The sequence below is a fragment of the Lampetra planeri genome, chromosome 39, assembly GCF_965212315.1.
Source record: "Lampetra planeri chromosome 39, kcLamPlan1.2.h2, whole genome shotgun sequence".
NCBI lineage: Eukaryota > Metazoa > Chordata > Hyperoartia > Petromyzontiformes > Petromyzontidae > Lampetra > Lampetra planeri.
The window spans coordinates 11,196,550-11,268,398 of record NC_136145.1 but is presented as its reverse complement, the minus strand read 5'-3'; the positions used below and the strand labels follow the sequence as shown (position 1 = coordinate 11,268,398).

The 71,849-nt window shown below is 53.2% G+C and overlaps 1 protein-coding gene across 1 annotated transcript; it reads left to right on the top strand.

The window, feature by feature from the left end:
• Positions 1–29,431: 29,431 nt before the first annotated feature.
• LOC144731631 (follistatin-like) lies at positions 29,432–55,598 on the top strand. The gene is made up of 4 exons (XM_078612837.1): positions 29,432–29,643; positions 38,637–38,873; positions 51,251–51,496; positions 53,713–55,598. Exons 1-4 carry the CDS (start codon positions 29,472–29,474, stop codon positions 53,790–53,792), a joined length of 735 nt encoding a protein of 244 aa, XP_078468963.1. The 5' UTR covers positions 29,432–29,471; the 3' UTR covers positions 53,793–55,598.
• Positions 55,599–71,849: the final 16,251 nt, after the last annotated feature.

Genomic DNA, 71,849 nt, shown 5'->3' with positions numbered 1-71,849 from the left:
CACTGCCAACAGTTGTGTTGTCCTTCCCCCGCACCTCCGATTAATAGGGTTGGCTACGTACAGTTCACCATACATACGTTTAATTGGCGACGTTTCGAGCAATGGCCCTAACCTTCTTCATAGCACATTCAGGCAACAATGTTATCGGCGAATGTTATTGTTGTTATTGGTGCTTGTGCACCACTGCCAACGCGTCAGCAGCACTGCCAACATAATTTGTACAATCTCATATTCAGTACAGGATGGTCCAGATGTCTTGCGACTCCTAATTCATTGATCCCTAATATTTTTATTTTATACTAGCGGGAAGTACCCGGCGTTGCCCGGGTCTTCAAAATATTTCAAAACTACTCTTAAAAATCTAACAGCAGTGCGTACTGACTGTGGTGGTACCTGCTATGATTCAAATAGTGCATACTGTGGTGGTACCTTCTATGATTACAGCAGTGCATACTGACTGTGGTGGTACCTGCTATGATTAGAGCAGTGCATACCGACTGTTGGTACCTGCTATCACTACAGTAGTACATGCAGTATGTATCGACTCTATAGCACAAAGTACTCACCTGACAGTGGCGTGGTGAGGCCTAGTCCCGTGCAGAGCCTCCGGCCTCGCCTAGATTGTCCAGCCGACCGAGGTGGCACCATGGCAGGCTGGAGCTGGGCTGCTACCTCTGACACCCCCACCCCCCAGGCACGATGTCCCCGGCCGTTCTGCAATAATATCTACGGCCTATAGTGGTAGTATCTACCGACTGTATAGTAGTAATAACTGCACGCATCGGGGTGGGGTGGACATGAGAGCATTTAGTGAATTTTTTATAGGATTTTTAACGCGAAAGAAAATGTCCCCCTCACTCCCACTGAAGGTGTGCAACTTGGCATGGGGGCTGCCCCCCACCAAAGGCGCGTGAGTTGGTATGGTCGTGCAAGCGTCATAAATAAATAAAAGGGAATCGCACAAAAATAGCACTAAATAGCTAATTAAACTAATTTAAAGTTGACAGATGTAAAAATGAATAGCGCTTGCTCACCGCGGGGCTTACGGCGTGGTTCCTCGCTATTTTTTTTTCACGTAAACTCCACAGTTGGAGAGCCAAGCGCGCAACCACACACAAACCCCGCCACAAACAAACCCCACCACAAACCCACACACAACCCCGCCACAAACCCACACACAACTTTTTACTTTTATATATATAGATTGCTTACATTACATATCCATTGGTGTACAAATATTTAAATTTAGAGAATTAAATGTGGGTCACAAGACATGTGGACCACCCTGGACTTAGCGCCCCCCAGTGTCGTAGCGAGGGTGGGGGCCCAGTGGGGGGCGAGACGGGGTGGAGCGGCCGCCACAGGTGCTCCGTCATAATCGGTGTCCCAAGTACTGGAGGCGGGAAGGGGGAGGGGGGGATGGCACCCTAGGTACCAATGTGTCTGGTTCCTCTCCAAGAGGTAATGAAATCGTGACCCACGCAGAAAGGTTACGTTTAATTTTGTTTTGCATTAATGACATTAAATGCAACAAAATACATTCCGGATTTAGGATTCATATAGCGTCTAAAATCAATCGCACTGCACAGGAATGGTAGGGCAGGCATCATTATAGTTGTGGAGGGCAGCAGATGTTAGGCTTTGTTTTTGTTTTTGAATGTAATCATCATCTACATCGAATGGTATTCAATTAATGCACCAATGGGTGTCCTGATGCAACGTGAATCCCGGTTGGGTTTTATTTACAAAGCAAGGAATAACAAAAGCAATGGGCTGGGTTTGACTTTGTTGACCCACATCAATGGTGATTTGCCTTTTCCACCGACGCCATTACTGCCTATTTATTTATAGCATTGTGTTCCAGCCGAGAGAGGCAGTCTATTCAGTGATGGACTACTCAGTGTTCCCAAGGGGGTTCTTATTTCAAATACGCACGCGCATGGCACCGTTCGGAATAGAACTTGCATTGGTTTTTTTTTCCTGGAAGTTGGGTATTCTATCTCGAGTCATAATGAAAACGCACACACTCGCGCGCACACGCAGTACCCGCCGTCATCTCGCCGGCGCTATTTTAAACGGGGGTGACCCCGCAGAGACGCTCGCATTTGATGAGCGACTGGCACATCTCAGGCTCCGATCCAGATGAACGGTGCCCAAAATAATTAGTTGGGGCAAGCGACCTTGTTTGGCACCAATGGCCAACAGCCGCCCGTACCAACAAGCCTATGCCCCTCGTCCTGCCCTGGTCAAATCACCTAGCATGCCCTTGTGGCTAGCAGACCTGGACATTGGCATTAATCACCCCATATACGCAAGGATAGAATAGAACGTGGCACATCCCCTATCTCATCAGGTTATCGGAAGCTTAAGCAGAGTTGAACCTGGATGATGCTTTGATTGGCGACCACTGCACAACAGGTTAATGTGGAGCGGCAGGACTTCGTGGTCGCGGAAGAAGGCAGTACAGCAATATACACGTTGTAATTATTTATATACATCTACGTTACATGCTCCTTGCCTTCATGGACTCCCTCTACCTAGCGTGGTTAATTAAATGTTTTCAAATCATCCCCATGATCCGTATAGGCCTCCGGAAGCCCTCATCCTGCAGTGTATAGACAAACAGAGCTGTCTCTCTGCTAATCTCTAGGGGGACGGTGACAGGTTGGGAAGAAGTGGTGGAAATTTAATATTGCTATGGCACAATGTGGTACCTGGCCATTTTTATTCACATATACCCCACCGTTGGAGAGCCAAGTGCGCGATCACACACAAACCCACACACAAACCCCGCCACAAACCCACACATACATTTTAACTTTTATATATATAGATAAGGCTACCACCTCGCTGAGTACAACTGCTGAATTTCTTATATTCACTCGCTGACAGTCCCTTGTCAATCAACTGCTTGATTAAGGCCTCCCCACGTCTAATTTCTAGGGGTTGGTAGTGAGCGACCTAGTATGAGCTCAGATATCCCTTGCCACTAATGTTAGCCATGGCTGGGAATCAAACTCAGGTCGCCCGGTTCATAGTGCAGTGCGCTCACAGCTGCGCCACCGCCCACCCCAAATTATAGAATTAGTGCTCAGAAATGAAAGCGAAATAATGTATCTTTTGTATAAATGAGCCAGTGGAATAAATTCCACATTACTATGGTCGAGAGCTAATACATCCAGAGCATAAGCGGCAGAGATTAAAGTGATAAACGTCAGCGTCTGGTTTCGATAGGCAAGTATTTATGGAATTACCACAGTCTCTGGATTATAAGATGCAAATCTTTCCCCTTATAATTTAAAGGAACATTTGGGGTGCATTTTATCGTCTAGTCGGTGTGCGTGTGAGACCAGATGCATATCATAACTTTTATTGACACGGCGCAAAAGTTTTAGGGTTTGTCTTACTTTCCGGGGCGTCTTATAATCCAGAGAGAACGACAGTAATCCTGGAAATGGGTGTACAATGTGTTATGGGCTGAATGCCTTGAGATGTAGAGCACTAATGAGTGAGTCTGTGATTCTAGCCATGGTTATATAAAAATCCAGTCTGCATTTGAGAATCATATCCATTCACATGCAAATTAAATCATTACACGTTCCATGTCTCATTATTGGCAAAAGTGAAAAGCCTGTATGGGGGGGGGGGGGCTTTGAAGACTGCACAAAAAAATCCCTGGCACTGTATGAACCTGAATTTCTATGGCAAAATAGGCAAATCTGGGAACAAATAATAATTTACTCAGAGAGGCCTTATTGAATCTCAACTCTTCTTTAAGATTAAACAAATTGTGTGATGCTGCTGCGTTGGCAGTTGGTGCACACGCATAATTAGCAACAACAACAAACTCAACACATTTATCAATAACACTGCGGCCTAAAAAGTAAAAAATATGTAAAAGGCGACATTTCGGAAAATGTCCCTTCTTCATGGCACATACATCGAGAGGTCAGAGTTGAAGAGTGCACTCGTTAAGACCATTCAACCTCATGAGATTTTCAGATACTGTATATATTTGTTATGTTTTTTGATGACCAGTTTTTTTAATTGGCACGTGAATATTTACCTAATAATAGCTTTTGGGTAACAAACCCTCAGCATCTCCTTTTGTGTGATGGGAAATGCTTGTAATGGGACGTCTAGTTTTGGCGATCGACCCAGTAGCTTCACGAGATGCTATGTGGAGAAATAAAGTTCCTTCCCCAACAGATGTCATTGGGCAGATCACACAAAAGGGAATAAAACTCAAATATCCACACATACTGATTCACAAAACCGTTTGGTGTACCCTTTTAACTCCCGGCCACTGTGCAGTGATGACTGATTTGGGATATGCACAAATCTCTGAGAACCAACAACCGTTGCCTCCAAAGCGTCAGATTTTGAGAAGTTTGGCCGTTACTTTTTACACCAAAACATCCGAAATACATCGCAAACAGAGTGTCAAAATGAAAATTCCATAAATCTGACAAATACGCAAATCAGCATGGAGACGTTAATTATAGATATTCTTCTGAGACAGGAAGATGAACAATGGCTTAGATACAGTGACTATTAAACTAAGTCGATGGACACATGTCATGGCTAAAAGTGAGAATGCAGTGGACCACCGGTGGACATGAGTTGAATATCTTGGTGCATTTTGTGTGAACGTGGGGACCCACTGAGTGTGTGCACGTGTGTGATGCCGTGTGTCATTGTCTTTGATGTTGTGGAGTGTGCTACGAATTCGGCGACCCGGGTTCGATTCCTGCTCATGGTCAACACCAGTGACGATTATCTGAACCGGTCCTGAGCCTCCTCTAGGTTGACTCGGCCTCAAATGAGTACCTGGTGCGGTGTGAACATCGCCACTGGGGATACAAAGGCGGCCCGGCTTGGTGCTGGCCACACACTCCCTCGTGTGCCGTACCGGCCTTCATAGGTGCTGCTTGCTAACAGCACTTGCCCCAACAATCTGTTTAGGCTAAACGGGGAATATTTGTCTTTTATGTGTGTGACGCTGCGTGTGTGACGTGTGAGTGACGCCCCGTGTGTGTGTGACGACGCGTGTGTGTGACGCGTGTGTGTGGCGCGTGAGTGACGCTGCGTGTGTGTGACGACGCGTGTGTGTGGCGCGTGTGTGGCGCGTGAGTGACGCTGCGTGTGTGTGTGTAACGTCGTGCAGCAGGCAACTGCTGGCTGCAGCAGACACGCGCCGGGCGGTGCAAGGAGCTGTTGCGTGCGGGCGTGTCGCGGGACGAGTGTTGCCGCGCTAGCGGGCCCGGCGCCGGCTTCACGGCGGGCGACCCCTCCTCGGCCACGCTCTTCCGCTGGCTCGCGCTCACCGGCGGGGCGCCCAACTGCACGCCCTGCAGAGGTGGGGCGAGGGTGGGGGGCTGCAGCGACGGGCAGTGTCTGAATCACACGCGTGTTTCTCATGTGTAATTTCACCGTGTAGTCGGTAATTGGTTGTCTTCAATTACGTAGAAAAAATTAATTTGAAATGTTGTACTGTGTCTGCATCACACTGAGGTTAGCAATTTCTAATTTACATGCAATTTGGTAGTGGAAGGTGGCAGCCTTGGTAGGGATGCGTCCAGGGATGTACCTCTCCCTGTGGCCGTGGCTTCTGAACACTCCGGCCTTCGAGCGACCTGGAAAATGTTCAGTGGCGAATTAATGTGGGAATACCACTCCCTGCCCGCGCGGCCTCTGCCTCGTTAATGGGAGACGCGACCAAAATAAACAATTGCTCTTACCCAGTCGGTGCCCAATCAAACAGCCCTTGCAGCTGCATGCCTAGGCCGTGCAACCCAGGCTGCCTGACATGAGTTCGAATCTCTAGTAAATAGACAAAGGTCATTAAAAGTTATGAGCGCGGCATTATGGGAATCTCGTGACGTTACTGCGACCAGCATGCGGTGCCACTGCACTTCGACCCACGGGCCGGAGGGGGCGGGATTTTGGATAGAGAGTCCCCATCTCGTTCCTTGCACCAGCGCCCATGCCACGCACGCCACACCACTGTCAACGGCACCACCGCCACGCAATTTAAACACTGTCAGTGTTCTTGTTCTGTATGGCACGTTGCAGAGATAAACCATCACGCAAACTCCGGTCATCCGCGCAGCAGCGGCTTTTGGCGAACCATCGAACAAAGACGGTCACTGCATTGCGTGCTTTCATCTGCGCTTCTGCGGCGGTCTGGAACGCTCTTCTTTCCAATATTAGGAAGCCACTGGAGCTATGCACTTTCACATCTAGATTGAAAACTACATTTTTGGAACTGCTTTTTGTGTTTAGTTTGTCCTTCTCCCGCACATCTGATTAGCACAGTTGGCTACGTACAGTGCGAAATTGTTCAATATACATACGACAGACAATTCTGGCTGTCGCCTGATGAGGCTGGTTGTAAATACCAGCGAAACTTTGTTTTCAAATTGTAAATGTTGTGGGTTTACTTTCCAACACACCAGTGTGCTGAACTAGTAACGAATTGTCATGTTTTGTTAACGTGACAAACCTTACCAATTAGCTGTGTCGGTGGTGGCGGGTTTAACGACACATTGATATTTACATGACCTAATCCGAAAAAACCTCTCATGGAAGCAAATTTATATTTAGAATGGCTGTAAATGTTAGAAATTGACCTCTGGGTTTATTTGACAAGGATGGCGGTAAGCTGGCGGATTGCTTTGGTGTCGTTCAATGGTCTTGTAGGGCAGGTAGCAGCTGACCGTGTGCTTCGTTATTTGCTCCACTTCACAGTGGCATCTGTAACGATATTTCATCTTCTGCTTGTGCAGAAGCTGAACGCATAGGCCGATGCGCTGTCAACAGAGTAACTATGGCAGTGTGCACAACCGTAACTTTACAGTTCTCCTTTTCTCATTGTTGATGCTTCAAGCCTCTATTGGACTGCCTGAACCTCACTCACACAAACAATATATATTGACAGTATGATTATAATTATATTGACTTTAATCTGCCTTTTTAATTAATCTCTTTACAACAAAATCCAGGGCTTCCGAAACGCCAGCTCTCAAGCCTCCGCTCGGCTCTAGATCTCTTTTGTTTCCAACCGCCAGTGCGTGCCAAGTGTAATGACGTCATTTGCATGACGGTGTAGATTGGAGGATTGTGGGAAATATGGAAGCGTGGAGGCGCCTGTGAGAAGTGTGAAGTTTGTGGTTCTGGCTCAATTTACGCGTGAGTGACTTATTTAGCACATATGTCAACCAGGGTTTCCACCTCCGTGCTACAAATAAAAATCTGGAACATATCATGGATTGTAAGGATAAGTACTGGCATGTTTTGCTCAACTGGGAAACAAGGAGCAATTGTCAGTCCAGATGTGAAGACATAGCAGGGCCCTCCTGAAAATAGTGTTGAGACTCGGCAAGCAAGCGAAATATTAAATAAATAATATATGGAGAGTGGAGTGCTCTGAGTGTAAGTTTATTGTCTTTAGGGGTGTATTATTGCTATTGTTAAGCAACTGGCAAACAACTGGGACAAAAAAAACATCGTGGAAAACGTACAGATTTCCCAGGATAGCCTCAAAGGACAATTCTGGGAAAACCCAGGACAGGTGGAAACCCTTCTGTCAACAGACCCTGTAGCCTCTCCCTCTATTCCCCTGTCTACCGTCCTGCCTCTGTACGTGTCCAACTCAATGTCCCTTCCACTCCAATGGCACTGGGTTGTCCAGGGACAATGCGGTAGCTCCAGGTGGGCACTGCGTGCTACCTTGTGTGTTCTCGCCAAGAAATCCACGCAGAGGAACGAAGATGGTGACAGCCTAGCAATACCCTCTGGCGCATCAAGCACCACCTCTGCCTTTCTCTTGTTCTAGTTTAATTAGTTAGTTAATTATTAAACTAAACAATTTTTATTTTACCAGGTAAGGCCCCATTGAGATATATAGCTTTTTTCAGAAGCGACTTGTCCACAAATGATAGCTCAACAAAGTAGCTTACGTGGAAATGTATAGCAGCAAAATACTCTAAACGCGTGTTTCGAAATGTTGAGGGAAAACCGGAGGACCTGGCGAAAAAGCCATGCGACCATGGGGAGAGCATGTAAACTTTAAATATACATGCGTCAGGGTCGGGATTGAACGCACGAGCTCCTGCATACCAGGAGAGGTAGTCAGCATCTCGCCATCGTTAATCACCTGCTCTGATTGCACCTTCCATCTACTGTAGCTCTGATTGCCCTTCCATCTAGCAATATGTTCGTCCGTCCGTCCATCATTTGCCCGCCTGCGAAATCAGAATTTGGCCGCCTGTTACATTGTCCCCTGTGTCTCCGTTATATGAAATCACTGTTGTCGCGAGCTCGCGCCAAATACTGACAGCTTATTCGAGAGAGCACAACAATGTGTTAAATGTCGCGTGCGCACTTGGCCACACCATCGTCAAAATCTTGACACTTCGCAATGAAGCAATGTTCAACTCCCAACCCTCGTGCCACACTACAATCTCTGGAGGCACCAAGATGGGTGGCTGGGTGCGTGGGACGACGTGGTGCGCACAAACGACCCGTTTATTTTTTTGTGTGTGCCAATAATGGAATTAGGACCACGCTGGGCCCCCTGCGATGCAGCCTTCAGCCGTCAGCTCTGCTGGTGGGGGCCGGCGGGGTGTAGACAAGGTTCCTGCCCTCAAATAACCCCCCCGAGTCTGTTGCTGCTGCCACCAACTGCGCAGCCCTGGTGGACTTGCGCCCCACACCACCGCATCTCCACCCCCCCACACTGCCCTCTACCCCACCTCACGTCTCCCGCTCAGTTGTGTTCCACGGGACGGCGCTGCAAGATTCCCGGCGTTCCCGCGCGGGTCCTGGGGTGGGGCAACCTGAGTTTCCTCCCCTCCACTACTAACGGCTAAAGCCCAGCGCCACGCCGGAGATCGGGGTGGCCATACAGAGATGTTGGGGTGGCATTGGTTGCCAGCTCAGAACCGTCGTTTTGTTTTTGAAGAGGAGATTCGTTGTTTTTTCGTTACGAAAGGAAGTTTTTTTTCATATTAAGGCTGAGTTATTTGAGCAAGGGGCTGGCTGTTTTAGCGAGACAGACGCTGGTTCTTTTAGTGAAGAGGTAGGATGGTGTTTTGTCAGCCTGCTGGCAGTTGGGCTGTTCGTCAATGTGGTGGCTGTTTTAGCGAGAAGATTGAACGATGTTTTTAAATATTTAAAGCCACCGATGGATTGGTTTATCAAGGTCGCGCTGGCTGCTTAAGCGACGAGATGGATCGCTGTTTTATCACAGTGCCAGTGGGGGGTGGGGTTTGGGCTATTTATGAAGGTGGCAACGGCCGGCTATTGTTGTGAGTGTGCGTGGTTCTGTTTTCACGAGCTGGCAGCCGGGCTCTTTCATCAGCGTGGTATTCGAGAGCCTCAGACGCACACGGGCTTAAGCTGCCGCGCCTCGGCCCTGTTTATCTCGGCGAGCGAGAGCGCCCCTGTTTACCTCGGCGCTAAGACCACGTGTGCCCCGCGGTCGCGGCCACGGCGCGGGGCAACATGCGGCGAGCAACACCGCGCCGTGTGGCTGTGGCGTTCGGGAGTGAGGGCTTGCCGCTTTGGCGTTTTCGCAGTGGAATCTCACGCTGTGGGAAATTACTAAGCGGGCGACAGAGTTTGAATATTTTCACGTCTGCCTGGGAGTATCTTTAGTGGAAATGTAACACGACAGGTTGATAATATCGCACGCTGCGTGACAGTGAGGGAAAAAAGTATTTGATCCCCTGCTGATTTTGTAAGTTTGCCCACTGCCAAAGAAATGATCAGTCTATAATTTTAATGGTAGGTTTATTTGAACATCTGAGAGACAGAATAACAACAACAACATCCAGAAAAACGCATGCCAAAAATGTTATAAATTGATTTGCATTTTAATGAGGGAAATAAGTATTTAACCCCCTCTCAATCAGAAAGATTTCTGGCTCCCAGGTGTCTTTTGTACAGGTAACGAGCTGAGATTAGGAGCATACTCTTAAAGGGAGTGTTCCTAATCTCAGCTTATTACCTGTATAAAAGACACCTGTTCACAGAAGAAATAAATCAGATTCCAAACTTTCCACCATGGCCAAGACCAAAGAGCTCTCCAAGGATGTCAGGGACAAGATTGTAGACCTACACAAGGCTGGAATGGGCTACAAGACCATCGCCAAGCAGCTTGGTGAGAAGGTGACAACAGTTGGTGCGATTATTCGCAAATGAAAGAAACACAAAATAACTGTCAATCTCCCTCGGCCTGGGGCTCCATGCAAGATCTCACCTTGTGGAGTTGCAATGATCATGAGAACGGTGAGAAATCAGCCCAGAACTAGACGGGATGATCGTGTCAATTATCTCAAGGCGGCTAGGACCATAGTCACCAAGAAAAAGTTGGTAACACACTACGCCGTGAAGGACTGAAATCCTGCAGCGCCCTCAAGGTCCCCCTGCTCAAGAAAGCACATATACATGCCCGTCTGAAGTTTGCCGATGGACATCTGAATGATTCAGAGGACAACTGGGTAAAAGTGTTGTGGTCAGATGAGACCAAAATTGAGCTCTTTGGCATTAACTCAACTCGCCGTATTTGGAGGAGGAGGAATGCTGCCTATGACCCCAAGAACACCATCACCACCGTCAAACATGGAGGTGGAAACATTATGCTTTGGGGGTGTTTTTCTGCTAAGGGGACAGGACAACTTCACCGCATCAAAGGGATGATGGACGGGGCCATGTACCGTCAAATCTTGGGTGAGAACCTCGTTCCCTCAGCCAGGGCATTGCAAATGTGTCGTGGATGGGTATTCCAGTATGACAATGACCCAAAACACACGGCCAAGGCAACAAAGGAGTGGCTCAAGAAGAAGCACATTAAGGTCCTGGAGTGGCCTAGCCAGTCTCCAGACCTTAATCCCATAGAAAATCTGTGGAGGGATCTGAAGGTTCGAGTTGCCAAACGTCAGCCTTGAAACCTTAATGACTTGGAGAAGATCTGCAAAGAGGAGTGGGACAAAATCCCTCCTGAGATGTGTGCAAACCTGGTGACCAACTACAAGAAACGTCTGACCTCTGTGATTGCCAACAAGGGTTTTGCCACCAAGTACTAAGTCATGTTTTGCAGAGGGGTGAAATACTTATTTCCCTCATTAAAATGCAAATAAATGTATAACATTTTTGACATGCGTTTTTCTGGATTTTTTTATTGTCATTCTGTCTCTAACTGTTCAAATAAACCTACCATTAAAATTATAGACTGATACTTTTTTTGTCAGTGGGCAAACGTACAAAATCAGCAGGGGATCAAATACTTTTTTCCCTCACTGTATGTAATACTAGTTTGTGGGAAGTCCACTGTTCTTGTCTCGCTAAGAGAGACTGATCCCTTACCATGATAATGTGGAATTTCCACCACCGGTCATTTTGAAGACCACCAACAGAGATGGGTACAGTTGTCCGTCCCCCCGCACCTCCAATTACGGTTGGCTATGTACGGTTAGAAAGAATTTCAACATGCATACAACTCGGGTTTGCATAGGGCGGGTTTGTGAACACACTTCCTTGCGCTGCCATCTCCTGGATTCCCCGCTGCCTGGCGGGTTTAGGCCTTTCGTAAACCTCTTCACGATCCACCAACCCTCACCCTCAAGAGCGCCGCACTACAGCCGTGCGTCACGGCGCCCGGTTATTTACTTACTCGTGTATTTATGGGATAACACACAGACGATGATGTACGCAGAAGTGGCCAGGAGACAATTGGTGCGCATGTCTATGTGACGCGAGAGAGCGATTACTTCTCATTAGCAGCAACAGCAGCAGGAGGTAACACTCGACAAGTTTTTTTTAAACAAGATGAGCCAGATGGAAACGTGAGTGCGTGCGTCTTTGTTTGTGTGCACGTGTGTGCGTGGGCGCGTGCGCCACAAACCCGGCGACCCGAGTTCGATTTCCGCTCACGAACACCAACACCAGAAACGAATATAGGTCAGCCTCAAATTAGTACCGGGAGCGTTATGTAATCATCGCCACTGGGGAGACAAAGGCGGCCGGGCGTGGTGCTGGCCACCCCCCGCCCTTCGTGTACCGTGTCGGCCTTCATCGGTGCTCGCTCACAGCACTTGTCCCAAAAGTCTGTTATGGCTAGCCGGGGGATCTTTGTGCGCGCGTGTGTGCGCGTGTGGGCGTGTGGCGCGTTCACTGCTGGAGTTTGGTCTAATTAAGGGCAATGCACCCGCATGACCGGCCCCGGTGGGTGGAGAAGCACTTGGTGATTGTGTCGGGCCACATCGCCGCCGAGCAGGAAAGTTCAAGTGAGTCCCAGAAAGAATCTAAGAAAATAAGCAACAATCTAGGGCAGCGGGTTGGAAACAGTCACGAACAAAATTGGAGGGGGGTGGGAAAAAAGGCACGGGAGACCAGCCATGGAGAAGTGAGGCTGGGTTGCTGAGTGGGGGTCCGAGACACAGCAGGGCATTAAGCCGTCCAGTTTCATTTATTTAGCCAGGAGATCAGTGGCGGCTCCTGCAAAATCTCTCAGGGGGGGCAAATGTCTGGATGATTGATAAGGATAAGGTCCACCCATGCAATGGATAAATTAACAGCTTAAGCATGTAAAGGCAACTTCACTTCTTTAATATTAATGAAAAATAAAGTGACTCTTACAATACATCTTGTTTGTTTCTATACTCACTATTAATACAATCCACTCAGTTTCTTTTATTAAAGATTCCACTAGGTGGCGACAATTAATATTGTTGGATGAAACGTGCTTACGTATGATGACGTAAGCACGTTAGTGCGAGCCTTCCCGGAAGCCATAGAGAATGCATTGCAGCGCCCGCCGTTCGAAAAAAAAACGTCTTTGAATGTAAGTCTATGGGAACACTCTGGGCGATTCTCAGCCGGAGTGAAATCGCCCAAAAAGAGGCGGTACTCCACAGAACGTGACATGACGTTGATTGGACTATATCCAGAGGCACAGTAACGGCTCGCGAAACTCTGTGGTTGAATGACATTGGTGGTGCGTCGCCCAATCGCCCTAATGAAGAAACCGCCCCTGCAGGAGATTAAATAAATCCATTGACACACGTGACACTTCATTGCCTCTTTTTGGAAGGGCCATCTTAAAGTTACACGGGATATCCTTAAAATAAAATTATTTTTAGCTGTCAAGTGGAGAGGGAGTGCGTTTGATACAATAATATTCTTACTGAGATAACTGCTTTTAATGCTTTTTGTGTTTAGTTTGTTGTCCTTCCCCGGCACCTCCGATTAGCACGTTTGGGTTGGCGACATAAGGTAAAATAAGTTCTACATACATACTAAAATAACTTCCACTGGGAGATGCGGTGGCACAGTGATTAGTATGCTCGTATTCTTTGGGTCTTTTGTTAAGTCATGTAGATAGGTTCAAAGAAAATAACAAAAATTACGACGTTTTGATCGCAACACAGGCGGTCGTCATCAGAAAAAGGGGGCTGGCTTCTAAAGGCAAACTGTTAATAAAGGTTTAAAATGGGCGTAGCCCAAATGTCAGCAGCATGGGCGGGGCAGCTAATGTTAATGTAAGTGATGGGCAGCGACCACGAAGGTGGTGAGTTTCCACCAATTAAAGGGCTGCCAGGTAAAAATTAGCATGTTAATGTCAGATCGGTGAGCGGCCTCCACAGCTAGCGCACTGAGGTGGCTATGTTAATGTGAGAGATTATCATGTTAATGTAAGATCGCAGAGCTGCTGCACATCGAGGTCGGTGTGCGAAGGTGGTTGTGTTGGTGTGAGAAATTTAACCTGTCAATGTAAAATTGGAGAGTCGAAAATAACAACTAACATCGGAAGATGGCAGGATGGGAAAATCACAGCCAGTTATGACTTAAACTGGTTGATAACGTCCTTCCAATGATTGCTCAGTTTGTACCCATCTTCTCGGTTGAAATTGTGTCTGTATAAATGGATGGTTTAATGAACGAATTTTTGTTGATAGCCAGTGGGTTTGCAAAGTACGTTCGTACTTTGATCAGCCATGGCCGAGGTATTGGTCCAACCGTGTTTCAGATCTGCTTTATGTTCACGAAGACGGTCCGAGACATGTCGCTTAGGTTCCCCAAAGTAACTACTGCCGCAGACACAGCTTAGTTTGTAGACGCCGCGGTATTGAATGTCAGGGATCACATCCTTCACAGATGGGATCAGATCACAAATTGTATGTACTGTGTTAAATCGAACCTGGAGCTTATCATCACGTGTAAATGTAAAGATGCCAAATATGCTCAACGCATGTTTCTAAATGTGGAGGAAAAAACCGGAGGACCTGGAAAATAATCCGCACGACTACGGGGAGAACATGCAAACGCCAAATATACAGGCATCAGGGTCAGGAATGAACCCACAAGCTCCTGTATACCAGGCGATGTAGTTAACATCTAGCCACTGCAGCACGCCTATAATACATGTGTAATGGGTTTCGGAGACACTTGTAGAGGTAACTTCTTTATTACAATACAACACTCCATTCAGTCCTCATACTCTGTTACAGCCTAGGTACACAGCATAGGTACACAGCCTAGATACACTACTCTGGCTACGACTCTGGGGTCCTCCGGCTACAACTACCCTAGGGGAGGCTATCTGATCCGACCGAGCTAAGGTGCGGGTCTGGACTCTGGCTTCCTCGGAACTCGCCCTTACAAGGACGTAGAGCCGGGAGTCCCAGAGTCCCACCACTGGCCCTCACAGCGTCCCGGCCCTTACAAGGACCAGCGGGACGAGGGGGTCCAGCGTCACACGTGGGAAAAGGATCGATACTTTTTATTGCACAGTATTCATGATTTCGGAGTAGCCACGTAATATAATCGATAATTAATCAGTATAGTAATGGATTACTTGAGTAATCGGATTGCCCGGCTCCAATCGTTTGACATGACGAGTGAGTGTGTTTAACACAGGTGTGTCTGTGTGCAACACAGGTGTGTGTCTGTGACACAGGTGTGCGTGTGCATGCATACGCGTAGTGTAGTGATAATGTAGCGGTTTGTGCACTGCACTACGAACACGGCGAACCGAGTTCGATTTCCACTCACAGTCAAGGTCTTTGACTTATACGTGAACCGGTTACAAGCCAGGTTGACTCGGCCTTAAATGAGTACCTGGTCCAATGTATAAGCATCCGAATTGGAGAGATAAAGGCGACCGGGCGTGGTGCTGACCACCCAAATCTTCGTGTGCCGTTCCAGTCTTCACAGGTGCTCGCTAACAGTACCTATCCCAATGGTCTCTTCAGGCTATATGGGGGATCTTTGTCTCGTCTTTGTCAACTCAGCCGCAAATGAGTTAGTACCTGTGTAATAAAGCTCTTTGAGACGACTTGTAGAATCCGTCTTTTATTCACTTTGGGTTACAGCTACTTCACGCTGCTGCTAGGCAACGTGAAGGGACAGATAGACCGAGAGAGACGCACTGCAACGTGGCAACTCGGAGCCCCGCTCTCGCGTGGCTCCTTCCTTTGTTCGTTCCCGTTCTGACCACGTGTCATTCCTCTCTACGCGTGGTATGCTTCAGCCAATCCCCGTTAGCCTGCATCAAATCTTCCAGGCTCCCTCGTCAGCTCCTGGGACCACGCCCCTGACTCATCTCCCCATTGGCTGAGGCCAAAGCCAGCAGAACCAATCTCCATAGCTGTCACCCTTCCATCACGTCAGGGACATGCCCCCAGGCTTCCCCCCATTGGCTGTAAACCAGGACCGGCAGAGCCAATCACCATGACAAAATGTAATACGTCAGTGAGCCGGATATATTCTCATATTACATCACCCCCCCCCCCCCCCCGGTGTAAAAAGTCAGCCATCTCGGCTGGGAAAAGAGGGACAAGCCGAATCCAATTTAGATAATTATTAGGGCGTCTGAGACGCATTAACAAGGTAAGGGGGGGGGAGTAGGCGTCTACGCGCCGATGAATTCAACCATTAACAACAGACATACATTAGGACGCCCCTGTAGCGCAGTAACAACAGGGTAACAGACCGCAAGGCAATCATAACTAACGAAACGGAAGAGATTTCGACCGCGTACGCGACGCAGGACCCTCTTCGTTTTTCGCGCATGGTCGCCTCGCTGCCCGATCTGCAGGAGGTGTTTGCCATGGAGAAGAAGAAGAAGAATGTTCGGTTTCGGTCATATCCGGAATAGGTCCCGTTGGAGGAGGGACGTCCGGGGTCTCGTTGTCCCTCAAAACCTGTTCATCTGCGGGTGGTACAACACAGCCCCGCTGGGAATCAACGGGCGAGGCAAGTGGCACATTCGGCACGCCAGACCCCGGCAGGTCAACAAGTGGAGATGAGGGGCCAGCACGCGGGTCAACGTAGTGTTTTAGTCGCAACGAATGGACATACCAACGACGTTTGCCGTACTGGACGCGAACACTCTGGGGGTTCCGAATGTCCACCAGCCTCACAGGCCCCCGCCAAGGCCTGTGCAGTTTAGGGGACGTGCCTACTGGCACCTGAGGGCAATGGAGCCATGCCAGATCGCTCACCGACCAGGGCATGTCAGTTCGCAATCGACGCGCATACCTCTTGTTCCTTGCCTGCGTACGGGCCGTCGCACATCTGGCGGCTTCTCGCGCCTCTGTAACCCATTTAAGCGAGTCCCGTACATGATCAGGAAAGGAAGGGGACGGTTGTTTACCCACTGTACCCAGTTGCACATCAATCGGGGGTACATTCTCACGGCCATACATCAGAAAAGATGGCGAATATCCTGTGGACGCGTGCGGAAGCATGTGGTATGCCGCCAGGACGCCCGGTATGTGCAAGTCCCAATCGGTTTGTTTTTCACTTACCGTGTGACAAAGCATGGCCGAAAGGGTGCGGTTAAACCGTTCCACCATGCCATCCGTTTGCGGATGGTAAGGGGAAATGCGGATTTTCTTTGTGCCCAGCGCAGTGCAAACATCCTTGAGCAATTTGGAGGAGAAGTTACGTCCCTGATCTGTGAGCAGCCCTTCGGGTGCTCCTTTATCCATCACATAACCATTCAAGAAAGCCTCGTTGATGGACGCGGCCGTTTGGTCAGGCAGAGGCCAGGCCATAGGCCATCGAGAAAAATATTCGATCCCGACCAAAAGGTATTTGTTACCCCTAGCTGATGGAGGGAATGGGCCCAGGATGTCCAGAGCAACTAGTTCATTGATACAGGATACCTCAATCGAACGTAGTGGCGGAACATAATGTTGCCGAGGCGGTTTCCTCTTCGCACAATCATGGCATGACCAGACAACGTCAGTGACATCTGCCGTCATGCCGGGCCAAAAGAAATACTGCTGCATCGCGGCCAACGTTTTCTGCACGCAGAGGTGCATCAATTTGTCAGCGTGCAGAGCGCGGAGCAGGTCGTGGCGAAGGGATGTCGGCACGACCAGGCGTGAACGGTCAGACAATCCATCAGTAGACATCAATAGTCCCGCCTGGCCCCGGAACATCTGCCATTTCTATCCCGCCAAATGAGATCTCGGTTTCCTGATCAGTTTCCGCAGCGGAGCCAGAGAGGCATCGGCCTCCTGCTTGCGTAGCCACACCGAGTGCGGCAAATGCAGTGTATTGTCGGCGCCAACGGGTACATCCTGGCCTTCATCGTTCGACATCGCCCCCATAACCGGACAGGGCGAAGTAGGCAGCGCTGCACAACGGTGAGTACCCATCAGACAGGCGCAGGGAGGAGTCGGGGGCAACCTGGAGAGAGCGTCCGCGTTGCCATGGCGAGTACCCTTGCGGTACGTGATCTCGAAGGAAAATTCCTGTAATGATTCCAACCACCGAGCCAATTGACCCGATGGTTGTTCCAATTTCAACGAATATTGCAAGGCCGCGTGGTCAGTGCGCACGAGGAATTTCCTTCCATACAGGTACGGCCGGTACTGGTGAACAAAATGTACTATTGCTAACAGTTCCCGTCGCGTCACGCAATATCGCGTTTCGGCAGGGGATAGAACCCTGCTGCCGTATGCCACCACTCGCTCGACCTCATCTTTCCGTTGCGACAAAACAGCTCCTATGCCGATATCGCTAGCATCCGTGTCAAGAATGAATGGCTGAGAAAAGTCCGGGTAGTCGAGCGTCGGCGCGGTGGCAAGGTGATCCCGAAGAGATTGAAAAGAGCGCTCCTCTTCCGGGCCCCATTTAAATCTCAGATTTTTCCCCGTCAGAACATGCAGTGGCTTTGCCAATGTCGCGAAGTTCTTAACAAAACGGCGATAGTAGGATGCGAACCCAATAAACCGCCGTACGTCGCCCACCGAAGTGGGCGTGGGCCACTCTCGGACACACGGCGTTTTCTGAGGGTCCGTGGACACACCGTCCGAGCTGACGATGTGACCCAAGTATCGGACGGACCGTTGCAAAAGGTGGCACTTTTTCGGTTTAAATTTTAGGTCAGCCTCGAACGTGACGCTGAATACGATGATATCGTCCAAATATATGAGGCATGTTTCCCACTGCAGCCCCGCTAGTACCAGTTCCATCAAACGTTGGAACGTCGCCGGTGCCGCATTCAATCCCATAGGTAAGCGGTTAAACTCAAAAAGGCCTTGTGGCGTGCGGAACGCCGTTTTAGGTTTGGATGCGTCATCGAGGGGAAGCTGCCAAAACCCCGACGACAGGTCGAGGGTGGAGAAAAAATTTGCCCCTGACAAAGCGTCCAACGAGTCGTCCATCCGTGGCAAGGGGTATGCGTCTGCCACGGATATCTTATTCAATCTGCGGAAATCTACACAAAACCTCGTTCCACCATCCTTTTTCTTAACCAGCACCACCGGCGCGCCCCAAGGACTGTTGGATGGCGAAATTATATCGGCCGCCAACATGTCGTCCACCGCGCCGCGCACGTGTTCCCTTTCAGCAGGGCTCATGCGATGCGGGTGCATACAAATCGGTCCCGCCGCACCGGTGTCAACATGGTGCGACAACAGCGAGGTATGGCCGAGTTCCAAATCTTTTTACTGAAAACGTCAGCGTACTGTAACAACAATGAATGCAAAGCGTTCCTTTGCGTGGTCGACAACGATGTATTTTCCCTGCACAAATCCGCGATCCATCGATCCTGTGAACGACCATAACGAGGTCCATCAGCGGCTATTTTAGTGGGTGGTTTACCCTCAAAGCTGGTGAAATCGGTAGTGGCGTGAGCCAATACCGATCCAGCTGGAACAACGACCCGGTTCAGGCCCCCATTCAACACTTGTATGAACGGGGCCTGACCCGGCCGAACAATATTTTGAGCCGCTACCAGGGAAAAAGATTTAGCCACCGAATTCGATGGGGATAACAGCACACCTGTCGCACCATCCGCAGCATCCAAAGGTTTCCGGTAACGCAGCGGAATAAGCATCTGCGAGCCCGATGGCACCTCTGCCGTGGCAGCAACCATGGCGTTAACTGCGTTACCCGGGGGCGAACGGCCCAGCAGGGAAGGCAGGAACGACATCCTACAGCCCCCTGGCATTTCTAAGCACCCTTGGTCGACAAGTATCTTAACTGGCATGCGGCGCAAGAAATCGGTGCCTAATAGGCATGGGACGGCCAGTGAGCGAGAAATCAACACTGGTCCCTCCGCGGTAATATTACCGATAGCAATGCACGTCATTAACCGGTCGGATCCGTGACGTGGGAATAGACAGGAGATGAAAAATGACATCGGAAATGATGGTTGCAGACGCGCCTGTGTCCACCAAAATACGGACATCGATCTCATGATGAGCCCGACGCGGCAGCTACCACCCTACGGGCCAATTTTTTCCATTGTGTATTAGAGTGTGGCATCGACACAGGTGTACAACAATTTCCGTCCGGAGCGCAAATATGTGTGTGAGTGGATGGGTGATGTGACAAGACCTGCCGGGTGTCCGATTTGTGCTGACTCACCCGAGGGTGTCGTGGATCCGCGCCCGGTGGAGGAGATGGAAGTCGACTCGACGGAAGCGGAGAAGGCAGAGGTCAGCAGCGGCAATCCCAGGCGAAATGGCCCCGTCGGCCACACTTGAAGCACGTGGCCGTTGTCGCCCGGCGGTCGCTCGTCCCGGGCCCTGCACGTGGTTGACCCGTATCATCACACTGGTCGTGCAGCCGGCGTCTCGGGACCCAGCGCGGAACAGCAGCCATCACCTCGTCGTCGCCGGAGTCATCGGAGCAGTGGACGACCCGCCGTGGAGACCACCCCAACGATGGACCGTCTATTTGGGGGTTCCCCGTCCATGCCGCCATCTGATCCCAGCGCTTCAGATTGAACTTAGCGTCCAAGCAGCGCGCCACCCATCGCGACGTGAGCGGTTCGTGGCCGCATACTGGCAGCGAGATGTTCAGTTCCTGGGATAGCTCAAGCATTCGGGAAAGGATGAGAGGATCCAGGAGATCAGCCATCGAGTCGGGGTAGGCGGCCATGGCCAACGCTAACAGCGCCCACCGGTAGGCCAAGGGCGATTCCTCTGATCCTCGACGACGTGACATAAATTTTCTAGTAGCCGCCATCGGCGGGTCGTAAAACTCTGCCATCTCTGTGAAAGTGTAGTGACATAGAATGGTCACTACTATGTCGGCCGGTACGAAGGCTGGGGGCCCCAAGGGGGTGCCTGGGGGGTCACGTGGTGGAGGGATCCGGACCTTCCCAGAGGTGGGGGAAGTGAGGCGTGTCCTGGGAAGGGAGGCGTGGCCTGAAGAGAGCCAGCCACGCCGGGGCGGAGCCAGCCACGCCAAACCAGATATAAGCGTGGTGTGAACGCAGAGCGAGGCTGTTGTACTGTACTCCGAAGTGAAGACATCATCGGTCGTCAAGTCCCGAGTCGTCGTCCTGGGCCAGGCAGGCCGTTGCCTGCCTGGTCCAGTCTGTGGCGTGTTCCAGAGTGTTAGTGAGTTGAGGAAGGTGGTCACCACCTCATGTACAGCGTTATGTTATTTACCGTTTAATAAATAGTGTTGCCTGCAAGCTGCTTGTGTGTGCACCTAATTCGGTCTTACTACAAAAGCATCACGAAGCGTCTTCTTCTTGGTCGCCAGGATGGATCGGAAGACCGCCAGGGAGACATCATCCAGCAGCGTGGGCAGCACCTCCAGTGCCTCCGCCTCCGTCCATCGAACGGATCTAGAGGCCGACTCGAAGCGCCATGTGAAGGCACTCCAATCGCCCCCGGTGATAAATTTGTAATAAACGACTGGACCACGATGTCTGGCTCAGTATCCTTTATTCGGTTCGTGCTGTACACCCACACGGCTGTCTTTACTCTGTAGCTTCTCCACGGTGCTGACTCCAATGTCGGCCCGATCCACAACAGCAGCCCCGCTGCTGTTTCTCTCACACAGCCCCCCTTGGCTGTACTCGCTGCAACTCCTCTCTCTCTTCGCAGCTCTGACAGCCTCGTGCTGTCTCCATCTCTCCCTCCGCAGCTCTGACAGCCTCGTGCTGTCTCTCTCTCTCTCTCCGCAGCTCCACCTGGCAGCCACACCGCTGCCTCTAACACGCAGCCCTTCTGGCTGTCTCCTCTGCAGCCGCACACCACTCCGCAGCTTCCTCTTGTCTTCGGGGTTGGCTCCCGATGGCCGTCGGTGCCCCCCCTCTTCTCACTCGCCCGCGTGGCCTCACTCTTTTCCGCTCACACCCCGACTGACTTCCCCTTCCGGTTTACCCGCTTAAGGACCCGAACCTTCCACCTACGTCACATGACTCCACCCCCCGTGACGTCACATCCGGAAGGTCGCTTACGCCCGCATTACACCACCCTCTCCCGTAGAAAAATCCCAGCCGACCTCGGCTGACCAATAGCAAATCGTAATGCGGCGAACCGAGCTTCCCCCCCTAAAGGACACTAAGCATAAAATGTAACAGCAAGAACAACAACAACAACGCAATTAACATCAACGAACGTACAAAAAGCATGCAATAAATACAACTGTAAGAAAAAAAATAACAACACAGCAACAATCAACGAAACGTAAGCGATTTGGAACGTGTGCGGGTCGCCGGCCCGTCCCGGACGGTCGGCGGCCCACTCGCAGAACGGGAACGCGATGAAAGTCGAGGAATGACAGGGGGTAATCCCCCTGTTGCAGCTGGAAGTCCACCGACGTCCCGTGTCCCTAAAGAGTTAGTCTTGGGCTTGTCCTGTGACCGTGCCCGCAGCTGGGTCGGAAGGGCTGCAGGGCTCGAAGGTCCCGCAGACCTGGCAGGCGTCCTCCGAGCAGGGCCCCTCGTCCCCCGCAATGTCACGGCCGGCCTGTCTGGAACAGGTACGACAGGCGCTCTAGCAAGATCAATGGACGCAGGCAGGGGAGAGTCAGCAGCAACAGACCCCGGCAAGGCAACATTGGGGGATGACGCATCATGTAAGGGAGCAACATATGGTTTCAAGCGCGACGTATGCACAACCCAGCGACGAGACCCAATCTGGACGCGTGCTGACTGTGGGTTGGGAACCGCAATGAGGCGTACGGGACCATGCCAGGGTTTGTGCAATTTCGGCGAGGTCCCCGGACGTACCTGTGGACAATGAAGCCAGGCTAGGTCCCCAACCTTCCAAGGGCACTCCCCCTCGGACCGTCGCGCATATCGCTCGTTCCGGGCCTGGGCTTTGGCCGTAGCCACGCGGGCATTCTCCCGCGCCTCCGTGACTCGGCGAACCGTGTCCTGAATGTATTCAGGAAGTGGTTTACGAGGTCCCTTGACCCCAGTTCCCAATTGCACATCCACAAGGTAAAACGGCGAATATCCTGTAGCCGCATGAGGCGTCATCCTGTACGCCGAAAGCACCCCGGGGATGTGCAGATCCCAATCTGATTGTTGTTCACTCACGGTATGGCAAAGCATGGCAGACAATGTCCTGTTCAGCCGTTCAACCATACCATCCGTCTGCGGATGGTATGGGGATGTCCGTACTTTCTTAGTCCCAAGGCCCGCGCACACTTCCGCCAATAATTTAGAAGAGAAATTCTTGCCCTGGTCCGTGAGGAGTCTCTCAGGCGCCCCCTTATCCATAATATACCCAAACAAAAAGGCGTCGGTAATGGCCGCGGCCGACTGATCGGGCAACGGCCAGGCCATCGGCCAACGGGAGAGGTACTCAACCCCTACCAGCAAATATTTATTACCCCTCGCCGATGGTGGAAAAGGTCCCAATATGTCCAGTGCCACCAATTCATTGACTCGAGACACCTGAATCGACTGGAGAGGCGGCACGTAAGGATGTTTCGGCGGCTTACGTCGTGCACACGCAGGGCACGCGCGCACGTGCCCTACGACATCTGTCGCCATGCCGTGCCAAAAATAATGACGTTGCAACGTCAACAAGGTCTTCTGCACCCCTAAATGTAAGAGAGTGTCACAATGGAGGGTTCTAATCAACTCGAATCGCAAGGACGTTGGTACCACCAGGCGCCAACGTTCCTGGAACCCCTCCCGCCACATAAGCAGACCATCTCGGAGAGCGGTTTGCGGCCCCATAGCTGTACTCGGACTCCCATTGTCCCTAGCAGACCGCTTCCGCAAGGACACCAACGACTCATCCATCATCTGTTCCCGGATCCAGACAGACCGCAGCAGGTTCAAAACCCCGTCAGCCGGTCCCGGTTCCATCGGAGTGTCCGACTTCTCGACGGCCAACGTAAGCGGCTGAGGGGGGTTTGGAATCGGCGAACACCTATGCGTCCCCGACTCACATTTACAAGGGGCGCGCCGCGGTAATCTGGAAAGTGCGTCAGCGTTCGCATGGCGCACTCCCTTCCGATGTTGAATTTGGAAGGAAAATTCCTGTAGCGTGTCCAACCAACGTGCCAACTGTCCGGATGGCTGGTCAATTTTAAGGGCATATTGCAAGGCCGCATGATCCGTACGCACAATAAAAGAACGACCGTAGAGGTATGGTCGAAATTGCCGTAGGAAAAAAACAACCGCCAATAGTTCTCTGCGAGTGACACAGTAGCGGGTTTCCGCAGGAGACAAGACTCGGCTACCATACGCCACGACACGCTCTACACCCCCTTTAGACTGTGATAATACCGCCCCAATACCTGTGTCACTCGCGTCCGTATCAAGAATGAATGGGTGATCGAAATCGGGATAATTCAATGTTGGGGCCGTGGCCAATAGATCACGCAGACTCCGAAAGGCCGCCTCCTCCGGCTGTCCCCAAACAAACTTCCGTCCTTTACCCATAAGGAAATGCAAGGGCCTCGCAATCGTCGCAAAACCCGGCACAAATCTTCGGTAATACGAGGCAAATCCCAAAAACCGCCGAACATCCCCCACGGTGGCCGGAGTCGGCCAATCCCGGACGCACGCCGTCTTTTCCGGATCCGTGGACACTCCCTCAGCACTCACAATGTGCCCCAAATAGCGGACGGACCGTTGCAGTAGGTGACATTTCTTTGGTTTGAATTTCAATTTGGCAGAACGCATCCTCGTGAACACTGTCTCCAGCCGCGTCAAATGTTCATCAAATGTGCGGCTGAAGACAATAATATCGTCCAAATATATAAGACACGTCTCCCACTGCAACCCCGTCAAAACGAGCTCCATCAACCTTTGAAATGTAGCAGGGGCCGCATTCAATCCCATCGGGAGACAGTTGAATTGAAATAACCCCTGCGGCGTACGGAATGCGGTTTTCTCCCGTGAGGACTCGTCAAGGGGAAGCTGCCAAAATCCCGAAGAGAGGTCCAGTGTGGAAAAGAACTTAGCCCCCGACAATGCGTCGAGAGAGTCATCCATACGCGGCAGGGGGTACGCATCTGCCACCGATATCTTATTCAATTTGCGGAAATCAACACAAAATCGCAATTTGCCATCCTTCTTCTTAACCAAGACGACCGGAGCGCCCCATGGGCTGTTAGATGGCGATATAATGTCCGCAGCCAACATGTCTTCCACTGCCCCCCGTACGTGTTCTCGCTCCGCAGGACTCATCCGATGCGAATTTAATCGAATAGGGGCAGCATCGCCCGTCTCAATGTGATGGTAAAGCAACGAAGTGCGGCCCAAATCCAAATCATCGGAGCTGAACACATCGGAATATGTCAACAACAATTTACGCAGCGCACCACGTTGCTCCATGGACAGGGAAGAATTTCCGTCACATAAATCAGCAACCCAACGATCATCCGAACTCCTTGGCTCGGAAACCCCAGCAACAACTCCCCGGCTATGCGGACAATCATGGGTCGCAAACGCCGTAGTGGCATGTGCCACAACCGTACCGGCCGGGACACGGACGTTTTCTCCCCCCGCATTAAGCACCTGTAAAAACGGTAATTGATCCGGCCGGACGATGGTCTGTGCCCCCACTAACGCCAACCCAGTTGTTATCGTGGCGGACGGTGACAACAAGACCCCTACTGCTCCTAGCCGATCAGGCAGGGGCTTCCGATACCGCAAGGGTATAAGCATCTGTGTACCAGGTGGGATGTCCACAGATGCGACGGACAGCGCCTGCACTTGTACGGCCGAAGCAGGTCGCCCCCAGGGCGACGGCAGAAACGAGATTTGACGGCCCCCCGGCAGTTCAATACAATTCTCATTGATTTTGATCAAAATGGGCATCTTAGCCAAAAAATCGGTGCCTAACAAACAAGGAACCGCCAAAGATTTCGATATCAACACAACACCCGAGGCCGACACATCCCCAATAGATATCTTAGCATCCACCTGACCCACGATACCCATGCTACCCCCGTTCGCAGCGACGCACGACCCATAAACCGGACGCACAGCCCCCGGCGGGATGCCCAACAGATGGAAAATGACATCCGAAATAATAGTCGCAGACGCGCCGGAGTCGACCAAAATGCGTACGTCCACCCCTTGTATAGACCCCGGTACAGTGGACGAGCCCGTAGCGGCCGCGACGACTCTCCGTGCCAACTTGCGCCACTGCGTGACCGAGCGACAAGGCCCCGTCGAAGGGCATGCTTTAACCACAACGTTAGGATGGCGCAACGACGGTGATGGGTGAGGTGTAAAGCCTTGCCGAGTGTCTGGTGCGTGCCGACATGCCTGTTTCGGAGGATCTTTAGCCGACTTGTCCGGTGCCGAGGCCTCCTGCTGCGGCGGAGCCGGGAAGCGGGCCCAGCAGTCTCTGGCGTAGTGGCCCCTACGCCCGCAGCGGAAACATTCGGCCTCGTTGCGCCGAAGCGCAGGCCTTGCCTCCTGACGGCCCCGTTCTGGTAGCGCTGCGCGCGGTCTCGGCCCGCCGCGTCCTGTCCATGGAGCGGAGGCGGCCGTCAGCTGTTGAGGGCCCCGGTCATCCGGAACATAGACAGCCTGCGCAGGGTTCCACCCCAGCGCATCCCCTTCTTTGACGGGCCCCCCCGTCCACGCCGTCACTTGTTTCCAGCGACGGAGGTTGAATTGCGCATCGAGACACTTAGCAGCCGTCCGGGAAGTTAGCTTCTCATGCCCACACACAGGCATGGGGATCCCTAGATCCCGAGACAGCTCCAACATTTTCGCTAATATGAGAGGCTCGAGCAGGTCCTGTGGCGTCTCAGGATAAGCTGCCATGGCCAGCTCCAGCACCGCACCCCTGAACGCCACGGGCGACTCCTCTGGTGCTCGTTGTCGTTGAGCGAATCGCCGATGCGCATCATCTGGTGGCTCATAAGCATCGGCCATTTCTTGAAAAACACCACATAAAGTTGCCTTCTTATCGGTCGTTATGGAACGGAAGAATCGGACAGATTCGTCGTCCAGGAGAGTCGGCAACACCTCCAAAGCCTCCGCATCGGTCCATCTTGCTGTGCGTACCGCCGCCAAGAAGCGGCAGGCGAACGCGCTCCAGTCCCCACCGACGGAAAATTCTTTAACCGTTGTAAGGTGGCGACTCCGACTCCTCTTCCCGCCGTCTTCCAATGGTGGTGGTTGTGGTGGCAAATTCAAAATGGCGTCGGCCCGCGGCGTGGCCAAGATGGCGGTTTGGCGCCGCGGAGAGCGCAAAATGGCGGCCTCTTGCCGCGTGGGCAATGGCGGCGGCAGGACAGGCAACGTGGCGGCCCGCGGAGCACCAACTGCGTCCTCCATCGTCCCTGGCGCGACGAGATGGCACAGATGCGCCAGGACGTCCTTAAGTGCCTCCAGTTGTACCGCCATCGCTTGCCATCGTTGATCCGCGTCTGATGATGTCGACGGACCCGCCACCGTGCCAACATCCTCCACTCCCGTTCCCGCGGTCGCCTCAGCCGGGCTCTCCTCCACCACCCCAACAGGATCCGTGGTTGGAGGGAGTTCGTCGTCGTCGGACGAAGAAGCCGATGCAGGCGCCGGATTAACTTTCTTCCTCACTTGTTTCGACATGCCGTTGCACTTCCGACACCAGTGTAATAAACGACTGGACCACGATGTCTGGCTCAGTATCCTTTATTCGGTTCGTGCTGTACACCCACACGGCTGTCTTTACTCTGTAGCTTCTCCACGGTGCTGACTCCAATGTCGGCCCGATCCACAACAGCAGCCCCGCTGCTGTTTCTCTCACACAGCCCCCCTTGGCTGTACTCGCTGCAACTCCTCTCTCTCTCCGCAGCTCTGACAGCCTCGTGCTGTCTCCCTCTCTCCCTCCGCAGCTCTGACAGCCTCGTGCTGTCTCTCTCTCTCTCTCCGCAGCTCCACCTGGCAGCCACACCGCTGCCTCTAACACGCAGCCCTTCTGGCTGTCTCCTCTGCAGCTGCACACCACTCCGCAGCTTCCTCTTGTCTTCGGGGTTGGCTCCCGATGGCCGTCGGTGCCCCCCCTCTTCTCACTCGCCCGCGTGGCCTCACTCTTTTCCGCTCACACCCCGACTAACTTCCCCTTCCGGTTTACCCACTTAAGGACCCGAACCTTCCACCTACGTCACATGACTCCACCCCCCGTGACGTCACATCCGGAAGGTCGCTTACGCCCGCATTACAAATTCCTTAATTTGAGAAAGAAGATGTCCGCGGTGAATGGCCGACGCCTCGAGCGTCTCTATTCCCGCTTCCCGCGTTCTTCGCGTCTCCGTCAAAATGGCGTCCGGCGGCCGCGTGGCGACTTCCCCGCCCAAGATGGCGTCCGGCAGCTCCATCACAGCCGCCCCGTCCAAGATGGAGGCCTCTCCCCGCGCGGCAGGAGCAATGGCGGACGTCGATACCCGCTGCAAATCTTGGTCCTCGGCAGTCGGCTGAAACCCCGGCGGCCGACCCAGGGCCGTTGAGGATGCGACCGCTGTCACCAGACTCAGCAAAATCGCGCGGAGCGACTCGATCTGCTCCGCCATTAGCCGCCATCCTTCGTCCGCATTTGAGGCCGTCGCTTCTGCAGCCTGTCGGCGATGAGCGGCGCCGAGGAGAGCAGCAGCCGGAGGCAGAGGAGCCGTAGCTCCCAGCAGTTCGTCCTCGTCCGTCTCAACTTCTTCCTCCGACGGAGGGTCCGGTGGGTTCTTTTTTCTGAGGTGCTTGGACATCTTGAAGATCTTCCAAACGGTCCCAGAAGATACTTCTGACACCAATGTGATAAAGCTTTTTGAGACGACTTCTGGAATCCGTCTTTTATTCACTTTGGGTTACAGCTGCTTCACGCTGCTGATAGGCAACGTGAAGGGACAGATAGACCGAGAGAGACGCACTGCCACGTGGCAACTCGGAGCCCCGCTCTCGCGTGGCTCCTTCCTCTGTTCGTTCCCGTTCTGACCACGTGTCGTTCCTCTCTACCCCTATTTAATACCCAGGTCACGTGGTATGCTTCAGCCAATCCTCGTTAGCCTGCATCGAATCTTCCAGGCTTCCCTTGTCAGCTCCCGGGACCACGCCCCTGACTCATCTCAGAACCAATCTCCATAGCTGTCACCCTTTCATCACGTCAGGGACATGCCCCCAGGCTTCCCCCCATTGGCTGTAAACCAGGACCGGCAGAGCCAATCACCATGACAAGTTGTGATACGTCAGTCAGTGAGCCGGATATATTCTCATATTACACCTGGTTCGGTGCGTAAACATCGTCACTTGGAAGACAGGCGGCCGTGCGTGGTTCCTGACCATCCACACCTCGTCAGTGTTGCCGTGTCGCCGCCTTCAAAGGTGCTCAGCTCGCACCACTTGCCCGTACATTCTACGCAAGGCAATACGGGGAACCTTTTTTCTGTGCATGCGACCCTAAATCAAAACTAAACTATCTTTATTTTACCACGGAAGGGTCCACTGCGCTATATAGCTCTTTTTCAGAATCGACCTGGACACAGATGATAGTTCAACCAAGTGGCTTATCATGTGGAAAAACCGGAGGACCCCAAGAAAAATACATGCGACCACGGGGAGAGAGACACACAGACTCCAAATATACGACAGGTGTTAGGGTCGGGATCGTACCCACGACCTCCTGTATACCAGGTGAGGTAGTTAACATGTCGCCACCGTGGCGACGCCCCCCTCCTCCTCTTCCCCCCTGTGCCACGTGTGCGAGCATGCAGAGTCGTGCGAGGGTGTAGAGTGCGCGCCAGGCAAGAGGTGCCGCATGAATCGGCGCAACCGTCCGCGCTGTGTGTGCGCGCCCGACTGCCGAGAGGCGCACCGGGGGCCCGTGTGTGGCTCGGACGGCCGCTCCTACCGGGACGAGTGCGCCGTGCTACGTGCGCGGTGCCGCGCGCAGCCCTCGCTCTCGGTGCAGTACAACGGCAGCTGCCGCAGTAAGTAAGCTGGTGGTGGCGGTCGTGGTTAGTTCGATTCACGCTCATGGACAACGCCAGTAACGATTATCTAAACCGGTTCTGGGCCTCCCATAAGTAATCTCAGCCTGAAATGAGTACCTGGTGTGATGTGTAAACATTTCCACTAAGAAAACAAAGGCAACCGGCCTTCATAGGTGCTAGCTAGTATTTGCCCTAAACGTCTGTTAAGACTATATGGGGGAACTTTGTCTTTGGTGTCCTGTGCTAGTAGTCAGTCCTGCACGTGTCTAAGGTTTTAGATCCGAGACTCGACCCGCAACCCTGCGTCAGCACCACTAATCTTTGCATCGCCACGTGCACACAGACGCACAGATTTAAGACAAATATTTCCCATATAGCCTTTAACAGAATGTTGGCAAGCACCTACTAATATTGACACATACCATGCCCGCGTTTGTCTCCCCAGTGCTGATGTTTGCACACTGCACCAAGTACTAATTTAAGTCTGAGTCTACCTAGGGGAGGACAAGGACCAGTTTTTTTTATGATCGTCACTGATGTTGGCCGTGAGTGGGAATCCAACTCGCGTCACTTAATCCATAACGCACAAACACAATATCACATTAGGGGGGCTTGGCACAGCTTCACACGGCACCTGCCGAGTGTTGACACTGTGATTTACTGCGGGGCCAGCTCCTGTTACACATTGCCCAGCTCGTCACCACGGCGGGGACTGCGTGTTCCACCGACCACACACAGAGAGAGGAGGGCATGGCTATCGGTGTACTGCATGCAGCTCATACTGGCACCATAGTGGAGAGATGATAACTACCTTGCCTGGTATACAGGAAGTCGTGGGCTCGATCCCGACCCTGACGCCGATATATTTTGAGTGTGCATGTGTAGTGGTGATACGCGCTGGGTGTGTACGTCATGTGCCAGCGCGTATGTACGTGTGTGTGTGGTGACGCGCGCTGACGGGGAGGAGCAGGCGTCAGTGCGCGGGTGGGGGTAGTGCTGCTGATTGGCTGTGTGCCGGTGACGCGCTGAGAGGGAGTGATCGGGGGGCAGCGCGGTGTGATTGGTCGAGGAGTGGAAACACGCGCTGGGCGGAAACGGATCGTAGAGATAGCGCGTGGTGATTGGGTAACTGAGGAGCGGTGCCGACGTTGAGGTCCGCATCCGCTCCGTCTCCCGGGAGGAAGAGATATATAAGATGATGCACAGAGGAGTAGAGGGCAGAAGTGGAACCATCTAAGAATGAAGACGAAGGTGCAGAGATAGAGCCCGGAGAGGAGAGTAATGGAGAGGAGAGGAGAGTAAGGGAGAGTAGAGGAGAGTAAGGTATAAGTGTGTAGCCAGAGAGAGAGAACGGTCTACACGAGCTGAGTGATGTATAGTGTGTAGCCAGAGAAAGAGAACGGTCTACACGAGCTGAGTGATGTATAGTGTGTAGCCAGAGAGAGAGAAAGGTCTACACGAGCCGAGTATGCATACGGTGTAGCCAGAGAGAGAGAAAGGTCTACACGAGCCGAGTATGCATACGGTGTAGCCAGAGAGAGATGCAAAGTCTACACGAGGCGAGTGGAGAGTGTAGCAGAGGCGCAGAGTCTACACGAGACGAGAGAAGAGTGTAGCCGAGGCGCGGAGTCTACACGAGGCACAGAGAGCCAGCAGCACAGAATCTAAGAGAGTCAAGAGAAGCGTAGGGTGAAGAAGAAGAGGTCACGAGTTGTACCGTTGTATGGTGACCGCATTGTGAAGAAGAGAGGCCACGCGTTGTATCGTTACAAGTCAAGATTTAATAAAAGAAGTGTGTTCCCGTCAAGGAGTTTCCTGCCGTCATTTTCCAATACTTCATCTGGCGTCAGAAGTTAAACGGGCTTCCAAGCATCGAGACAAGGAAGACCCGTAGGACCCACGGGATTGACCGCGAGGAAAACCTGGACGACTCGGGGCCGCTGGTGGCGGGGGGTGAGGAGGAGGACTTGCCCACGCTACAGGATCCGTCGACGGCGCCGGCCGAGCGACCGGGGACCGAGGCCGTGCTTCGTGAGGCGCACTCCCGACTGGCGGAGCTGCTGCTCGCCGCCGCGTCCATCTTGGCGGAGATCAGCTCGTCGGGAGGAGCGGGGACGGTGGGGGACATTTTACAAGGTCGCCCCGCAGATTCCCGCCAAAACGAATGGGGGATTCCCGCCATTGCGCCTGGGCCTACTTTTGGCGGGAACGGCGAGCGCCACGTGGTGGTGGGTTCCCAAGCGCGCGCATCGACGTCATCAGCGCGCGAGGGGGTCCGCCATTTTACGTCTGCCGCTGGAGCCGCCATCTTACACACCGACGGAGAGGCGGAGAGGAACCACGAGGCGGATGACTTCATTTTTCAGCAGCGTCTGCCCACGTTGTCAGCCTTCAAGGCGGAAGGCGGAGACTGGGGCAAATTTCAGCGAAGGTTTTTGGCGCATCAAGAGATGTCAGCGTGGTCCGATGCTACGGCGCTGCGGGCGTTGCCTGCCCTGCTGGACGACGATGCGCTCGCGGCCTTCAGGTCTGCACGGAAGTCGGACCGCTCCACGCTGAAGGATGCGCTGGGTTTGTTGGCCAGGGTCTACGGACCTCCCTCGGCGTGCCGCCATCATTTCTACGCAAGACGGAAAGCGGCCACGGAGACCGCGCTGGCCTATCGCACGGCGTTGCTGGCTCTTGCTGATGCTGCGTTCCCTCGGATGGACGAGGAGGGCCAAGACGCGATGGTTTTGGAGCAGCTGCTTAAGTTGGCGCAGGACCTGGGGGTCCCTATCAACACAGCTGACGAGATTGATATTTCTTCTTTGAGAGTCGCCACGAGTATTCAAGCGCACGAGGCCCTACAACGGAAACAAGGAGTTGGTTGCAACGCTGCTGTCGTCGCAGCTCCGGGTTCGGTGGTCACCGAACCCCAAGTCGTCAGCCCACGAGAGGAGGCGTTCGCCACGGGACGACCAGGGGACTGGAGGCCAGGGGCTCGGTCGCCTCTGCGATCGGGCCGAAAGTCGGAGCAACCAAGATCTACTCCGACCCTCGTCACGTGCTATAACTGCGGCCTCCGGGGCCACGTGGCGTCTGGGTGCCGCGCTCCGCGTCAGCGCGCCATGGGTGCTCGGCTGGACGACGACCGAGATCCCAAGTCATCTCTACAATCCCCGGCAAGTCGCGGCACCTCACACGCTCGGCCTGTTTATTCGGCACACATGGGACGCCGCGTTGCGGCGGAGGAGGGCCGGTTAAGGTTCGGGGATTCGGTTCGGCGAGGGGGGTTCGGCCGGGACCAGGGAGACATTGAATGGGCGGAATTGGGGCATAGAATTGTGGCTGCTTCGGCGGGTTCGTCCGTTGTTACGGGATCTATTGATGGGGTCGAGATTAGGGTGTTAGTGGACACGGGGGCATCGGCAACTATTATATCGGACCTCATTTATGATATTCTCCCAGTCCAATGTCGTCCGCTGCTTCCAGTGGATGTGCCATTTTACGCCGCTAATGGGGGATCGTTGGGCATTATCGGTCAGATTAGGGCGTCCATTTGCATTGGAAATATCAAATTGTCGGGACCCGTTTTCGTTTCGTCTTCTTTGGCGGTTCCGTGTCTTTTGGGCACTGATTTTTTGGCTAAAATGCCCATTAAAATTCTTATCGATCAACGATGCATTGAACTGCCATCGGGTCGCCGGATTGCATTTTTGACGAGCCCTACTGACATTCGGACGGCGTGCGCTACGATACAAGCGGTGGCGACACAGACCGTGCATGTGCCCCCGGGTTCACAGATGTTGATTCCCCTCCGGTTGCGGAAACCATGGGTGAGGGAGGCTTCGGAACAAAGTATGCTTTTGGGTCCTTCTAACAAGGCTGTCGGGGGTCTTGATTTATCGGTGGCTCACACTTTGGTGCGGGCTGACAGGGATCCGTTTGTGATGGTTTTGAACGCGGGGTCGCGGCCAGCTGTCATTCCACAGGGCACCGTGCTGGCTCACGCGGCGCGGGTCCCTGTGGATGATGGGTTGGTTGCGCAGGTGGGCTCGAGCCCCGCGCGGAACGTTGAGCCAAGGGAAGACCTTGAGTGGGTCCATTCGCTATGCGCCGCCTCGGACGATTTGTCGGCGGCGCAGTTGGGTGCGCTGCGCGAGTTGCTCATAGAATTCTCTGATGTGTTCAGTAAACATGAGTATGACATTGGGTGCACGGATTTGTTGCACCACCACATTGAAACGGGCGATGCGGCGCCGGTCAAGCTAAATCCCTTCCGACTGAGTCCCGTGGAGAAGGAACATGTTCAGTCGGCTGTTAACGAAATGCTAGAAGCCGATATTATTTCGCCCTCCTCTAGCCCGTGGGGAGCGCCTATTGTGCTGGTTAAGAAGCAGGACGGGTCCCTGCGATTCTGCGTTGATTTCCGTCGCCTGAATAAGATCTCTGTGGCTGACGCGTATCCGCTCCCCAGGATGGATGAGTCCCTCGATGCATTGTCTGGTGCGCGATATTTTTCGACTCTTGATTTGTTATCGGGGTTTTGGCAGTTGCCGCTCGACGAAGAGTCGAAACCTAAGACAGCATTTCGGACTCCAGGGGGGCTGTTCCAGTTTAACCGGTTACCCATGGGACTTCACTCCTCTCCAGCGACGTTTCAGCGACTTATGGAGTTGGTTTTGTCGGGCTTGCAGTGGGATACATGCTTGATTTATATGGACGATGTCATTGTTTTCAGTAAAACGTTTGAAGAACACCTCCAGCGATTGAGAGGGGTGTTCTTGCGAATGCGATCGGCTAAGCTGAAATTTAAACCGGCCAAATGTCACCTCCTTCGGAAGTCGGTTAGATACTTGGGTCACATTGTCGATTCTTCGGGGATCTCCACCGATCCCGCGAAGACGGATTGTGTCGGTTCGTGGCCGACACCTACGTCCGTTTCCGACGTGCGTAGTTTCATCGGGTTTGCTTCTTATTATCGGCGGTTCGTTGAGCACTTCGCCACTATTGCAAAACCCTTGCACGCTCTAACGGCGAAGGGAGTGAAGTTCAAATGGGGACCGGAGGAGGAGGCCGCGTTTCGCTCCCTCCGGGACGCCTTGGTGGATGCCCCACCCTTGTGTTATCCCGATTTTGCGAGTCCCTTTTTGCTGGACACGGATGCTAGCAACACGGGCATTGGGGGGGTGCTATCCCAAGTCGTTGGGGGTGTCGAAAGAGTTGTCGCCTACGGTAGTAGGGTGTTGTCTCCGGCGGAGCAGCGCTACTGCGTCACCCGTCGTGAGCTGCTTGCCATTGTCTTTTTTGTGCAGCAGTTTAGGCCATATCTCTATGGTCGTCACTTTACGGTCCGAACGGACCACGCGGCGCTACAGTATTCATTGAGGGTCGCCCAACCCTCGGGCCAGTTGTCGCGTTGGTTGGAAGTCCTCCAGGACTATCAGTTTACGACTACGTACCGTAAGGGGTTGCGACACACAAATGCCGATTGCTTGTCGCGGTTGTTGCCTTGTGATGAATGCGCGTGTTTGTCGGGATCGGCGCGCTGTAAACCGACGCTTGCGGGGGAGATGGGGGCACTGGCTGCGACAGCGGGCGCACCGATCGTGGATGATTCCACTGCCTCTCAGGGTCGGGACTCGCTGCTCTCGTTGTCGCTCAGCGAATGGGGCCGTCTCCAGATGGCGGACAGCTCGCTGCTAGCATTGCGCCGCAAGGTTGGGGGTCCCGAGGGGGACCAGGAGCGTACCGGCTCCTATGTACTTGAGCAGGGCATGTTATTGAGATGGGACAGGTTGTCCCGGCGGAACGCACTCGTGGTGCCTTCCGCTGTAAGGGGGAGGGTTGTCTTGGCGGCACACGAATGCCTCTTGCACTTGGGAGTTAACAAGACGCTTGCCCTGCTTCAGCGTGACTATTACTGGCCGGGAATGGGAAGTGATGTGGTAAATATTCTGAAGGGGTGCGTTGAGTGCGCCAGGCGTAAACCACCGCCCGTGGCAGCTAATCCACCGCTGCAATCTATTCAGGTCTCGCGTACTAACGAGCTCGTTGCACTCGATATTTTGGGGCCCTTCCCAGTCACGCCGAGAGGGAATAAATATTTGTTAGTGGGGGTCGAATACTTTACCCGATGGCCTATGGCGTGGCCTCTCGCTAACCAGTCGGCAGCGGCTGTGACGGACGCCTTCGTCCAGGGCTATGTCCTGGACAAGGGGGCTCCCGAACGCCTGCTGACCGACCAAGGTAAAAAATTTTCGAGTAAATTGTTGCAAGAGGTGTGCGATCTGTTGGGTACCAAGAAGGTGCGTACCTCCCCGTACCACCCGCAGACAGACGGGATGGTGGAGAGACTCCACAAAACTTTGACTTCCATGCTGTGCCAGCAGGTGTGCGAGGCACATGTAGATTGGGACCTGCAGGTCCCGGGAGTCCTTGCCGCGTATAGAATGGCCCCCCATGCAGCTACGGGGTTTTCCCCATTCTATTTGATGTACGGTCGGGAAGCTGACCCGCCAATGGAAACGCAACTTGGCTTGTCCGCTCCACGAACTAATTCTAAATTGGCAGAACATATTAAGTTTAATATTCACAAGCTGACAGAGGCGAGGGAGGCCGCACGGCTTAATTCCCGGGCTCGCCAAATTGCTAATGAACGGTTGCGGGCACGGAAGGTGTCCGGGCACGATTGGAAACCAGGTGACAGGGCCTGGCTGCATTGCCCTCAGGCACCCTTGGCTACGTCGCCTAAATTGTTGAGACCGTGGAGGGGACCCGTGGAGGTCGTGCGCGTTGCACGACCCCAGTGCGTTCAGATAAAGTGGGGAAAGCGCCGTTGGTACGTTCACCCCTCCCGACTGAAACCGTTCTCGCCTCCATATGGCCTCCCCTTGTGTCGTCATGGCCGAGTGTGTGACGTGACCGGCGACCCACAGGGGGAAATGTCTCTGCCTGATCCACGCGTATTTTCGCCTGATCTGCTCCCAGGTGTCTCGGATCTGACAGCTGCCGACCACCGGCGGCCGGATCTCCGCGGCGGGGCCGGCCCTTTCAGGCCCGTTCCGCGCCGTCTGGAGCAGCCGGAACCGTCGGACGGTCGTCAGTGTCCCGCCCCATACGACGGACCAGCCAGACGGACTCGCGCCAAGTCGTGCTACTTTGCGCGACCCGCCTCGTGAGGAGTCGGGGCTGTTGGTGCGCCTCGTCACTGCGTGTAGTCGCAGGGACGTGGGGCGCGTTCGTTTTTTGGAATTTGCTCGTATCGTGTTATTGTTGACTTTTCGTGTTCATTGTCAATCTGTACATAGTTATTCTTGTTGTTGTTGTTGTTGTTATGTTACGGGGCACACTCGGGGGGTTACGGGTTTTTTTTTGTTGGTTGTCGTTTTATCGTCGCGGTTGGTTGTTGTTAGCAGCCGGGCCGGCTGCGAGCTATGTGGGAGGGGGTGATGTAGTGGTGATACGCGCTGGGTGTGTACGTCATGTGCCAGCGCGTATGTACGTGTGTGTGTGGTGACGCGCGCTGACGGGGAGGAGCAGGCGTCAGTGCGCGGGTGGGGGTAGTGCTGCTGATTGGCTGTGTGCCGGTGACGCGCTGAGAGGGAGTGATCGGGGGGCAGCGCGGTGTGATTGGTCGAGGAGTGGAAACACGCGCTGGGCGGAAACGGATCGTAGAGATAGCGCGTGGTGATTGGGTAACTGAGGAGCGGTGCCGACGTTGAGGTCCGCATCCGCTCCGTCTCCCGGGAGGAAGAGATATATAAGATGATGCACAGAGGAGTAGAGGGCAGAAGTGGAACCATCTAAGAATGAAGACGAAGGTGCAGAGATAGAGCCCGGAGAGGAGAGTAATGGAGAGGAGAGGAGAGTAAGGGAGAGTAGAGGAGAGTAAGGTATAAGTGTGTAGCCAGAGAGAGAGAACGGTCTACACGAGCTGAGTGATGTATAGTGTGTAGCCAGAGAGAGAGAACGGTCTACACGAGCTGAGTGATGTATAGTGTGTAGCCAGAGAGAGAGAAAGGTCTACACGAGCCGAGTATGCATACGGTGTAGCCAGAGAGAGAGAAAGGTCTACACGAGCCGAGTATGCATACGGTGTAGCCAGAGAGAGATGCAAAGTCTACACGAGGCGAGTGGAGAGTGTAGCAGAGGCGCAGAGTCTACACGAGACGAGAGAAGAGTGTAGCCGAGGCGCGGAGTCTACACGAGGCACAGAGAGCCAGCAGCACAGAATCTAAGAGAGTCAAGAGAAGCGTAGGGTGAAGAAGAAGAGGTCACGAGTTGTACCGTTGTATGGTGACCGCATTGTGAAGAAGAGAGGCCACGCGTTGTATCGTTACAAGTCAAGATATAATAAAAGAAGTGTGTTCCCGTCAAGGAGTTTCCTGCCGTCATTTTCCAATACTTCACATGTATCTCTCCACGTGGTCGTGTGGATTTTTCTCTAGGTCTGTCGGTTCTATACCTTCACATTTAGAATCAATAGCATTTAGAGTATTGGCTGCTATACGTGTTCACATAATGAGCCACTTCGTTGAGTTATCATTTGTGATAGCCAGGTCGCTTCTGAAAAAGAGCTATATAGCTCAGTGGACCTTACCTGGTAAAATAAAAAAAAACGGTTTGTTCCATGATGATAACTCCCGTGTGTCTGACGCCGAGCGCAGCTGCGCTCGCGTGTGCCCGTGCATGTGTATTCACACAGGGAAGAGCGTTAGTGCAGTGGTGACCCCTGTTCCGATTCCAGCGATGGTGGCGAATATCTGAAATGGTCTTTGGCCTCCCCGTGGTTGACTCGGCCTTAAATGAATACCCGTGTAATACACCATCAGCACTGGGCAGACAAATTTTGGCAAGGTGTGGTGCTGGCCACATAACCCCCTTGTGTACCATTTCGGCCTTCATATGTGCTTCTTGCTAACAGAACGTACCCCAAAAGTATCTTCTTTGTTTTGACTTTGTCAATTCAATATTATACGGGGATCTTCGTCTTTGTCTTCGCACAGAGACGTGCGAGGGTGTGCCATGCCCCGCCGGCATGGAGTGTGTCCTGGATCAGCTGAATGGCGCCCACTGCGTGCGGTGTGGGCAGAGCCCATGCGGCGCAACCGCCATCTCCTCATCCTCGGGGGGCCCCCTGTGCGGCCGCAACGGTGTTACCTACGCCAGCGCCTGCCACCTGCGCCGTGCCACCTGTGCACAGGGCCGCTCCATTGGCGTGGCACACTACGGACACTGCGCCGGTGAGATCCTTCTTGCTCGGTCGTCCACCCAATGCTCGCCCCGTCCACCACTCTGTCCTCGCTCCATGCTCCTTCACTCTGTCCATGCTCCATCCTCCTTCACTCTGTGTTCGCTTCATCCTCCACTCTGTCCTCGCTCCATCTTCCACTCTATCCTCGCTCCATCCTCCTTTACTCTGTGATCGCTCCATCCTCCTCCACTCCGTCCTCGCTCAAACCCCCTCCACTCTGTCCTAGCTCCTCCCTCCTCCACTGTCTCATCGCTCCATCCTCTTCAACTCTTTCCTTGATCAACCCTCCTCCAATCTGTCCAAGGGCCCTCCTCCTCCACTCTGTCCTCGCTCCATCTTCCATTCTGTCCTCGCTCCATCCCCCTCTACTCTGTCCTCGCTCCATCCTCCTTAACTCTGTCGTTGCTCAACCCTCCTCCACTCTGTCCTCGTTCCATCCTCCTGTACTCGGTCCTTGCTCCATGCTCCATTCTGTCCTCGCTCCACCCTCTTCCACTTTGTGCCCGCTCCATCCTCCTCCACTCTGTCATCACTCCATCCTGCTCTACTCTGTCATCACTCCATACTCCTCCACTCTGTCTTCGCTCCATCATCCACCACTCTGTCCTCGCTCCATCCTCCATTCTGTCCTTGCTCAATCCTCCTCCACTCTGTCCTCGCTGCATCCTCCTGTACTCTCTCCTTGCTCCATCCTCCACTCTGTCCTCGCTCAATCCTCCTCAACTCTGTCCTCGCTCAATCCTCCTCCATTCTGTCATCACTCCATCCTCCTGTACTCGGTCCTTGCTCCATGCTCCATTCTGTCCTTGCTCCACCCTCGTCCACTGTCTCCTCGCTACATTCTTCTCCACTCTGTCCTCGCTCCATCCTCATCCACTCTGTCCTTGCTCCATCCTGCTCCACTCCATCCTCGCTCCATCCGCCTCCACTCTGTTGTCGCAGCATACTCCTCCACTCTGTCCTTGGACCATCCTCCTCCACTCTGACCTCACACCATCCTGCTCCACTTTGTCCTCGCTCCATCCACCTCCACTGTGTCCTTGCTCCATCCTCCTGCCCTCTGTCCTTACTCCAGCCTTTACTCTGTCATCACTCCATATTCCTCCACTCTGTCCTCGCTGAATCATCCTCCACTCTGTGCTTGCTCCATCCTTCTTGACTCTGTCCTCGCTCCATCCTCCTCCACTCTGTGCTCGCTCCATCTTCCACTCTCTCCTCGCTCCATACTCCTCCACTCTGTCCTCGCTCCACAATACTCCACTTTCTCTTTGCTCCATTCTGTTCCACTCTGTCCTCGCTTCATCATCCTACACTCTGTCCTTGCTCTACCCTCCCCCACTCTGTCCTCGCTTCATCCTTCTCCACTTTGTGCTTGCTCCATCCTCCTCCACGCGCTCTATCTTCCTCCATTCTGTCCTCGCTACATCTTCCACTCTGTCCTCGCTCCATCCTCCTTTACTCTGTCCTTGCTCTACCCTCCTCCACTCTGTCCTCGCTTCATCCTTCTCCACTTTGTGCTTGCTCTATCCTCCTCCACTCTGTCATCACTCCATCCTCCTCCACTCAGTCATCACTCCATATTCCTATACTCTGTCCTCACTCAATCCTCCTCCACTCTGTGCTTGCTCCATCCTCCTTGACTCTGTCCTTGCTCTACCCTCCTCCACTCTGTCCTTGCTTCATCCTTCTTCACTTTGTGCTTGCTGCATCCTCCTCCACTCTGTCATCACTCATCCTCCTCCCCTCAGTCATCACTCCATATTCCTATACTCTGTCCTCACTCAATCCTCCTCCACTCTGTGTTTGCTCCATCCTCCTTGACTCTGTCCTTGCTATACCCTCCTCCTCTCTCTCCTTGTTCCATCCTCCTCCACTCTGTCTGTGCTCCATCTTCCTCCACTTTGTCCTCGGTCAATACTCCTCCACTCTGTCCTCGTGCCATCCTCCTCTATGTCTTCGCTCTATCCTCCTCCACTCTGTCCTAGCTACATCATCCTCCACACGCTCCATCCTCCTCCACTATGTTATCACTCCTTCACTCTGTCCTCGCTCCATCATCCTCCACTTTGTCCTCGCTCCATTCTCCTCCACTTAGTCCTTTCTCCACCCTCATCCACTCTCTCCTCGCTACATTCTTCTCGACTCTGTCCTTGCACCATCCTCCTCCACAACGTCTGTGCTCCGTCCTCCTCAACTCATACCTTGCTCCATCCTCCTCCACTCTGTCCTCGCTTCATCCTCCACTCTGTCCTCGCTCCACCCCCTCCATTCTGTTCTCGCTCCATCATCCTCCACTCTGTCCTCGGTCCATCCTCCTCAACTCTGTCCTCGCATCATCCTCGACTCTGTCCTCGCTCCATCCTCCTCAACTCTGTCCTCGCTCCATCATCCTCTGCTCTGTCCTCGCTCCATCATCCTCCGCTCTGTCCTCGCTCCATTATCCTCCACTTTGTCCTCGCTCCATCCTCCTCCACTCAGTCCTTGCTCCACCCTTGTCCACTCTCTCCTCGCTACATTCTTCTCAACTCTGTCCTTGCACCATCCTCCTCCACAACGTCTGTGCTCCGTCCTCCTCAACTCATACCTTGCTCCATCCTCCTCCACTCTGTCCTCGCTTCATCCTCCACTCTGTCCTCACTCCACCCCTCCACTCTGTTCTCGCTCCATCATCCTGCACTCTGTCCTCGGTCCATTATCCTCAACTCTGTCCTCGCATCATCCTCGACTCTGTCCTCGCTCCATCCTCCTCAACTCTGTCCTCGCTCCATCATCCTCTGCTCTGTCCTCGCTCCATCATCCTCCGCTCTGTCCTCGCTCCATAATCCTCCACCCTGTCCTCACTCCATCCTCCTCCACTCTCTCCTCGCTCCATCCTCCCTTATGTCCTCGCTCCATCCTCCTCTCTGTCGTCGCTCCATCCTAAACCACTCTGTCCTCGCTCCATCCTGCTTCACTCCATCCTCACTCCGGCTGCAGCCAATATGGCATACAACTGGCACCAACTGATAATTATCACATCATGTAATTGCTTTATCCAGGAAAGGTTCACCGAGTCTCAAAACTGCATTGCAGTTTTTGGGCACTATTCATTCCATTATTATTTCTTGGCTTCGTATTGGTTGGAAATCAAAATTTCTGGAGAAATCTCAGCTATTGTGCTGTATAAGGGGAAAACATGCAACATACCATAAGGCATGACCTATCTACTGCTGGATGAAGGCCCATTTGTTCCGATAGCATGTCCCGTCGTCTCACGATGCACCGATCCATCTCGCTCCTGCGCAGACACTCGATGATTTCCTCACTCCATATCCACGATGGACATCAACTGTTGCACGTTTTTCTTCCAGCACTGTCCCGGCAGGGCCTATCCACTGATTCTTTGCACAGATTGAATCACTTATTCGTGATCGGGAATGCAAATGTTTTTGCGAGTTAATAGTGCAGATGCTATGGCAACGACCATAAATGCAAGCGTTGTTATGAGGATAATAATGACTTGCTTACCCAGGAAAGTACACTCAGTCCAATTACTTTTTCAGGAAGGTCCTACATAAGGTTTGTTTAAATTTTAAGATGTTTTTGAGTCGATGTGTAATGTAGCACTCAAAGACGCTGTCTTACTTAAGTTACATATACATATTTATTATATATTACCGTCCACCCGACTCGATGACATGTTATTAGTTGGATGCAGGTTGACTATATATATATCTGCTACACGACGTTCACTATATAGTGGACTGACTATATAGGAGCCGTCGCTGTAGTAGCTACGGCGAAGATATATAACTTCTTTCCTAGACTTCCAAGTTGATGTGGACAATCCACCGTCATGACAGCGACGACGGTCCAGACCCCAAATCCCCACAGCAGCCCCAAGCCCCGCTCCACGTTGCCTTTTATTTCCCCTCAGCTCTGCCACGCTCCTTTTCCCGAACTCTCTTCTTTGCCTCACTATAACACTCCGGGGGTTCCATCTCTACCCCCGTGTTGATTCCTCACCCAGTTACCTCACTTAACCCTGCCTGTCCTCATCGTTGTAATCATTATTAACGGCCACTAGGCCCCGTACTGTCCTTACAGATGTATTTGTTGTATATGTAGTGGTGGTGTTGACGTGCGCCGACAGTGATGGATCACGGGGCGGCACGGGGTGCGGGGTTGGGCACGCGTTGTGGGCGTGGTGTGGACGCGCTCGCCGGGAGTGAGAGATCACGGGGCGGCGCGGCGTGAGTGGTGAGGCGCGCTGACACTGTGGGAAAACAGGATCGTAGCCAGCGCCCAGTGATTGGTCAAATGGGATGAGTGCTCTCAGCGACGTCCGCAGGGAGTGTATAAAGGGTGACGCGCGAGAGCACTCGAGGTTGTTGTTAACCAGTTGAAGATCGAAGACGGAGTGAAGAGGTAGTGCCCTGAGACCCCTAGTCCCGCTGTCCTTGTTGGGACCGGGGCCCTGTGTGGCTCGGAGGCGAGACTGTGGGACCCGTGGTCCGACGCCCATGTGGGTCGGGACTGTGGGACCCAGAGTCGAGAGGGACACCCCGGCTGGGTGTGTTCCGAGAGGCTACGGGGCGTAAGAGCCCGTGTTGGTGTAGCCAGGAGAACCGTGTGGGGTAGGCTGGTGTTAGCCACCCATGTAGCTAAGTGGGTGTTAGTCACCCGAGTAGCTCAGTGGGTGTTAGTCACCCGTGTAGCTAAGTGGGTGTTAGTCACCCGAGTAGCTCAGTGGGTGTTAGTCACCCGTGTAGCTAAGTGGGTGTTAGTCACCCGAGTAACTAAGTGGGTGTTAGTCGCCCGAGTAACCAAGTGGGTGTTAGTCACCTGAGTAACCAAGTGGGTGTTAGTCACCCGAGTAACCAAGTGGGTGTTAGTCACCCGAGCAACCAAGTGGGTGTTAGTCACCCGAGTAACTACAGTGGGTGTTAGTCACCTGTGTAACGAAGTTGGTGAAATAAAGAGTGTGCTACCCGTGAAGTCGTCTCCCGCCGAGTTACTACATTACAACTGGCGTCAGAAGTAAACCTGTCTTCAAGAAGAATGGATACTAGGAAAACTACCCGTACCCACGAGCGAGATCGGGAAGACGACGGCGTACCGGAGACACCAACCTCGGGAGGAGAGGACGAGGAGTTGCCGCCGATGCAGCACTTCGCGGCGATGGCCGACGCTCCGCTCGCCTCCGACACCAGCCTACAGGACGCACACTCCCGCCTGGCGGAGTTGCTGCTCGCCGCCGCTGCAGTTTTGGAAGAGATCTCCGTTCCAGCGGGCGGAGGGACGGCTGCGGGGTTGGAGGAGGCGGCGCGGCTGGAGGGATCCCGCCAGAAGGCGCTTCGCGCCAAAAGTTTTGAAGTTGGCGCCGTTTTTGAGGGTCCGCCATTAATTGGCGGGAAGCGCGGACACCACATGGGCGGAGAGCTCCACTCAGAGCGGCCCGCGACATCGGCGCGCGCCGGAGCCCTCCATTATGCGCCTGCAGACGGAGCCGACATTTTCTACAACCACAGCGGCGCGCGGGAAAATCGTTTCGACAACGACGACGACCGGGTCCTCCAGCAACGATTGCCCGCGCTGTCGGCGTTCAAGGCAGACGGGGGCGACTGGGGAGCCTTCCAACATAGGTTCCTCGCACATCAAGAAATGTCGGGGTGGTCCGACACCACTGCCCTGCGCGCGCTGCCAGCGATGCTCGACGACGACGCGCTTGCGGCCTTCACATCGGCCCCTAGGTCGTCCCGCTCAACGCTCCAGGCCGCGCTACACCTAATGGCTAAAGTGTTCGGGCCGCCCTCGACCTGTCGCCACCAGTTCTACGATCGGCGAAAGGTGGTTGGAGAAACAACGCTCGCCTATCGCACGGCGCTGCTCGCCCTGGCGGACGCAGCTTTTCCCCGCATGGACAAGGAGGGGAAGGACGCCATGGTGACGGAGCAGCTGTTGGCTCACGGCTTGGGAGTCCCCATCAATATGGCGGACGTAATGGACATCTGCTCCCTGGGGATTGCCACGAGTATTCACGCATACGAGGTCCTCAAGCGCAAGCCAACGGTCATCTGCGCATCGGCGGGGAACGGGGCAGTGGCTGCCACGGTCGCCGAGCCTCAGCCTGCTGCGGCTCGGGAGGAGGCCTTCACTGTATCGAGACCGGGGGAGTGGAGAACGGGAGGTCGTTCGCCCACACGTTCATCCCGCAAGCTGGAGCAACCGAAACTTACGGTGTCCCTCGTCGTCTGCTACAACTGCGGCCTTCGGGGTCACGTCGCAGCCGGGTGCCGGGCTCCGCGTCAGCGCGCCACGGGACCACGTCCGGACGACGACCGGGGCCACAAGTCATCACAACTAAACCCGGCAAGTCGCGGCACCTCACGCGCTCGGTCCCCATACACGGCACGTTCGGGTCGCCGCTTGGCGGTGCGGGGACCACATAAGGGTACCGGGGGTTCGGTTCGGCGAGGGGGGTTCGTACACGGCCCGGAAGCAGTCGAATGGTCCGAATTGGCCCACAGGATGGTGGCTGCGTCGGCCGGGTCGTCCGTGGTAACGGGGTTTATTGACGGGGTTGAGGTCCGGGTGCTTGTGGACACGGGTGCGTCGGCCACTATCATTTCGGACCTTATTTATAACATTCTTCCCGTCCAATGTCGACCCCTTCTGCCGGTGGACGTACCATTTTACGCGGCGAACGGGGGATCCCTGGGAATCATCGGCCAGATTCGGGCGACTATTTGTATTGGCGATATCAAATTGGCGGGTCCTATTTTTGTATCATCATCGCTGGCCGTTCCTTGTTTACTAGGTACAGACTTTCTGTCCAAAATGCCCATCAAAATTCTCATAAATCAAGCCTGCATTGAGCTTCCATCGGGACGGCGGGTTGCGTTTTTGACGAGCCCTACTAAAATACGCACGGTTTGTGCGACGGTGCAGGCGCTGGCAACTCAGACTGTACGGGTGCCCCCGGGATCGCAAATGTTGGTACCCCTTCGGTTGAGAAAACCCCTCGGGGTGGATGCGGGGGCACAGGGAGTTCTGTTGGGGCCGTCTAACAGAGCCAAAGGGGGCCTCGACTTAGCGGTAGCTCAGACCATGGTGAGGGGGGACAGTGAGCCGTTCGTTATGGTCCTGAATACGGGGTCGCGGCCGGCCGTAATTACACAGGGAACGGTGCTGGCTCACGCTGCGCCGCTACCCGTCGAGGAACAGCTCGTTGCTCACGCGGGATTGAGTGCCGATACGCATCCTCAAAGTAAGGAGGGGACAGAGTGGGTGGACTCGTTGTGTGCCGGGTCTAGTAACCTGTCCAGTGTGCAGTTGGGAGCATTGAGGGGCTTGCTACTCGAGTTTGCTGACGTGTTTAGCAGTCACAAGTACGATATTGGCTGCACAGACCTGTTGCGCCACCACATAGCTACGGGGGACGCGGCTCCTATTCGACAGAATCCCTTCCGGCTCAGCCCAGCCGAGAAGGAGCAAGTGCAGTCGGCGGTTAATGACATGTTGGCGGCCGACATCATTTCGCCCTCTTCCAGTCCGTGGGGTGCTCCTATCGTCCTAGTTAAAAAACAGGACGGGTCTTGCAGTTCTGTGTCGATTTCCGCCGCCTAAACAAAATCTCTATGGCCGATGCGTATCCGCTCCCCAGGATGGATGAGTCGCTGGATGCCTTGGCGGGAGCACAGTTTTTTTCGACGCTCGATCTGCTTTCGGGATTTTGGCAATTGCCCCTCGATGACGAGTCGAAACCAAAAACCGCTTTCCGGACACCGGGAGGCCTATTTGAATTCAACCGATTGCCCATGGGCTTACATTCCGCTCCCGCCACGTTCCAGAGGCTCATGGAATTGGTTTTGTCAGGCCTCCAATGGGACACCTGTTTGATTTACCTCGATGATATCATCGTTTTCAGCCGGACTTTTGAGGAGCACCTCCAGCGACTGAGAGCGGTGTTCCTCAGGATGCGTTCCGCTAAGCTTAAATTTAAACCGGCTAAATGTTTTCTGCTTCGGGAATCGGTCAGGTACTTGGGCCATATCGTTAGTCGTTCAGGGATCTCGACAGACCCTGCTAAGACGCACTGCGTCAGCTCATGGCCAACGCCAACCTCGGTCACTGAAGTCCGCAGCTTCATAGGATTCGTCTCCTATTACCGGCGTTTTGTCAAGCAGTTTGCCACCATAGCCAGGCCCCTGCACGCTTTGACGGCTAAAGGTGTGCGGTTTCACTGGGGGCCGGAAGAGGAGGCTGCGTTCTGCTCCCTTCGTGACGCCTTGGTGCAGGCTCCCCCCTTGTGTTACCCCGATTTCACGCAACCGTTTTTACTCGACACGGATGCCAGTAACACGGGTATCGGGGGAGTGCTCTCACAGGTGGTCGGGGGGGTTGAACGGGTGGTCGCCTACGGTAGCAGGGTTCTGTCCCCTGCGGAACAACGCTACTGTGTGACACGTCGTGAATTGCTGGCGATTGTGTTTTTTATACAGCAATTCAGGCCGTATCTTTACGGCCGTCATTTTACGGTTCGTACGGACCATGCGGCTCTCCAGTACGCTATGCGGGTGGCGCAGCCATCCGGCCAATTGTCCCGTTGGTTGGAGGTCCTTCAGGACTACCAATTCACGACGATTTACCGCAAGGGATTGCGCCACTCGAACGCGGATGCCTTGTCGCGGTTGCCGCCGCGCACGGAATGCGAATGTCTGCTGGGATCGGCGCGGTGTAAACCCCCTGTCGCCGTCCCCGCGGAAGTTGTGCTCACCGCCACTGACACTACGGGGGTCGACGCTCCCACGGGGAGGGACTCGCTGTTAGCATTGCCTCTCATCGAGTGGGGCCGTCTCCAAATGGCCGACAGCTCCCTACTCACGCTACGTCGGAAGGTTGACGCTCCCAAGGGGGGGGAAGCGCGGGTCGGTTCCTGGGTGTGCAGACAGGGCCTCTTGATGAAGTGGGACAACATGTCCCGGCGTCACGCGCTCGTTGTGCCATTTGCTATGCGGGTTAGGCTCGTTCTGGCTGCTCATGAGCGACTCATGCATTTGGGGTTTCACAAAACGCTCGCCCTAATCCAGCGAGACTATTATTGGCCGGGGATGGGCAACGACGTGGCGAACATTCTTAAGGGATGTGTAAGGTGCGCCCAAAGGAAGCCGCCACCAGTAGCGGCTAATCCACCGCTGCAATCCATTCAGGTTTCGCGCACAAACGAATTGGTTGCATTAGACATCTTGGGGTCCTTTCCCGCTACACCTAGGGGAAATAAGTTCCTGCTGGTTGGCGTAGAGTACTTCACCCGCTGGCCCATGGCGTGGCCACTCGCCAACCAGTCGGCTGCGGCAGTGGCGGACGCCTTTGTCCAAGGTTATGTTTTGGACAAGGGCGCCCCTGAATGCTTGCTGACGGACCAAGGGAAGAATTTTTCGAGCGTTTTGTTGCGCGAGGTGTGCGACCTGTTGGGTACAAAGAAAGTGCGTACCTCCCCGTACCACCCGCAGACTGACGGAATGGTTGAACGTCTGAACAGGACGATTACGTCTATGCTGTGCCAACAGGTCTGCGACGATCAGGTTGATTGGGACTTACAGGTACCGGGGGTGCTCGCGGCCTATCGAATGGCCCCTCATGCGGCGACGGGGTTTTCCCCATTTTTTCTTATGTATGGGCGGGAGGCCGATCCGGCCATGGACGTCCAACTGGGGATTTCCCAGCCACGTGCAATATCTAAATTGGCAGACCACATCAAGTTTAATATCGCCAAATTGGCTGAAGCGCGAGAGGCTGCGAGATTGAATTCGCAGTCTCGGCAGATCGCGAACGAGAGATTGCATGGACGGAGGGTGCATACGCACGATTGGAAACCAGGCGACAAGGCCTGGCTGCATTGTCCACATGCACCGTTGGCTACGTCCCCCAAATTGTTGAGACCATGGAGGGGACCGGTGGAAATTGTGCGGGTTGCACGACCCCAGAGTATACAGATTAAATGGGAAAAACGCCGTTGGTACGTGCACCCCTCCCGACTGAAACCCTACGCGGCACCGCGTGACCCCGTTTTGTGCCGTAACGACCGAGCGTGTGATGTGACCGTCGACTCGGGGAGGGATGTGTCGCAGGCTGATCCTCACGTGTCTCCACCTGACCCACCCCCAGGTGTCTCGGGCCTGACGGCGGTTGACCGTCGGGAACCGGAACCCCGCGGCACGCGCGGATCCCCGATGCCTGGCCCGTGCCTTCCTGAACTGCCGGCACCACCGGACGGTCAACCGCGTCTGGTGCCGTACGACGGACCGGCAAGGCGGACTCGGGCTAGGACACAACACTTTTCATGAGAAGAATTTTTTTTTTTTTAATACAATTTTTAAACCCGGGCTCACCGCCGTGTTCCCCCTCTGCCGGGGTAATGTCCCGTTCAAGGGACGCTCGGGAAGAATGGGACGCTGCACGAGTCAGAAGAAAGAAATTTTTTTTTTTTTTTGGCATACACATTTATTGTTGTCACTCGCCGGATTGTACATATTGTTCTGTTGTTGTCGTGGCGTTGCTGGTTTTTGCGGATGGCGGTGTTCGTGTTGTGTTATGTTGTTATTGTGTTACGGGGCACACATGGGAGGGGGTGTTGTATATTTTTATAGCAGCCGGGTCGGCTGCGAGCTATGTGGTAGGGGGTGATGTAGTGGTGGTGTTGACGTGCGCCGACAGTGATGGATCACGGGGCGTCACGGGGTGCGGGGTTGGGCACGCGTTGTGGGCGTGGTGTGGACGCGCGCGCCGGGAGTGAGAGATCACGGGGCGGCGCGGCGTGAGTGGTGAGGCGCGCTGACACTGTGGGAAAACAGGATCGTAGCCAGCGCCCAGTGATTGGTCAAATGGGATGAGTGCTCTCAGCGACGTCCGCAGGGAGTGTATAAAGGGTGACGCGCGAGAGCACTCGAGGTTGTTGTTAACCAGTTGAAGATCGAAGACGGAGTGAAGAGGTAGTGCCCTGAGACCCCTAGTCCCGCTGTCCTTGTTGGGACCGGGGCCCTGTGTGGCTCGGAGGCGAGACTGTGGGACCCGTGGTCCGACGCCCATGTGGGTCGGGACTGTGGGACCCAGAGTCGAGAGGGACACCCCGGCTGGGTGTGTTCCGAGAGGCTACGGGGCGTAAGAGCCCGTGTTGGTGTAGCCAGGAGAACCGTGTGGGGTAGGCTGGTGTTAGCCACCCGTGTAGCTAAGTGGGTGTTAGTCACCCGAGTAGCTCAGTGGGTGTTAGTCACCCGTGTAGCTAAGTGGGTGTTAGTCACCCGAGTAGCTCAGTGGGTGTTAGTCACCCTTGTAGCTAAGTGGGTGTTAGTCACCCGAGTAACTAAGTGGGTGTTAGTCGCCCGAGTAACCAAGTGGGTGTTAGTCACCCGAGTAACCAAGTGGGTGTTAGTCACCCGAGTAACCAAGTGGGTGTTAGTCACCCGAGCAACCAAGTGGGTGTTAGTCACCCGAGTAACTACAGTGGGTGTTAGTCACCTGTGTAACGAAGTTGGTGAAATAAAGAGTGTGCTACCCGTGAAGTCGTCTCCCGCCGAGTTACTACATTACATATATACACGTGAGAGGAAACCGAGGCGGCTGGAGAAAACCCACGCATGTGATGGTGCAAGACTCTATATTCGTACAGATGGAAACAAATGGAGATTAGTCCACTTGCTGTTGTAGCGCCTTCTCCTGGCAAGCCGGTGTACGGCTTCTCCTTAACGTCCGCAGGAAGGGAGTTTACACAACATGTGTGCGGTGATCCACCAACCCTCGCTGCTTCCACAGTGCTCGATTACAGGCAGCCACGTGCATAGCCACCACTGTCCAGCTTATTATTGTAGGTAACCAATTGGCTTGGAGTGGCTGCTATTATAGACCACTGAGCCTTTGTAGATTGTGTGAAATGTTGAGTTGAGAGGACTTTTGAAAACCATGGTTGTCCCTGCACACATTTGCATCATTGAGGTGTTTGCAGCATTGAGGTCGCTTTGCCCTGCCAGATATCCAAACGGATATGTCATCGTGTTGCTGATAGAACAGGCAAAATAACGTGCTGAGGGACAGCGGTCGAAACACTTACAACAAAAGACTCTTCAGCGTGTACGTTTTTAACAGCCCTTTAAAATCCAATTGCGGTTTTCCGGGTTGGGCTGTGCATTAGACAATTCTTCTCCCAAGAGGGCATCTTCAGACGTTGAAGATGTCCGCAGTAGTGCGTGGCAAAAGCTCGAGAGAAGAAATGCCCGACAAGCGGCCCAACCCGGGAAACTGCGCATTCAATGAGCAAAACCCAGTTTTGCGCCGCTTCAAGGACGACTTCTAACGGTCCGTCGGGCTGATCCGCGCCGCTACGCACAGGGCCGCCCACCTGCCGTGACGGTTCGGCGTGCGAGGCCGGTAAGCGGTGCGTGAGGGACCCGCGCACCGGCGCTGCCGCGCGCTGCCTGCAGTGCAACGCAATCTGCCGCGCGTCCGAGCGCCGTGCCCCCGTGTGCGGCTCCGACAACACCACGTACCAGGACCGGTGCGTGCTGCGTGCTGCCGCCTGCTCCGACGGCCTCTTCATCGAGGTGAAGCACTTGGGACGCTGCCGCTACGCCCCAGGTACCGCCCCCCCCCCTTGCCATCACAGCAGTGGATTCCTGTATCTATCCGTGCGAAGCTCTAAGTGTTTGGGCGCCGCGGTGGCGAGATTTTAACTCCCTCGCCTGGTGCACAGGAGGTCGTGGGTTTGATCCCGACCCTGACGCCTGCTGTATATTTGAAATTTACATGTCTCTCTCACCGTGGTCGTGTGTATTTTTCTCTGGATCTTCTGGATTTTCCCTCCACATTTAGAATCAACATGCATTTAAAGTATTTGGCTTCTATAAATTTCCACGTGATAAGCCACTTTGTTGAGCTATCATTTGTGGCCCGGTTGTTTCTGGAAAAAAGAGCTACATAGCTATACCTGGCAAAATACTAAATAGTTTAATCGTTACCTGCTCATGCACCACTTGCCAAATGCTCGTGAATGCAATTGGCTAAACATGATTTCTGCAGTGGTGGCCAGGAGATGGCAGCAGAGCGATTGATTACCAAATCTATCTATGCGGAGTTATATGTGTTTCCTGCTCAAATACATGGGGGTGCTGGGGGAGGGTTGTGTTATCTGGTTTTCTCCGGCACATGCAACCAAACACTTGCAAACGGAATTCGCCAGACATCTCAATATAGTAGGACCCCATTGAGAAAAACGGTGAGTGTTGAGGCTTTGGTTGAGTCTTTTCCACTGAAAGAGCATTATTATGAGAAACGCTTCATACTAATGGCTCTGGGTTTAACCGAGTTTGTTTATATGAATTCCCGCCAGGAGCTGAAAGCTCAATGGGAGGCATGCAAGTGATTTGCACGCGGCCACAATTCAGCGAATTCTCACACTACGTCATTAAAATTAGATTCCGGATCGGACTGTGCTCTCGTAGGCTACCTATGTGTGTGCGTAAACCAAAGCTCTGCTGAGCTGCGAGTGGGTGGTGGTAATGATAACAAAGTTAATTGATCCCAGCGTAACATTAAATGTTGATTGAAAATGTTTAATCTGTATTTCTTAAGAACTGCTTTTTGTGTTTAGTTGTCCTTTCCCACACCTCTGATTAGCACGGTTGGCTACGTACGGTGCGAAAGAAATTCAACACACACGCATACGCACATACCTCGAGACGGTGTTTCCAAAGATTGCTTTGCATTCTCCAACTGCTCCAAGCTCTCTATGCCTGTGGCCACGCACGCTACGCCCGTGACACACACCCCGCACCTGGTACACACATTAAACGGCAAGCTTGTGACGTCGCACCTGTGTTCGTGGGGAGCGGCTGTGCAGCGAGCGTTTATCGCGCTGCTGCGCTACGAACTCCACTCACCGACACTGGTGACGAAAATCTGAACCGGTCCTGGGCCTCCCCTAGGTCGACTCAGCCTCAAATGAGTACCAGGTGCGGTGTGTAACCATCGCCACTAGGGAGACCAAGGCGGCCGGGCGTGGTGTTGGCCACCCACCTCCTCGTGTGCCTTTCCAGCTTTCATAGGTGCTATTTGCTAACAGCACTTTCCCCAACAGTCTGTTAAAGGCAATATGCGGGAACTTTGTCTTTGTGTTCTGAGAGATGTACACGCATTACCTGTCCATGATATCATCATACTTGCATATTGTGACCAATCACTTATTTTTCATGCCAAATGGTTTGAGTGCTGCAACAGATTATTGAATTCATCTGTGGCAGAGCTCACTGTGTTATTCCCCGCGTGCGTATGTGGAATTTCGCCAAACACCCCAATGTAGCTGGAAAAAAATGTTGAGACTCAATGAGGGCCTTCCTGGGCTAACAATAATAATACTACTACTACTACACAACTATTAATCAATTCCATTCAGGGTGAAGCCCATTACACACTGTGCGTGTCATAGGGGTAATGTGAACGTACTTCGTCATAGTGGTCAGTGTGGATGAGTGAAGGGGATTCCTGGATAATCTGTGAAAAAGAGCTGAGTAGCTCACCGGATTTATCTTCCAAGATGTCTAGCCAGTGTGGAATAGTTGGGCAATAAAAAGAAAACCCACCCTCTAGAGGAGTTGTCTTGAGCTCCCTTTCGTCCAGTGGAGGCCCCTTCTGTTAGCATTGACGTGAACAAGACATTGCAGGGCTGCACCTTTGATTTTAATTCACCTCTTTATTATAATCATAATTGTTGTAATAAGAACGATGAGAGCAGTCGCGCCATGGAGTACAGAGCGTGGCTCACCTCGTCTCCACCCGTCATCCTCTCTTCCCGGCAGCGGAGGAGGGAGAAGCTGGCGACGCAGAGGGCATGGAAGGCAATGCGTTTCCCGGCTCGGCCATGATGAACTACCGGTAGCCTCTCGGCGCCCCCCCCCCCACGCACAACTCTCCGGTCACTGCTATTGCATGTTTCACGTCGTGTGTATGTGTGCGCGCTCGTGTGAAGTTTTTATTTTAATTTATACGAGTATTTATGGGGGTCGTTGTGGGCGAGGGAGGTGAGGGTCTGGGAGACGACAGAAGGGACGCTGCGGTCCTACGACCACGGCGCTTCACGTGGGCAAGGCCGCCACCGGGGTCCATGGCAAATCTGTCTGGGCGAAGCGAGACGAAGGACAACCGCCCGACCGCCCCTACAAGGCGAGAGGCATCGCCTCTCTTTGTAACCCGTGCAGTGTTTAATTTATTTAGCCAGGCGAGAACCCCGTTCTCTCTTTGACGAGGGAGACCCGGGGCATGCGTAGCTATACGTAGCGAGAGAGATTAAAAAACACATACAAAGGAGCCACAATATTTGTCCTTTTTTGAAGTGGCCCGAGATGCGTTTTTTTTTACCAGACTCGTAATGCACCATTGCCCTTGCTTGCAAATAATTTCACGGATACGTTCGTTTACCAATGCTCTGATGCTTCAACGGAATCTACACAGGGGACTGCTTTAGACAATTTGCAGAAGAATCCAGACTCGCCCCAGGAATCCGATGAGCTATGAAGCTCTTTTTCACACAAGATGTCAAACAAGGGGTGGGTTAGCAAGTTACAACAACAAATACAAAAATAACGATAGAGTGCGAAGTAGAGAAAAGGTTTAACACATAGAAGGAGGCGTTCACGACGATAGTATCCATAATAGAGGTTTTTGGGCTAGATCGCGAAAATATAAATGTCCCGGTGTGCTGTACGAGTAACGAATTGGCATGTTTTGTTTACGTGACAAAGCTTACTATTTGGATGTGTCGGGTGGTGGCGGGATTAATGACATTCATATTTACGAGATCTAACCCAAAAACCTATATTATAGAGAAAATGTAAGCAAGTAACTCTAAATAAATTAATTAACAAAAGCTATGGGGCTGCCGCAGTGTAAGCGTCAGCTCAATAGACTTGCATTCCAGAGGCATGAGTTCAATTCCATCTGCCACCGTGGCAGCTGCGACGATTGGGCATGTTTCTAGAATCCCTACCCTACCCCCGCCCACCCCTTCTCCACCGCCTCTGTCGACTCAGCAGTATAAATGGGTGACAGCAGCCAGTTGATCGGCCGGTCGCACGTGATGCGGCGCAGTGTGGGTAATCGCCCACCTCTTCCAACACGTTTGGTCAATGTGGAAGAGTGGAACAGATGTATATGTATGTCTTTTGAACTTCTTTCGCACCGTACGTAGCCAACCGTTCAAATCGGAGGTTCCGGGGCAGCACAACAAACGAAACACAAAAGCAGTTCGAAAGAAATTAGTTTTCAATCTCGATTTAAAAGTGGTATAGCTCCAGTGGCTTCCTAATATCGAAAGGAAGAGCGTCCAGACGGCCCCAGAAGCACATGAAAGTGCAGCGCGATGCGGTGAACATTTCTATTCGATGGTTAGCCAAAACAAATACCCCCTCGAGCTCGTTTCTAGTAGAGGCCTTTCTGCCAGCAGTGGTATCGGCAGAAAATTGCTGGGCCGCACCTTTACCTTTGACAACACAAAGCGGCTGTTTGTGCTCTGTAACAGATGTTTTTTGCATTTTAGCATTTCAACATTTCACCACATTAAGCATGCGTTAAGTAACACGTGTATGCATTTTTCGATTTAAAGCTTTCGTGACTGCAGGGATTCATCTTCTTGGTTCTTTCGGTAAAGTCACGTAGAAGGGAAGTAATAAAATAATAAAAATAAAACATAATAAAACAATTCTCACGACGTTTCGGCCACAACGCAAGCAGCCGTCCTCAGGCGAAGAATGAGACATTATCAAGCTAGGAGCTTATATAGGTGTAGCGAGGAGGAGCGCCTTAACAAAAGAATGTGCATATGAAGAGGAATTTAGCATACCAATGGACAATGCGTAGGAGGTGGGCGGAGGGGTTTCAAAGTCCCATTATGCCCATGCATTATGCAGGATCAACAGCACCACGGGGGGGCGCAAGGAACAGCGTTAATAAAGGAAAGGAATGTTAATGATATGTAGCTGCATTTACCAAACAACCATGTAGAAAACCAAAGTAAAAAAACTACATAAAAAAACTAAAATATAAACTGATACTATAATCTACAATAAGCTGAGTTACTAACAACAAATAATAAATTACAATTCTACGTCGTAAGAAGTATATAATATACTTCCATCTAAACTTTATTCTCTTAGCATATACAGTACTATATACTGCCATAGATAAACCCAACATTAAATTATATACTGTATTGCTGTAAACCACCCTATACTTTATACATTTTAATATAACACTATGTATTATTCAACTCACCCAAATGTGTATCGAAATGGTTTATTACGTCCTTCCAATGATTGCTAAGCCTGAATCCATCTTCTCGGTTAAAATTGTCTCTGTGTTTGTATATGTGGATCGCCTCATGCAAGCCATCTGGCTATCATGAGAGATTGCAGCTACATATCATAACGCTGTTCCTTGCGCCCCCCCGTGGTGCTGTTGATCCTGCATAATGCATGGGCATAATGGGACTTTGAAACCCCTCCGCCCACCTCCTACGCATTGCCCATTGGTATGCTAAATTCCTCTTCATATGCACATTCTTTTGTTAAGGCGCTCCTCCTCGCTACACCTATATAAGCTCCTAGCTTGATAATGTCTCATTCTTCGCCTGAGGACGGCTGCTTGTGTTGTGGCCGAAACGTCGTGAGAATTGTTTTATTATGTTTTATTTTTATTATTTTATTACTTCCCTTCTACGTGACTTTACCGAAAGAACCAAGAAGACGTGTATGCATGTTGAACTTCTTTCGCACCGTACGTAGCCAACCATGCTAATCGTAAGCAGTAGTGATATTAATTTGAAGGGGGGGTTGTATACTCCATGGTGGGTGGGCTTTTTAAATTTCAATGTAATTTTGTCCTTGAGCCCTCGTCTATCATTCCAGCAGTTGACGGAGCGTGGCGCGTACGGGCACGGTCCCCCTCGCGCGCGCCTTTGACGCCACGCCGCCGCGCTGACACATTTGTGACTGCTCTGTTAAGCCTGACTCAGGGTGGTGGTGGACTGCAAACCCGGGAGGTTTCACTTTGGCTAATAACTCATCGTCATTGGCGTCGTCAGGAGAAGGTCGTGCAGCGTTGAGAATTATGGATAAACTACCATCCCCTCTCCCACATGTTCGGTGAAGATAATGATGATGGTTATGATGATGATGATTTTGACGATGATGAGTTTGACAATGATGACGATGATGATGGTGATGATAACAATGATGATTATAATGATGACAGTGATGATACAAAATATGACAATTGCACTGCTAGTTCAGTGTATAATTACTGTTATATGTGATTACAATTCACTTTTTGTTTCACTTTAGAATACATATATATTGTTCAAATGTTTCACCCGTTGTCACGTGTTTAGGCATTCCACATCTGAAATGACACTAGATGGTCGGTGATCGTGGTAATAACAGTGATCTTGTGTTGGTTGTCACTGTGGTGGTGGGGGTAATAGTGATCGTAGGGAGCAGTGGCACAGCGGTTACCCTGCCGCGCTATGAAACTTGTGAACCGAGTTCGATTCACACTCATGGCCAACACCAGTGATGATTATCTGAACCGGTCCTGGGCCTCCCCTAGATTAACTTAGCCTCAAATGAGTACGTGGTGCGGTGTGTAAACATCGCGACTCAGGAGACAAATGTGGTCGGGCATGGTGCTGGCCACCCATCCTCCCGTGTGCTGTTCCGGCCTTCATATGTGCTCGCTAACAGCACTTGCCCCAAAAGTTTGTTAAGGCCATATGGGGGATCTTTGTCTTTGATGGTTTGGATGATGGTGATGAATTAAGTGCCATGGTTCATGACCTTTCACGTCCAACACTTTTCCTCCCATTACCATACAGAATTACATATCGGGCGGATTGCAAGTTGTGAGTTCAAATCCTCGTTAGGGGGGTGTCGACTCAGCCCATCATCCCTCTGGGGTCGATAAAGTGAGTACCACTGGTGGGGAAGTCAACAGTGGTTGTTCTGTAGGTGAGTTTCCCCCGCCGTATGAACGTAGAATTGCCACCACTGGCTCTACAGGGCTGTAAACAGGAGATGAGCACCCAATGCCTCAGTGCTAATTTGAGCAGTGGCAGCTCACTCTGACCCGTCTTGAATGCACATCAGGGGTGAATGGTATGAAAAGCGCCGCTGTCATTGCCAGCCATGGCACTCGCCAGGGCCGAAGCCTTTGGAGGTTCTGGGGATGGCCCTACACAGCCAGATGTCCCTTTGGCACCACCCAAGTTCACTCTCCTCCTTAGCTGTACGATCTCATACCCCCCCCCTCGCCGCTTCCCATACAAGAGAACCTGGGGCCTGGTACCCACAACGATGCCCATTGTGAACACCAGAATGATGGTGGCAGGGAATGGGGCTGGTAAAGACGATGGTGAGGGTGGTAACGTACATTTATTATTTTAAATAAATAATTATTGTCTAATCAAATTATCGTATGAATATTGAAAGACGATCAAGAAAGTATCTTGTAATTGCTCGCTACGGTGCGGCTCTGAGTAATGTAATTGTGTGGTATATAGAAAAGATCGCATTGTGAGTGCGATATTAAAATCAATAAATCTCACCTGTATCTGACCTCTAGCTTGCATTAATCTCCAGTATACAGTATATATATGTGCATGTATTGTACATTTTGTAACTTTGTAAGTAAAATAAAGTATTTGTGCTTTTTTTCCTGGACGGAGAAATTATTTTATTTTCGGTGCGTGTTCATGCTGGTGGGATCGAATCAAACGTGGCCACTAAAAAGTAATACCGCGTACGACTAAATCGCTTTGCTGCACTGCATCATTATTATTACTACGGCCAAAACAAGCACACGCATGTCATAGCTAAATCAGCCGAGGTCTCATATCAGCACAAAACGATTTCGAAGACAAACAAAGCAGCGGAGCGTCAGAGCTGGTGACTGGTAATTAAGTGGTTCTGCCATCCTCTGTGAACCTTGGGTAATTGGCAGGCGGGGCCAGTGGTGGGAGGGGGTAGAGGGGGCTGCGGGGTGTGCGCAGGAGGAACCCCGCGCCAGACTCGACGCTCGGGGGAGCGGAGCAAACGGGTTCACGCGGACGGGAAGCACACGGTGCCACGTGCTCCTTCACAAAAGCGCGACTGTATCCAGGGATTAGCGAGCACGGGGAGAGGAGAAGGAGGGCGGTGAGAGGTGACGAGGAAGAGCGGGTGACAGGGGCCCATCGCTTCATCTGGGACAGCGCATGTCACGTTTAATCCTGGAACAGCGCATTTCACGTTTAATCCTGGAGTGAACTTCCAGAAATTCACCCGGTTTTGTCATTGACCCTGTGGGGCACCAACTGGAGTTTCACAACACGATGCGGGGTTTAGAATGGGTCTGAATGTGACCGGGGTAGATCAAATGCATTTAAAAACCAGATATAACATGATTTGTTTCGAGCATGTGTGTAGTCACCGGTGATCAGTCTGTCAAGTCACTGCATTTCAGAACTCAGTTAAATCATGAGCGGATGAGACCCTGAATTAAAACCCTGAATTCCCAGCGGGGCCAGCTCAGGTATCTCTGACCCCTGAACCAACCCAGACAAACTCTTAAAATAAAACACTAGCGTCGCCTTTGGACTCGCACCAAAACGTCCGCTCGCACTTCACAGCGTATGATCAAAAATTTAAATGATGGTATAGCTTTTGGCACAACAACCCGCCTGTGTGGAATGCTCTCGCTGGACTACAATAACACATAAATCGGGCGTGAACCCACCGCGCAGTGACAACTTAAATACCGTGAGCAATGGTAGCGCTATTTACATTGGGGGTTTCCACTCAGAGGCCCGCTACACACTTTCCCATTTTTAGTCAAATGGAAAATTCCGTGTCAGCTGCGGGACCGTAAAAAAAATCTATGGTCGTTTCCAAGTCCCACAGATCTGGAAATGTCCTACATGGTACGAGTTGGGGAGTTTTGCGGGACGCACGATCGCAGGACGCACGATCGCGCGCCAGCGAATTCTGGGTAATCCCGCTTTACTTGCCGAAGTGCAACGCAAACACGAAGCCTCCCCACGCCGTGTGGATTGTCGCCCGTCTGGCCCCTTTAGCGAGGCTACTGAGTCCCCGATCATCATCATCACGTCCCTTCTGTAGCTGATGTATTCCTCTCCAATCTCAGATCCGTTGCCTCTTCCACTCCACCAGTCCATATTTTTCTCAGTTGTGTTCTGCCTCTATGTGAGTGGAAGGTGAAGGTTAAGGTTGAATTTGTTTAACCAGGTGATGAAAACTCAAGGGGCCAGGATGGAGTCTCATTTGCAACAGTGACCCGGGTCACCAAAATGACGAAAAAAATCACGCAAAAAAAAGTGCAACAGTAAAGCAAAAAGAAATCTGAGCCAAAAACAACCGTGTTAAATAATAATAAATTGAAAACGATGCACAGACAAAACTAAACATTAAAAGGTGCCATTGGAACCTCTTTTGCCAGTAGCAAAATATGATAATTGTTTTTGTACCCTATTATCTGGCAACAAAACTGACACCTTTTTTTTTACAAGGAGTCATGTTTGCATTGACTACAATACCTGCAGTCGGAATGCAAACAAAAACACAACTCTGATAATGTTTGCACAGGACAGTGCACAAGACAGTGCATAGATTATCAGAGTTGTGTTTTTGTTTGCATTCCGACTGCAGGTATTGTGGTCAATGCAAACATGACTCCTTGTAAAAAAGGTGTCAGTTTTGTTGCCAGGTAAAAGGGTAAAAAAACAATTATCATATTTTGCTACTGGCAACGGAGGTTCCAATGGTGTAAATGCTTACCCCGAGCTCTCATACTCTGATGGTGCATTGTCTTTGAGTTATGCGCCTTTTGGCGTCATCTGGTCCAACACCATGTGAGACTAGGCTCTAAGGAAAGCTGTCTCGGGTGTCGACCAATCAATTTTAAGGACAGTGCATACATTATCAGAGTTGTGTTTTTGTTTGCATTCCGACTGCAGGTATTGTGGTCAAGGCAAACATGACTCCTTGTAAAAAAAAGGTGTCAGTTTTGTTGCCAGATAAAAGGGTAAAAAAACAATAATCATTACAAAGGTGGTGTGGATGATCGCAACTCCGATTAGCAAAATAAGTTTAACATACATATGTAGTGACTTGCAGTGTCACTACTGTGTACACACACACGCACACGTGTGACGTCACTATGCGGTGGAGCGTCACTACCATGCGGATCTACACACACATGACGTCATCCCGTCTGGAGGTGGGAATGACGTCAGGGCCGGTTCAAGGGATCTGGAGGAGGTGTGTGAGGGCCACGGGGGTTGTGTGAGGCCGTGGCACTCTGAATGAACCTGGCTGGACACGTGACCGGATTAAGGTGGGGGCCGGGGGCCCCAGGGCCACCTTGGGGGCCACGTGGACAGCAAAAGAGTTTCTCGAGAGTTCTCGAAGGTGGGCATGGCCGGGGTGTGGCCCGGATACGCCGAGGTGCATATAAGCGGCCTGCTCACCGGGTTTGAGGCTGCTCGTGTCAAGAAAGAAGATGCCTCGTGAAGATGCCTCGTGAAGAAGAGTCAAGCCTCCAGCCAGCGTGACCAGCCAGTAGCCCTCCTGGCTGGGTCACGCTAGTTGTATCCGAGCATCAGTGTTAGTGAGTGATGGTGTGTGTTAGCGAGAATAGGTCGGTGGTCACCACCCTATGTTAAAATGTTATGTTGAGTTAACAATAAATCGTGTTGCCTCCCAAGAAGTTGTGTGTGCGCCTTATTCAAGCCCATTATATTTGGTGTCGGAAGTGGCAAACGTTAGGGTAGACTTACCTTGAGTGAGGCGCAATGATCACATGCTTTAGGCAACCTGCGATGCACTCCTCGGGAGAGGGGGACGACGACGGAGCTCTCGTCCTGCCAACAGCCCCGGGGATGGCACCCCTGGAGAGCCCCACCGACGTGGCACCGGCGGTGGAGCAGCGCAGTGCGGTCTGACTGGCGGAACCGTCTCCGGCCGATGATTGTCGGGCGACGAGTGTCCACCTTGCGGAGTTGCTGGGCGCCGCGGCGGAACTGGTCGCCAAGCTCGACGTCGGCCAGCCGTCGATGAAGGATCCTGGGCCGGGACGACATGATGACGCCGCTGCTGCGGCTGCGGCCCGGCCGCGTGAATCTCCCGCCACGCCGGCGGGCCACGTGGCAGCCATTTTAGCGGGAACGTGCGGCGAGGAGGCCACCATTTCCCCTCACCCGCCAGCCGTGCAATGGGACGTCCCTGCGCTGCATCGCCGACTCCCCTTTGTGCGGGAATTTACAGCGGCTGGCGGGGATTGGGAAGCGTTTAAATGCCGTTTCTCCGCGAGCTGCACCTTCGTGGGGTGGACGAATGAATAAGCGTTGAAGGCACTCCCCATGTCTCTTGATGACAACGTGTTGGAGGCATTTTGCGCCATTCTGCCTGCACGGCGCTCCACACTGGCATTGACCTTCAAGGAGATGGCCACCATTTACGACCCGCCGTCCACTATCCGGAACAGATTCGTGGAACGACGGCGGGGGGAAACCGAATCGCCCCTCGCCTTCAGAAACGCCCTCTTGTCGCTGGCTCAGGCGGCATTCCTGAAATTAGGGCCGACGGGCGTCGACTCCCTGGTGATGGACCGGTTATTGAGGCTGGCAAAGGAGCTGAATGTCTCCCTGCCTGCGTCCGAGGACGACGATCTGACATCCTTCGTGATTGCACGGTGTATACAGTCCCACCTCGGGTTGAAGAAATGCTCGGGCCTTGTGACCTGTGCTACACCAGCGGGCGAGACATCCGAGGAGGACGAGTCCGCCCCTGTTTTTGCCACCGTGGCTGGCGCCGGAGGCCAGAAGCATGCTACCGAGCACCAAGAGAGGCGCGATCGGCCTCCATGTTACCCTCTCCGGCCGGGCTCCACTCGCGGCGTCTGCTTCAACTGTGGGTGGCCAGGACACGTCGCTGTGGAGTGCCGGACGCCTCGTCGAGGACGTCCTGGGCCGCCGTCCTCATCTCCTCACCCGCCTTCAACTTCCAAGAGTCCCCAGGTGAGTCGCGGTGCACCACACATTCGGCCCTCGTTCACACCTCACCTATCTTTCGATCGTGTTGATCCGCGTACGGTCGTTACTCCTTCACGTCGGGTTGCACCGCGCGGGGGTTCCGCCGCATCGGGTGAGAATTGGGCCTTCGGGTGCGCCCAGTGGTCGCAGTTGGCCCGTCGAGTGGTGGCCGTGGCCGTCGGGTCATCTACGGTTGTGGGTACCATTCAGGGCATTGATGTGCGGATCCTCATTGACACCGGTGCCTCCGCCACCATTATTTCGGAATTAATTTTTAATATTTTGCCGGCCCATTGCCGCCTGTTATGTCCCCTCCCCATTCCCTATTTTGCGGCTAATGGGGGTTCGCTGGGAATTTTGGGTCAGATAGTCGTGGAGGTTTCCATCGGTGGCATTTCATTGCAGGGGCCCGTCCTGGTTTCCGATTTGCCTGGCAGTGCCGTGTTTGTTGGGGACAAACTTCCTCGGGAAGATGCCCCTAAAAATCCTCATGGACCATAGGTGTTTGAAGTTGCCTTCGGGGCAACGCGTCGCGTTCTTATTGTCGCCCGATGACACGGCCAAGGGCTGTGCGTTGGTACAGGCGCTTGTTACTGAAAACGGTTATGGTTCCCCCAGGGGGACAGATACTCGTCCCCCTCCGGTTGCGCAAGCCGCTTGCTCGCGACACCACCGAGGGAGGTATCGTGCTAACGCCTGAAAATAAAGCAGCCCAAGCGATGGCGCTTGTGGGGGCGCAGACTTTGGTGTCTCGGGATCGCCAGCCCTTTATTCAGGTGTTGAATGTTGGCTCAGACGCGTTTGTCATTCAGGCAGACATGGTACTCGCTCACGTGTCGGCCGTGGTAGTACAGGCGGACTGTGTTGCAGCTGTTGATGGGTCACGTGGTGGCGTGCAAGCACAGGCTTGCGATACTAAGTGGGCCAACGCCCTTTGTGATGAAAGTCGGGACCTCTCTCACGGTCAGAGGGCCGTGCTGCAGGCTTTGCTAATGGAATGAGGATGTTTTCAATCAGGGGAAATTTGATCTAGGTCGTACCACCCTTTTAAGCCACCACATTGATACCGGTGACTCTCCACCTATTCGACAAAACCCACAACGGCTGAGCCCGGCCGAGAAGGAACACATGCGGCTTGCGGTCGATGAGATGTTGGCCGCCGACGTGATATCCCCGTCTACGAGTCCCTGGGGTGCCCCGATAATGCTTGTGAAAAAGCACGACAGGAGTCTGCGCTTTTGCGTTGACTTCCGTAAACTCAATAAAGTATCGGTGGCAGACGCCTATCCCCTGCCCCGCATGGATGACTTGTTGGACGCGTTGGCAGGGGCCAAATTATTTTCCACGCTTGATCTCCTTTCGGGTTTCTGGCATTTAGCTCTTGATGACTCCTCCAGGCCTCAGACGGCTTTTCGAACGCCGCAAGGCTGTTCGAGTTCACAGACTCCCGTTGGGCTTATACTCCGCCCCAGCTACCTTCCAGAGGTTAATGGAATTGGTCTTGGCAGGACTTCAGTGGGACTCCTGCCTGAGTTATTTGGACGATGTAATTGTGTTCGGACGCACGTTTGAGAAACACCTCGGTCGGTTGCGCGCTGTTTTTCTCAAAATGAGACAAGCTAATCTAAAATTCAAGCCGCCATTTGATGCAAAGGTCAGTGCAGTACCTCGGCCACATTGTTAGCAAATCGAGCATCGCAATTGATCCCGATAAAACTGCATGTGTGCGCACGTGGAGCACCCCCACGTCGATGGGTGAGGTCCACAGTTTATTGGCTTTGCTTCATATTATCGTCGCTTTGTGCCCGGATTCGCCACCATTGCCAAGCCTCTCCATGCTCTCACGGCAAAAGGGCATACATTTCACTGGGGTGTGGAGGAGGCTACCTTTGTTGCCCTCTGGGAAGGGTTGGTGTGCGCCCCTCCCCTGTGGTACCCAATTTCTCCCTACCCTTCATCCTGTACATCGATGCCAGTAATATGGGCATCGGTGCTGTGTTGTCGCAGGTGGTTGGCGGCGTCGAGAGGGTGATGGCGTACGAGAGCAGGGTGCTCTCGCCGGCCAAGCAGCGTTATTGTGTAACGCGGAGGGAGCTGCTCACAATTGTATTTTTCGTGCAGCAGTACCGGGCCCTATTTATATGGCAGTACTTTTGAGGTGTGCTCTGATCATGCTGCCCTCCACTATGCTCTACATGTTGACCAGCCTTCAGGACAGTTGTCGCGCTGGTTGGAAATCCTTCAGGATTATTCCTTCTGGGTGTGGCATCGTAAAGGGACCCGGCACACTAACGCCGATGCGTTGTCGCGGAGTCCCTCCGATGGCCATTGTGCCTGTTTGTTGGGTTCGCTCCGCTGTAGGTCTCTCGAAGGCGCAGTCACCTTCTCCCATTGTTGCGGCAGTGTCGACGCCCTCCCCCGAAACTCCTGTCCCTTGTGATGCTGTCTTGGAGTTGTCCCACTCCGAGTGGAGGTGCCTCCAGAGTGAGGACGCTTCCCTCCTGAAATTGCGCCGCCGTGTTGATATGCAGGGGGATGCCATGGGCCAGCGAAAGGATGCTCCTGTGGTCCTCAAAAGGGGCTTGCTGATGTGTTGGGACGGCGGGCTGCAGCGTTATAACATTGTGGTCCCTACATGCCTCAGAGGCAGGCTTGTCGTCGCCGTTCATGAACGACTGATACATTTGGAACGGTACAAATCGCTTGCCATCCTGAGACTCGATTATTTTTGGCCCGGCATGGCGGCGGACATCACTAATATCATCACCTGTTAAATGCTGCCCACCCTTGCAGTCTATTAAAGTGTCCCACATTAATGAGCTTGTGGCTTTTGATATATTGGGTCCTTCCCCCACTACGGCCCGGTGGCCTGTTGCTTGGCCGCTCCCGAATCAGACGGCCGTCAGTATTGCCGAGGCATTCCTGCACGGGTACGTGCTGGACAAGGGGGCCCCGGAGTGCCTCCTTACTGAACAAGGGGGACGTTTTTATGCCAGCCTGCTGAAGAAGGCATACAACCTTCTGGGCACTGAGAAGGTTCGCACCTCGCCCTACTATCCCCAAACAGATGGGATGGTGGAAAGGCTTAATAGGACCCTGGTTTCAATGTTGAGTCACCAGGTTGATTAATCACAAAAAGATTGGGATCTACGCGTCCCGGGGGTGCTTGTGGCCTACAGAATGGCCCCCCATGTTTCCACTGGCTACTCGCCCTTCTTCTTGATGTACGGCTGGGAACCTAACCCCCCCCCCCCCCATTGACATTCAGCTTAAAGTGAGCCCTTCTAAGGCCAAGGTGGCCATTTCTGATCTGATGCGGTTCACCCTTCAGCGCGTCTCGGAGGAGCGCGAGGCCTCCAGGCAGTATGCCTATGAACGCTTGCGGGGTCGTCGGGTGTCGGGCAAACAGTGGGTCCCTGGGGACGGGGCTTCGCTGCACTGCCCGCAGGTGCCTGTCGGCACGTCCCCAAAGTTGTGGAAGCCGACCGCCCTTAGTGTGTCAAAATACGTTTCGATTTAAAGCTTTCGTGACTGCAGGGATTCATCTTCTTGGTTCTTTCGGTAAAGTCACGTAGAAGGGAAGTAATAAAATAATAAAAATTAAACATAATAAAATTATTCTCACGACGTTTCGGCCACAACGCAAGTAGCCGTCCTCAGGTGAAAACCAGGTCTGTCGAGGCGACAGCGTGTGAATGAAACAGCACACGCGCTTGGAGCATGTATATAAGCTGGGTTGGAAGGGGGGAAGAAAGGGGGAGCCTTGAAAAAAGAATATGCATATCAAAATGAATTTAGCATATTTATGGGAAATGCAGGTGTGTGACGATTCAGGGGCATGGTCCCAGGAGCCTACGATGGAGTCTAGAAGATTCTATAGAGTCTAACTAGGATTGGTGGAAAGGTACCACGTGACACGGGTATTAAATAGGGGTGGAGACGAACAACACGTGGTCAGAACTGGAATGAACGGAGGGAGAGGCCACGCGAGAGCGGGGGTCCAGGCAGCCACGTGGCTGCGCGTGTCTCTCTCTCTATATCCCTCTCACGCTGTCTGTCAGCAGCGTGAAGGAGTGTTGTAAAGAAAGACAAATAAAGACCGGATTCCAGAAGTCGCTTGAAAATCACAGGTAGGCGCACGATTGGCTGCACAGGATAACGTAACCCTGGACTTTTTAAGTCAAGGGGCTTAATAAGGGGTGCCCAAAACAGTTCAGGTCAGATCTCATCTTCAACAGGTTGGTCGCCAAGACCCCCCCCCCCCCCCTGCCGTCCTGCCTCCTCGCTCGCAGCATCCGTGTGATGCCAGCGAGTGCTGCTACGATGCAGTGATAGGCAAGGTTTTTTCGTCATCCTCCCTCGGATTCTCACAGCGTCCGTGCGACGCTGTGAGTACAGCTGCGAGGTACGTGATAGGACATGAGAGTGTTTGGGGAATTGGATAGCAGTAGGGCTAGGCTCTGCTCACAGAATATTCCCTCCGGGTAGTGCAGGGTTTGCGCTGTGAATAAACGTTATCACAGAGCATTGGTGCAGTGTCTGTGATTTGTGTGTGGAGCAGCCGCGTGGGCAGACGCGTGGCACGAGCGCTCGTTGATATAATCACCTGCAGGTGCGCGCACGTTCGCGCCGCTGCGCTAGCGTTAGCTGTGGTGTGTGTGCATATTAGGTGTGTGTGCATGTTAGGATATATCGCCTGCAGGGGCGTGCGCATTCACACTACCGCGTTAGCATTAGTAGTGGTGTACGCGGGCGTGTGTGGAGTAACCCCGTGCGGTGGTGAACCAGCAATTTAGCTATGTCCCTCAGAGAGGGCGCTAGCGTGGGGGGGCCGATCACCCGGTCAGCGGGGGCTCGGCGGGAGCCGATTGACGTGGTGGAGGAGGGAGTGGAGGGGGCGGACATTGCACCCCACCTGCCCGGCGAGGGCGGTGGGGTGGACGCCGGTCCCCACAGAATGGTGTCAGATATGGTACGACTCTCCACGCCATCTTGTCGCTGCCACGTGAGTCACCATCGGCAGAGGACGGCGGATCAAGGACCCGCAGCCGTCATTAAACAACTGTTAAAGAGTTCTCCATCGGAGGCGATTGGAGCGCGTTCGCCTGCCGTTTTCAAGCGGCTGTACGATCCGCCAAATGGATGGACGCGGAGGCCCTGGAAGTCCTACCAACACTTCTCGATGACGAGTCCGTCAGGTTCTTCCGCTCCATCAAGGCCGACAAGAAGAGGACGCTGCAGGGTGTCTTCGAGGAAATGGCGGATGCGTACGAGCCTCCGGACGATGCCCATCGTAGATTCGTACAGCGACAACGGGCGCCCGAAGAATCGCCGGTGGCATTCAGAGGTGCCGTTCTGGAACTGGCGATGGCCGCATACCCCGAGACGGAGCCGGATTTGTTGGAACCCCTTGTATTGGGCAAGATGCTGGAATTATCTAGAGACTTGGGGATCCCCATGCCGGTGTGCAGCCATGATAAGTTGACGTCCTGTGCTGCGGCTAAGTGCTTGGATGCTCAATTTAATCTCCGACGCTGGAAACAGGTGTCAGCTTGGACGGGGGGCCCCATCGTCGAAGGCGGTGCTACGGGGTGGGATCCTAAGAAGGCGGTCTACGTTCCGGACGACAAGGGACCGCAGGAGTTGACGGCTGCCTCCGCCCAGTGGCCTTCTCGGGGGGGAACGGGGCTGAGGTCCGGGCCGCCGGCATGGGAGCGTCGGGACAGAGGGGGTGCCGCGCGCCGAAACGACGTGGAGTGTTTCCGCTGCGGCCGTAAGGGCCACTTCGCCAGGGATTGTTGGGCTCGCATCCCGGGGTCGCCCCAGCAGGAGGCCTCGACCACGGACGTGACGTGGAAGGACCATGCAGGACAGGCAAGTCGGTGTGCATCAGACACCCGGCAAGGCCTGTCACCTCATGCATCACCATCGCCGCGCGGTCTGTGTGTTGTTAACAACGAGGGGCCGCCGATTGACCCGTGTCGCTCGCTGACGCAATGGCGGAGATTGGCACGGAGGGTGGTTGCGGCCGCTACTGGGTCGTCCACTGTACCGGATTATATTCAGGGGGTCGAGGTGCATATTTTGATGGACTCCGGTGCGTCTGCGACCATTATTTCGGACGTCATTTTCCATCTTTTGGGCATTCCGCCAGGGAGAGTGCGACTGGTTTATGATTCGTGCATAGCGGCGAACGGGGGAAGTATGGGCATTGAGGGCCAGGTGGACGCCAACATATCGATTGGGGGGGTGTCGGCTTCAGGGACCGTTTTGATCTCTAGGTCCCACGCGGTACCCTGTTTGTTGGAGACCGATTTCCTGGCAAAAATGCCCATTCAAATAAGGGTTGATCAAAATTGCATTGATTTACCGGGGGGTCGGAAAATTTCGTTCTTGCCATCGCCTTGGGGCCGGTCTGCCCCTGTTTGCCAGGTGCAGGCGCTGTCCGAGGTATCTGTTGACATTCCACCTGGTTCACAGATGCTTATCCCGTTGAGATATCGGAAACCAGTGCCTGGCGTTGAGGGAGCGGCGGGGGTTTTGTTATCGCCGTCCACGGCTATAATGGGCGGCTCGGCGCTAGTTGGGGCACAAACAATTGTCCGGCCGGGCCAGCCTCCGTTTTTACAAGTGCTGAATGGGAGTGCGGAGAATGTTAGCGTACCAGCCGGAACGGTTTTGGCTCACGCCACGACCGTGTTCACGGCCCATGACGACCGAGGCCGCCGGGACATGGTAGGGGGGGTTTTGGGGCCCACAGGGCAGGACGATCGATGGGTTGCCGAGTTGTGTGGGGAAAATTCATCCCTGACCGGAGAACAACGGTCCACGCTTCGCGCGCTGTTGCTAAGTTATTCAGACGTGTTCAGCTCGGATGATTTTGACTTGGGACGCACCTCCTTGCTTTCCCACCATATTGATACGGGAGACGCCGCTCCGATTCGGTTGAACTCGCATCGGTTGAGCCCGACGGAGCGGGATCAGGTTCGCGGTGCAGTGGAGGACATGCTGGCCGCTGACATAATATCCCCGTCTAACAGTCCATGGGGCGCGCCGGTAGTCCTTGTGAAGAAGAAGGATGGGAAACTGCGATTTTGCGTCGGTTTTCTAAAATTAAACAAGGTTTCCGTGGCAGACGTGTACCCCCTGCCATGTATGGATGATTCCCTCAATGCCTTGTCCGGGGCAAAGTTTTTTTCAACGCTTGATCTCTCCTCGGGATTCTGGCAGCTTCCCCTGGATGAGTCCTCGAGGGAAAAGACAGCTTTCTGTACGCCGCAGGGCTTGTTTCAGTTTAATTGCCTTCCGCTGGGCTTGAATGCGGCCCCCGCCACTTTTCAGCGGTTGATGGAGCTGGTGTTAACGGGTCTGCAGTGGGAGACATGTTTGATTTATTTAGACGATGTCATCGTCTTTAGCCGCACATTTGACGAACATTTACAGAGATTGGAGACGGTGTTTGCTAGGATGCGCTCCGCCAATCTAAAATTTAAACCCAAAAAGTGTCACCTACTGCAACAATCCGTGCGCTATTTGGGACACATAGTCAGTGCGGACGGGGTGGCCACGGACCCGGAGAAGACGGCGTGCGTTCGCAACTGGCCAACCCCGGCCTCAGTTGGGGACGTACGTCGCTTCCTTGGGTTCGCCTCATATTATCGCAGGTTCGTTCTGAACTTTGCTATGATCACTAGGCCCTTGCACCTCCTTACGGGGAAGGGTCGGAGGTTCAGTTGGGGACCGCCAGAGGAAGCGGCGTTTGAGGGCCTACGTGATCGGTTGGCGACGGCGCCAACATTGGACTATCCGGATTTTGATCGACCTTTAATTCTGGATACGGACGCTAGTGACACCGGGATCGGGGCCGTTCTGTCACAGTCCAAGGGCGGCGTGGAACGCGTGGTAGCCTACGGTAGCTGCATGCTGTCCCCGGCAGAAACCCGCTACTGCGTTACTCGCTGCGAACTATTGGCTATTGTCTATTTTCTCTGCCAATATCGGCCGTATCTATACGGCCATTCGTTTATTGTGCGCACGGACCATGCGGTTCTGCAATATGCCCTGAGAGTTGACCAACCATCTGGCCAACTGGCACGATGGTTGGAGACCCTGCAGGAATTTTCCTTCGATATTCAATATCGGAAGGGGTCGCGTCACGCGAACGCGGACGCGCTCTCCAGATTACCACAGGGGCCCCCTTGCGCTTGCGCGTCGGGTACGAATAGGTGTACGCCGGTTCAGCTACCCCCTCGGCCTGTCGTGTCAGCTGTTGAGGTGCCTGAGGCTCCGGTGTGCCCAGCACCAGCCGATGGGGTTCTGAACTTGCCGCGCTCGGTATGGATTCGCGAGCAATTGCTTGATGACTCGTTGGGGGCTTTACGGAGTCGGGCTGCGAAGGGAGCGGGAGGCTGCTGTGCGGTGGGACGCTGGGGGCCGCTCTCCGGGATGGGTTGCTCATGTGGAGGGAGGGGTTGCATGACCGCTGGCGTCTGGTGGTACCGTCGTTGTTATGGTACGAATTGATTCGGACTCTGCACTTCGACACTTTATTACATCTCGGGGTGCAGAAAACTTTGTTAACATTGCAGCGAGACTACTTCTGGCACGGCATGACGACGGATGTCGTCGGACACATTCGGGCGTGTCCCGAGTGTGCCCGGCGGAAGCCGCCTAAAAACCCATATGTGCCGCCGGTGCAGTCTATACAGGTGTCTCGAATCAACGAGTTGGTGGCGCTGGATATTTTGGGACCTTTCCCGCCATCCGCTAGGGGCAATACATTTTTGCTGGTCGGGGTGGAATATCTTTCCCGCTGGCCGATGGGTTGGCCCTTACCTGACTAGTCGGCGGCGTCTATCA

What these genes read in the sequence shown, in the direction of transcription:
- LOC144731631 (XM_078612837.1), top strand. Translation starts at nt 29,472, where the DNA reads ATGAATCGGCGCAACCGTCCGCGCTGTGTGTGCGCGCCCGACTGCCGA. An exon ending in GTACAACGGCAGCTGCCGCA is followed by an intron (nt 29,644 to 38,636) that starts GTAAGTAAGCTG and finishes GTCTTCGCACAG; the next exon opens with AGACGTGCGAGGGTGTGCCA. An exon ending in ACACTACGGACACTGCGCCG is followed by an intron (nt 38,874 to 51,250) that starts GTGAGATCCTTC and finishes CGCTACGCACAG; the next exon opens with GGCCGCCCACCTGCCGTGAC.